General features: G+C 42.5%; 1 protein-coding gene and 1 long non-coding RNA gene across 2 annotated transcripts in view; both read right to left on the bottom strand.

Annotated features, from left to right (window-relative positions):
* Nucleotides 1-1,460, bottom strand: part of LOC117802062 — a 9,746-nt gene extending 8,286 nt beyond the window's left edge. Inside the window, exon 1 of the long non-coding RNA XR_004625097.1 lies at nucleotides 1,027-1,460. This is a non-coding gene — a long non-coding RNA (uncharacterized LOC117802062). The remainder of the gene's footprint in view (nucleotides 1-1,026) is intronic.
* A 4,500-nt stretch (nucleotides 1,461-5,960) lies between these two features.
* Nucleotides 5,961-43,121, bottom strand: YWHAQ (tyrosine 3-monooxygenase/tryptophan 5-monooxygenase activation protein theta). Its single transcript, XM_034659925.1, has 6 exons — nucleotides 42,963-43,121; nucleotides 42,222-42,579; nucleotides 11,745-11,868; nucleotides 9,409-9,572; nucleotides 9,109-9,204; nucleotides 5,961-7,328 (listed from the first exon to the last, which is right to left on the bottom strand). The coding sequence occupies exons 2-6, from the start codon at nucleotides 42,513-42,515 to the stop codon at nucleotides 7,269-7,271; spliced, it is 738 nt and encodes a 245-aa protein (XP_034515816.1). The 5' UTR covers nucleotides 42,516-42,579; nucleotides 42,963-43,121; the 3' UTR covers nucleotides 5,961-7,268.
* Nucleotides 43,122-66,157: the final 23,036 nt, after the last annotated feature.

Raw genomic sequence — 66,157 nt, 5'->3', positions numbered from 1 at the left:
AAAAAAAAAAAAGCAAAACTATTGCTTAATTTTTTTTTAAACTTTGCATTCCCAAGTTACACTGTCATTTTGTTTTTGTGTCTATGTCCTTGAAAATCTAGGGCAATAGGTCTGCTCAAAGAGTGATTTTCTGATCCACAAGACTGTTTTCACTTCAGTAATCTTTCCAATTCTCAAATTAGGCTTCTTTCCCTTTTAAGTGCTGCACATACATATATTCCCAATCCTTTACACTTGGAAATACACACATAGGCTCACGGGCAGAACAGGTGTCTACCTTCCATAGGGAAGAAAACTGAAGGTGAGCGAGATTAAGCCTACAACTAGAGAGAAGCAGAGCTGCGAGTTCTCATACCCAGTACAGTCCTTGGCTCATAGCAGGCACTTGATAGTGAATGGACGAATGAACGAAGGAACGAATGAACAAACAAATGCACATGTACGTTAGACCTTCTGACTTCTAGGCTGCTACTCTGTTCACTTAGGTCACACTGTCTCTCACGTTATGCAATTGTGGAAACAGACAAGTCTAGCTTGGAGGAGTTAATAATCTGGTCCCATTTATTGTCCTAGCTCTGAAGCTGCCATGTTGCCAGCAATCCGAGAACACAAGTCTTCAGAGAACCTTGCAGTGAATCCTCCAAGGTTCTTATCAAGTTCCCGGATAGCTGAAAGAACACCCATATGTCAAGGACAATAGCTGAAATGCAGGGCCTTCTCTAACGAGGAGAAAGAGAGCTAAGTACTAAGTCCAGACAGGTAAAAAAAAACCTCACGATGTCAGCAGAAAATGAAAAACAAGAGGTTTAGTCTCTGCCAGGCACCCGAGTTCTTCAAGTCAGATGGTATGGAATGAATGGCAGGTGTTTTTACAATAAACGCCAACTTCCAGGATTCACATCCACACATACTCAGAAATGAGGTTAACCTGAGCCTCATTAAATGGGTTTAATTCCTCTACATCTGCGTCGTGGAAAGAAAATCAGGCTGCCCTCTAAGTTAAATTTCAGGTGGCTTTATACATACCTCTTCAGGTTTTCACCAGTGACATCTAGGAAACAACGGTAGGCTGTCACAGAAAGAAAAATGATTTTTGTATATATAAGCAAGTATCTATTAATAACAGGGAGTTTCTAAATAACCTAGGTGACAGTCTGACGGCTATCCTCAGTCAGTGGCCCATTATCACAAGCAAGAGCAAAAAGCAAAGGCCCTAGTAGGTAGAGAACGAAGCCGGCCTCCCACAGCCCAGTATCTCAAACAAATGAGCCTATAAGCATGTAATTTTGTCTGAATTAGCAAAGAAATTACTAAATCTTTAGCTCAAATTATAGCATTTAACCCTTTTGATAAACATTTGAGTAAGAAGCCCAGATATTCCTGAAACATCTGTATCCAGCTCACACAAAAGAATTTAAGGGCCTAGAGTTGAAAGGCCTATTGTACTTTNCTTTTTTTTTTTTTTTTTTTTTTTTTACTCAGGGCTCAACTGAGTTTCGAAGGGATTGCATTTAGTAATTCGTATCGCATGAAAGCCCTCAATAAGCCTCTTTGCTAGCTGAGTAAAATCATAACTCTACCCTGCTTCCAGGGTTTAAGTACTTTCTTGGTAGTCTTAGGCCAACGCTGTGGTATGTTGTAGAAATAGTGTCTGAGGACAAAGGAAAGATCCTTACATAATCCTTTAAGCAATGTGGAATAAAGCATCACTTTCAGAAGAGGGAGTCTCCCCTCCTTTCTAAAGGGCATTAAAGGACTCATTGCTCAGCACATTCTAAAGTAGAAAGTGTTGCCATGATCACAATGCTGTAAGTGGAAGGGGCCCAACCATTAAAAACTGGTATTATTTACTACAGGAAAATTATGAATTTATAGTCCTAGGACATGGATTGCAAAAAAACCTGTAAGATAACCTAAAAGAAATTGTTTCCAAACTCATTTGAAATCAATTTTACATAATCCATTGTTCACACAAACTGATTTTACAAACTATTACTCTTATTAACATGTCATATATTTCATCCTATTACTATTTTAGTGTAAGCTCTACAACCAACATGATGCTTGAACTCATGACCCCAAGATCAAGAATTACATGCTGTACCAACTGAGCCAGCTAGGCATCCCAAAGATTTTTTTTTTAAAGATTTTATTTGACAGAGAGAGAACGTGCAAGTGTGTGTGGGGGGGNGTCGAGGGGGGGGGGGGGGGGGGGAGGGATAGAGGGAGAAGCAGGCTCCCCGCTTAGCAGGGAACGCAGACTCCATCCCAGGGTCCTAGGATCAGGACTTGAGCCAAAGGCAGATGCTTCAGGGACTGAGCCACCCAGGCACCTCCCAAAGTTTTTTTTTTTTTAAAGTAATCTCTACACCCAGTGTTGGCTTGAACTTACAACCCCGAGATCAAAAGTCGCATCATCTACCTACTGAGACAGCCAGGCACCCTGTTTTCCATCCTAAAAAAAAAAAAGGCTGGCAGTGACCAAGTTCCCACGATCCACTACCTAGATACAACCTAAAACTTGAGAAAGTAGTAATCTACTACCATTGCTTTAATCTCAAAAAAAAAAAAAAAAAAAAAAAAAAAGTGCCACGTAGTGCAGGAGCGGAGCAGCAACTTCAAAGTAGGCTACTCAGTTTTAAACCCTGATACCACTACCTGTCCTAGCTTCTGTGCTTCAATTTTCTCCTCCATAAATCAGGAGAAAAATCTAACCCCTAAATTTCATGAAATGGAGTTATGTTTGTGAAGATGCTTAAGAAACAGAATCTGTTTAGATGGGAAAGTTGGGCCTTAATATGCTGGCGTGATGTATACACATGCAGCAGCACGAGTAGAAGCCCAGGCAGAAACAGTCTGATGGCCCTTCCACTGTAAGAAAGCACTGAGCATGATGAATATTGATTATTCAACGGCCTTCAGTGGGAAGCACACACAACGAACAACATATTTGAACTGTAAATTTGACAAATAATGCTTGGTAATGATTGTTATTTCCTTACTTTCTGAAGATTGTCAAAGGGCTCACACCTTAAAAGAAAAAAAGAGAAACATACATTAAAGCCTTCATTTTCTAAATCTGAGCGACCAGAAGAGAGAGAAATTTTCATTGAAAATCCTTTTCAATTTAGCCAATACAGAATTACTGAGAATTTGGTTATTTGCATCTAGGTTGTCTAGCTTCAGGCCAAACATCAGCTAGTTGCTGGGCCCTCTGGTAAGTCAGTTGGTCTTTCTGGACTTGTTTCCATACCACGAGTTAGGTTTAATATAATCCTACAATTTGAGCTGCTTTTAAGGTTTAACTCAAACGGCAAAACTGACAGATTAAGGAGACTGGGGAGAGGTGAGGAAGAGGTAAAAACAAAAAGAAAAACCCAAGCTTCCAAATAGGACAGAACGAAAGATAAATACTAATTGTGTTTATTTACTCTAGTAAGCAAACTGAGGCACCCATAGCAGGGAACAGTGGCATAAAAATGAACTTGGTATGGCACCTGAGTTCAAACCCTAGGTCTACTACTTAATAAGACACATAATTTTGGACAAATAATTCCTTTTTTTCCTTCTGATCAGCTGTCCCATCAGTCAAGGGGAAAGGTACTTGGCAGGGCAGTTGAGAGGATTAAATACGAATGTGCATAGTGCTTGACCAGGCGCTAGAATCTACTCCGTCAATACTGGTTCCCTGTAAGTAAAGCAAAAAGGGCTGGAACATTCATGGACATGCTCAAGGTGTTATAATTTAAACTGAAGATGAGGAACCCTCCAGTTTTTTTCTCTGGGTATTACTTATTCCCTTTAAAACCTCAGTTTTGAAGGCAAATAGTCATTGGCAAGTAAAAATATGTGGATAAGCAGTAAATGGCAAGACTGCTTCAAACTGGATTTCCTGGTCATGATGATCTTACATCTTCAGGTACAACAGGTTCCCCAAGCTCCTGCTGAATGGATCCAAAACAGTTCACTGTGGTTTAGATTGCAACTTAACTGCAATGTCCTCAAAATTCAATAGTACTACACATGGTCTATATACAGGTTAACTGTCCTCTTGCAAAGCTCATCAAATACAAACTAGATAAGGGAAGACAACAGAGGTATGTCAGAGGAAAACATACAGCATTCACCAGTTTAAAATGAAAATCTTCCTAAACTTTATAAAGAATGATGAGGTTAAGTGTTAGTTTTAATAGATTCAGATGGCACTCACCTATCATCAATCCAAATAAAATCAGGCTCACAATCTGGCAGAAACAATCACATGCCCATGCCTGTTACAGGCCTCAAATGTTTTTCAATGTTTGGCTCAACTCCATAAAAATCAGTGCATTTAAAAGTAAGTGACTACAATTCTGATTTTCTCAAATTATTTTACTCTTCTAGAATTTTTACACATCTCCTTTTTAGTGTTTTTCATGATTTTAAACAAGCAAAGTTAACAATCTCTACTGATATTTAAAGTTATATACCTGAGTAGATTTTACCAATTCTGCCCCTCCAACCAAAAAGTAGTTTTCCTTTTCTGATCTAAAATCAACAAATCATAGCTCACTGTACTATATGTTGGAACAGAAATCCCCAATGCTTCTATTTTGAATTTTTATTTTTTATTTTTTTAATTTATTTATTCGACAGAGATAGAGACAGCCAGCGAGAGAGGGAACACAAGCAGGTGGAGTGGGAGAGGAAGAAGCAGGCTCCCAGTGGAGGAGCCTGATGTGGGGCTCGATCCCAGAACGCCAGGATCACGCCCTGAGCCGAAGGCAGACGCCCAACCGCTGTGCCACCCAGGCGCCCCCCCAATGCTTCTATTTTGGATAGTCAATGTTAGAATGCAATCCCCCCCAAAATTATTTTGTTATTAAAACTGAAAGGACATTAAAAAAAAAAAACACCTTGCAAAATAAGCTCAAACTACAAAATAGGTAGTTAACATTCAACATTTCTGATGTCTGAAAGTAATTTAAAAAGTTCAAATACAAACACATCTTTGAACCTTCCTTCCACCAGAAACTTTATCCAATGTATTCCTCTCCCTTGAGAAAAGCTGTTTTCTCTCCTGCTAAGTTCCCAGCAGTGTTCTACAAATATCCTCTACATCTAGTGCAGGGAAGTCCCAGCATCAGAGGTCAAAGGAGATACCACAAGCCTGGACTCCTTTTAAAGATGCCACTTTCTCCTAAAGCAAGGAGAGATTTAAAGGAGACTAAATGCTGAGAATAATCTGCTTTTTAAAAAGGAAGGCTACTCTGGGAGTGCCTGGGTGGCTCAGCTGGTTAAGCACCGGCCTTAGGCTTGGGTCACGATCCCAACATCCTGGGATGGAGTCCTGCATCGGGCTCCCTGTTCAGTGGGGCGTCTGCTTCTCCCTCTCCTGCTGCCCCCTCCCCAACTCCTTCTGCTCATGCTTGCTCTCTCTCTCAAATAAATAAATGAAATCTTCAAAAAAACAAAAACAAAAAACAAAGAAGACTACTTTGGTAACTCAGTGATTACACACTACTTACCAGTACTTGCTAAGATGTGATAACTCTTTCTCCTGATTCACAGTGTTCTTCCTAGGTTCACTGAAATTTTTATTTAAAAAGTAGTGTCTTACCGATTTAGATTTTTGGGGACCAAAGTCCATATTCAAATGGATATTTCCCCAAGTCCCATTCAATTCTCTTTTCATGGTCACATTTTAGGAGATAAAGGCTAATCCTACAAAGCTGAAATTTTCAGATTATCTTCTGACTTTAAATTCTCAGGTCAATACTTGAAGACAGGTTAGTGTAACAGCCCATGTGATATTATAAAACCAAACTATTTGAAACTAATGGTACAACTGTTTACAAAAACTGAATTATTTGAAAACTAAACAAGTAAAGTACTCTCAAACTTTGACATTCTGCTTGAAATCCACTGAAACATACTTCTAACACCAACCAAAGCACTCATACTCACATAATTAACTTTTCTAGTTTCAAAATGTCCACTTTATTCCATATAACACTTAACTAGGTATCATTTACATCTGAGGAAGAGATGGCCCACACAACTGATCTATGGTAAAACACTAACTCTAAGACACAAAGTCCATTTTTATACATTTCCAGGCATCCCTAGACAAGTGAATCACAATGCAGGTACAAATTATTACTACATTTTACATAAGATAAAAGGGAAGTATAAATAAACTTCAGAAAGTAGTAAATTCATCTGTCCCTTAAATGAGTGTGCAACTGTTACAAAGCCATAGTAAATGGTTTATAAAATGTAGTTTTATGTTACTCTGCTGTTACATAGGGCATAACATTTTCACAAGGCTTTTTAGGGACTACAGTCAATGATTAGCAACACACAGAAGTGGTCCAACTCTCTACATGACAATCACTAGACAAACTGGACACCCTCTCATATGTGCACAAATCTGCATGGAAAAGTACTAAAGTTTTAGACTTGGACTTGTGTACTTTAATTTATTTCCCCTTTCTAGTGTAGTAAGAAATGACATGCACTTTAATTTGCCAAAAGCAATGCTTGTATTCTGGCAGCAACATGCTACTTCTATTACACAGTAAAGTGAATACCAGAACTACAAAGGCAGGAGGTGTAAGTGAATTTTTATTGGGAAGGGAAGTTGTCAACTTAAACAGCAGCAAATGAAGAATGAATAAAGAAACTTCCTGTTGTCACAGATACACAAGACCTCCATCATATATGATACGGGAGGCATTTCAATTTGTGACCCCCAGCGCAGAAATGCCAAATGCTTTTCCATTCAATCTAATACTTCTGGATTCCTATCAAAAAGGAATACATTAAGAGCATGGAAAAGTTGCTTACTGAAAGGAAACCCCCGAAGAAGAGTAAGGGAGGGAATGTAGAAATTAAGAAGTTATGTAGAACACTTTGTAAATTGTAATGGCTACATTTTCATATCTTCACAGTAATACAAAACACAGTCACTTGCAGAACTGGTTCAGATTACTTCAATACCAGATACATTTTTAGTCCTCTACATAAGTGTTTGGAAGTTACTTATGTTTATATGAAATGAAGCTATTAATACTTTTCTACAGCAGTAACTGCACACCAGGAAGGCCAAGACAAACACAAATCAAGGAATGGAGTTTTCCCAAAGCTGCAAGGTGAAAAGACTATAAACAGTTGATTCCATACACATGAATGGGTTTCTTTGCTATAGGAAATCCAAATGGAGTAAGGGAATGGAGATGAGTAAAAAGGTTTCTTGAGGGGAAGAAGGATGACCACCCTGTATGCATTTAGTTTTCTGCCCCTTCTGCCGCATCACATTCTTCTCCTGCACTGTCTGATGTCCATAACTAGGGGAAAAAAAAAAAATCATAATAAGTTATCCAGACCATAGAGACTGTGACTAAGAATGGAAGTTAGATTTCTCAAAATCCCAAAAACCACCAACTCCTCCTCCAATGTGTATCTTTGTAAACCTTTCACTAAGCATTTACAAATGACATACGAACATACACTATTTGAGTACATTTTTAAAGCTTTCTTTTTTTAATAGTATAACTAAAAAAATAAATAAATTAACCAAGGCAGTACCCTCAGAATTTAACTTTCTCTCCACTCACAGCAGCTCAATGCTCTTCCTGAAAGCACTACTAAAATATAACTTATGAGATGAATAAGACAAAAAAAAAAAAGTTAAGGGCGGAGGTGAACCACAGGCATAATAACGGTTTCCAAATATTTGAAAGGCCGTCATATGGAAAAAGGGGCAGACCTACTGTGCATGCAGCCAAGGGTTAAATGGGAGTGGGTGATGGAAGTTAGAAAGGAACAGCAGTGGATGGAAGGTGCACAGAAAGCATTCCTCAATTAGCTAGGATGTTAAGACAGAACTGATTGGCAAGGAACTCTCCAATTTTAGTACGAACAATGAAGCAAAGAAGGGAATCGTCAATAGTTATTGACTACAATCAACAGTTCAAAAAATGAATTACTATTAAATCAACAACACCAAGAGAGTAGGGGCAGTTCTAGCATTCTAGAAAAGCTAGAATCTTATATAATCAAGTCATTATTCAAATACTAAAATAAATAAAAACAAAACACAAAACAAATCTCTAAAGAGCTGTCTCTATAAGAGAGAAAATAAAAACCAGTTAAAAGATACAGCAGCTCCATGGTATTCCTGAGAAGAGATGTATTGGCTCGTTTGCTTTTTTCTTCTATGGAGGTGGTTTATGCCCACCATTCTGTTACCCCACAAGCACAGGGAATTCTAATGGCTGAGAATGAAGTATCACAATTTCCTTGTTCAGCAAAGTTGAACAGATATGGTAGTAACATTAAAAAAAAAAAAAATCCTTTCTAGCAAAAGATAAAGCTCCAAACTGAGGGCCTGGAGATCTATACTTATATTCAAAGGTATAGTCCCTTCTGCCACATTTTGTCTAAAATTTTTGACGTTATCAAATTTACTTGAACCTATAAAAGATGCTAAGTAAAGTTAAAATTGTGTTTTTTTTCTCCATTACTTTTCTCTTCATTATCTGCCTATTCAAGAAGTAGGGAGAAAAACAAAAGAAAATCAAAGACGATTAAGTGGAACAGGTTTTGGCCTAGAAGCACAGGTGGAATAAATGGAGGTTAAGGTTTACTCCCCATCAAATGCCTGTAAGACATCATGTAGATTTCACAAAGTAAATTTTTATTAAAACAAGGCACTTCAATGTGATTTTAGGAAAGCTTATATTGCCTAACTCGCTAATTTACCCAAAGGAAGAAAATACTGCAACCACCGTAACATTCTGTATTAACATATTTCATCAACATCTTCATTCCAATGAAAAATAGTGATGTTAATATTAAGAGTTCCTACAATCTTAGTACCTTCTCAGGAAGGTCTAGGTCTGATAAAACGCCTATTGAACTGGAAAATCTGCCCATAAAAGAACAGTTGGCCAATACAAAATATTAACAAGCACTTAATACTTTTACTTGCGTATCTCGATACTTATTTTCTAAGAGAAAGTGTAGCTCTTACATAACTGCCCCCAAAGACAGGGAGACTGAAATAAAATATAAGTACCTTTCTTCTTAAGAAGAAAATGAAATTAAAAAGAATGAACAACTCACTGTTAGGTTGTCTCTAAGCAACTGCATGATGAGGGTGCTGTCTTTGTATGAATCTTCATTCAGTGTATCAAGTTCTGCAATGGCCTCGTCAAAAGCCTGGCAAATATTAACATCCACGGTCAACAATACTCATCACATCGACACAGACGGATTACAATTACGAGCCATTTTTACAAAATCCATTTTATGTTCTACTATCAATTAAAAACAAAACTCAATGGAATAATTTCCAGAGTCCCAGTTTGACAATGACCTTTATCAGTATGAGTAAGAACTTAACAAGAATGACCCGAAACTTACTGTTTTAGCCAGTGTGCAGGCAAGCTCTGGGTTATTAAGGATCTCATAGTAAAATACAGAAAAGTTAAGAGCCAGCCCCAGGCGGATTGGGTGTGTGGGTTGCATCTCTTTCTTGCTGATATCAAAAGCCTCTTGGTAAGCTCCTTGGGAATTATCTATTGTTTCTGTGAAGGGGAAAAAAAAAAAAAAAGGCACAATACTGAAAATATCCATCAAGTATAGAGCACATTAACCTTTCACATATGCTACTACCTCGTGTAGAGCTGGATTTTTCTCTGTGGCCTTCTTTCAAAACCACAGCAGCAAACCAAAAATACGACCTTGTACTGGGTTAGAGAAACTAGTTTATAATGTTGCTTGCTTCAGCTTTAAAAAAACCCAACATGAGACAGTGCAATCAGATTTTCTAAATCTGTGACTAAAACAATTTTCTTTTTCCATATCTTTCAGTTTTACTAATTGGAAATGCAGCAATTTAAAAATAATTTAACTGATACATGTCAATAATATCTCAATAAAACTAGAAACAATTTTGGCTGTAGTACTTCTCAAAATAATGAAAACACTTTTACAAAGATCACCACCAAAATCTCTATTTTTGTGATTTGTAAAAACAATACTGATCCTTGGTATCAAGATGTATTATGTGAAAGGCAATATGAAAGTGTCAGTATACAGAACAAAATCTGCTTTGACCAGAGGTTGATTACTGGCCTAATAAAAATGTCATTTTCCTGAAAAAACTGTTCAATAATTATTACCAATACTAATCTGATTGTATCCATGCTTTCAAAAGGGTAAGTAGGTTTTCTAAATGAGACCACTGGCCCATTCCAGTTTTAGAAATACTGACCAAACAGAAATGTAAAGCTAGCCTTTTATGGCCTGAATATGTGCATTTTCCTCCCTCTGAAATGGCACATTTATTGATCTAAACATGGCTGGTACAGCCCTCACGCAATAAGGAGTTCTTGCTGTTTGGCATATAAGGAAGTACTACAATAGCAGTAGTAAGGTGTCTCAGCTCCTGGGCTGTAAATACAGACTATCTATGAGTCCCAGACTATTGGAGTGTTCTATGGATAGAAATACAAATGCCAATGAGCCAGAGAAGGCTAAATCACATTAATGCTGGGGCTATGTCCCAGTCCTCAAAGACATCCTTGTGACCTGCAAATATCTGTCACTTTCAGCTCTGTTTTTATCTTTATGGCAACAGAAATTACACATAATAAGTTTAGTATAACAAATTTTATTACAGCAGGATACAATAGTCTTCTCTTTGTATCTTCACTTACACTGATATTTGAGATGGTAAAACTATTCCACTTTCAGTTAGTACCTCTGTGAGGGTAGGAAGCTACAGAAACTACTTGAGGGTGCACACTCTTTTCAGATGGGGCAAAATTAAAAACAAAATAATAAGTCTACTGGAAATAAGAAATTAAGTGCAACTTCTACCTAGAACTTGATAAACATGGTAGCAGGCACATACACAAAATTTAATAGGACTTCCACTACTAATACTCCAGGAGACTGAGTCCACCGCTAACAGATCACGTCGATTTTCTTTTTACAATCAAGTCCAGCAATTCAGTTATTCTCTCTCCCATATCTATATTTTCTATGACAAATTATATGCCAGCAGTATAAATTTCCTCAGAAATTTGGATATATATATAATTAGCAGTCAATGTCATGATCCTTCAAAATAGGTAGGTAGTAGTTAATAAATTAGTATGTCAAACAGAAGTACAACATCCTGTTTCTATATTCTGTATGTAACTTCTGGTTAAGTTTCAAGGTACAATGACACAAAGGGCCATTGACAACACAATCTCTCAAGCATATGCAAATGACTAGGGGGCTAAAAATATGCCTAACCAAATTCTAAAATATGAAAGATTAAGCCTCTTTAATTTTTTATTATTATTTAAGTAGGCTCCACCCCAGTGTGGAGCCCATCACAGGTCTGAATTCAGGACCCTGTCTGTGATCCAGACCTGAGCTGAGATCAACAGTAAGATGCTTAACTGACTGATCCACCCAGGTACCCAAGATTAAGCCTCTTTTAAATAATATCTTAGCAGATTATAATCAAAGAGTTTACGAGTTTTTCAAAAACAGTACATAATGTAAATTCATGACTATTTTCATTTTTGAGAACATTAAGGTAACATTAATTTTCTTTTACATAGATTCCAAGATTTTTTTTAAGATTCCAAGATTTTTAAAAAGTTACAGGAAGCCTGGAGATTACATAGAGACTACTGTCACAGTGTACCATTTATCCTCCCTTCCTTTTTTAACTTTACCCATAAACCGAACATACTTACGTTTTCGATCATCGCCACATGCAACTTCAGCAAGGTACCGGAAGTAATCTCCCTTCATTTTCAGATAGAAGACCTTACTCTCTGGATTAGTTGCATTGGCTATTAAATATTTATCCAACAATTCCTGAAAGAAAGAAGATAAAATATTAGGTACTGGGGTGCCTGGGTGGCTCAACCGTTAAGTGTCTGACTTCGGTTCAGGTCATGATCCCAGGGTCCTGGGATCGAGCCCTGCATCGGGCTCCCTGCTCCGTGGGAAGCCTGCTTCTCCCTCTCACACTGTCTCTGTCAAATAAATAAAATCTTTAAAAAAAAAATATTAGGTACTAATCAAAAGCTATTTTATTACAGACGAGAACAACGATATGTATTTGAATCATTAACTATTACACCTCAGTACTACAACCACACCACCCTGGACTTGAAGCATGGGCTGAGAGCAGGGGTTATGTGGTTGTCATGAGCTAAATGCTCTGGCTCATCGCAAGTCATAGTTTCTAATAGTGAGCTGAGTCACATCCAACACTAAATAGAAAGAGCCTGTCTATTCACCCATCCATTCATTCAAGCAAGCATTTCTTGGTACTGGCTGGGTGCCGGGCACTGCATTTGGCCAGAGGGGTATATAAAGGAAAACACAAAGTTCTTGCCCTCAAAGAGCTCAGGAGTCTAGTAAGAAAAGAGGTAAGCACACCATTACCATATGCCAGGCGTTAAGAGATATGTGAATAAGGGACAATGGCAGCACAGTGAGAGCACCTGGCTGAGCTGGAGGTGGCCGCTGGCTAGACATCCTTTCCCTGAAGGGGTATTTGACTTGTTAAGAAGGAACAGCAGGCATACAGCAGTTTGAAGGTGGGGATGTGCAATCATTTTTTTTTAGTTGTGTGTGTGTGAAAATTCTAGGCCTAACACGGGGCTTGAACTCATAACCCCAAAATCAAGAGTCATACACTCTACTGACTGAGCCAGCCAGGCACCCCGTACTATCATTTTAGAGAGGGGAAACAACGTTTAAGACATCAAGTATGAAGAACAGTATAATCACAGAACAAGGAAGTCAGCAGGGCCCAGAGCAGGGCTGGCTATTCAGTGTCTTCTGCAGAGCGGTGCTCATCCAAGGGTAAGTACAGGGATCAAGAGAAAGCAGTTTAGAAACACATATAGCAATTTGACAGTCATATCTACTGAATAGAATTATTTGAAAAAATTGGGTTAGTAATTAAGTACATCTTCATTCCCTATTTTATTCAAAGAAATGTATACTTGATCCAATGAGTGAGTACCTCTCAAACTGGGGGATTTGTACAAGGTGTGCCAGAAGAATAGGAAGTCGCAGAAGAGGGGTGCGTGGCTGTCCAGTCAGTGGGGCATGCAATCTTGGTATCTGGGTTTTGAGTTCCAGCCCTGCATTGGGCATAGAGATTACTTAAAAATAAAATCTTTAAAAAAAAAAAAAAAAAAAAAGGCCACAGANCAGAAGACAAATATGATAGAGATCTTTTTGGCCTATCAATTTTACTTGACAGGTAAATAAAAATCTTTTTGTAATAAAAAATATCATGCAGGTGGGGCACCTGGGTGGCTCAGTCGTTAAGTGTCTGCCTTCAGCTCAGGTCATGATCCCAGGGTACTGGGATCGAGCCCCACATAGGGTTCCCTGCTCAGTGAGGAGCCTGCTTCTCGGTCTCCCACTCCCCCTGCTTGTGTTCCCTCTCTCGCTGTGAAAGAGAGAGAGAAGAAAGAAGGAAAGAAAGAAGGAAAGAAAGAAGGAAAGAAGGAAGGAAGGAAGGAAGGAAGGAAGGAAGGAAGGAAAGAAAGAAAGAAAGAAAGAAAGAAAGAAAGAAAGAAAGAAAGAAAAAGAAGAGAAAGAAAAAAGAAAAGAAAAGAAAAGAAAAGAAAAGAAAGAAAGAAAGAAAGAAAGAAAGAAAGAAAGAAAGAAAGAAAGAAAGAAAGAAAGGAAAGAAAGAAAAAGAAAGAATAAAAATTCTCATAGAAATCTTAAGATACTAATACCTGTACCTCATAGGTTTGTTTGGGGAATAAAACCAATAAATGGATGTGAAAGCATGGTACAGTTTCAACATGTTAAGTGCTCAGTGATAGTGATTAGCCAGCCAGGTGTTCCCACTTCCCTGACTACTTGCAAAGTTTGAGAAGCACTGATCTAGGCAATGTAAAACTAGTGAAAAAGTCAAAGCAAGGAACAGACACAACCATGTTTGCATTCTGGAAAAACAGCCACTGATATTATCAATTAACACTACATAAAAATATCAACTACAATACAAAATTAGAAGTTTGGAGGAACTCAGTTAAGACTTTCAAATTCACTTAAGTATTATTATTGAAGAAGTAAAAGAAGACCGTTTACAGATTTTTTAAAAAGGCTAAGAAAAGTTTAGAAAATGTAGTTCTAACTCAAGAACTTTCCTGTTGTTTACCTAAAAATGGCCTAAACAAATGCAGTGGTTATATCCATAAGTTATTTTAAAGGAAATAAGCAAAAATATTATATTAAAAAATATTTTAAATCCTTAATTTTTAAAAGTTTACATAAAGATATTTTATTTTCTTTTTTTTAAAAAAGATTTTATTTATTTACTTGACACAGAGACAGCCAGCCAGCAAGAGAGGGAACACAGGCAGGGGGAGTGGGAGAGGAAGAAGCAGGCTCCCAGCAGAGAAGCCTGATGTGGGGCTCAATCCCATCACGCCCTGAGCCGAAGGCAAACGTTTAACGACTGAGCCACCCAGGCGCCCCTACATAAAGATATTTTAAAAGGGCCTAAAGCTCAGGCAAATTTTTAATTTTAAAATTGCCTAACAAAGCCCCAAGAAGTCTATATATTATAAAACTGGCAAACTCTATCAAAATTGTGGCTTCAATCTGGAAAGCTGCTGGACCAGGAACACAGCAATCGAGGTCCTTAAGGGCCACACCCAAACAGGAGAGGCAAGCATGAAAACTAATGCTTCCACACCACCATCCTCTTAACTGAGAGGAGATTCAAAGGATTAGGTTGTAAGAATTTCTTCTGCTCAACATCACCAGTTTTAATAGTTATTAAAATGAACCTAAGAAACTCCCAGAATCTTAGAAATTTGTACTATTTAACTTTTTACTCTAATACCATTTTTATCTATCATGGATGACTTTCAACTTAAAAACTATTTTGGGGAACACCTGAATTTAGGATTTTGCAGGAAGGGAGGGCAACAGTGAGACTGACACAAAAAGTTTACTTTGTTTTGAAATTTCAAACTGACTCAGTCATCCCTATCTTTTTTTTTTTTTTTTAAGATTTTGTTTATTTGAGAGACAGAGAGAGAGCAAAGGAGCAGCGGCAGGGGAAGAGGGAGGCTCCCCTGCTGACCAGGGAGCTGACTTCGGTTCGATCCCAGGACCTTGGAACCATGACCTGAGCCCAAGGCATACACTTAACCAACTGAACCCACCCAGGCGCCCCAGTCATCCCTATCTTAAAAGAAAAATTAAACAAGAGTGGATTCGGAGAAGTTGTATTAAATAATGCAAACACATAAAAATGTATTTATTCTGTGGCGATCACCACCTCTGCCTGTACCCAAACTGAGGAACTATAATGTAAAACAAAGTGCCTTTCACTTTTTTTTCTCCCAGGTGAGTCACTCCATTAACACAAGATCTCAGAGGATCTCCAAAAAGGTGCCAACTCTGGTGAAGACATTTAGTCACAAAAAAAAGCTACTCAGTACCTTTAAGACACCACTTTGCGATTAAATGTGGTAGAAGTGTGGTAACACTCAGCAAAGCCTGAGTAGAGTGAGGACTTGGGCTGAGAAGAGAATTGTGATTCTAGCACTGATCCACCCTCAGTCCTGCAGCCAGATGCGGGCGCGCTCATGCGGACGGCTTACTGGCCTTCCAAAGATCTGTGGCAAGCTGCTCAACAGCTACTGCTGCACACAGCCACTCACGAGCTAAACTCGTCCCTTCTCAATTTACTCACTTCGGTTACTTGCTTGCACACAGCTGTTATATAGGACTGACAACACTGGCTTTTATAAAGTGACCTGTACATCACTTCCATCCTGGGCTTTCAGCCAGGTAACATGGTTCTTCACCAGATGCCACTAGCTCGTTGTGAAGGAAACAACAGTTACAGAACAGTTCTGTTGTTCCACATGCTACCAGTAGTACAGATGTGTGTTTTAGCCCCAAAAGAAAGTGGATTCTGCTTCATGTCTTACCAAAATGATCATGGCTGTTATCAGGTAGTATCAACACCAGTATTACTTATTAATGACAGATAAAATGAAGGCTATAAATACTTAAGGTATACAGCCTAAGTGTACAATTTTATAAAAAAGAAAAAAAAATCATTAAAAAAACTCAATACGGATCAGAAATGACAAGTGGTTCCCTGAATAAGAAATCTTTCCACATAAGGTCATTGGTAAGAAATCAGGAGAGAGAAAGCGAATCAGATAACTACATCTATGTAGTTAAAAGCTCCCCCGCTAATTTCTCCTGTGCATTATTCTTATCTATTAAGCATGAGATCCACTTTATAAAATCCACAGATTTTATGATCCTGGAAGGCTTGGAGAGCTAAGATTGGGGTTCCCTCCAGCACTGACCGTGCTACCTGACTAGGGGAGAAAGCAAGTGATGCATTCCTTTTTGAAAATGTAAGAGACTTTTTAAAAGATTTATGTATTTATTTGAGAATGAGAGCAAATCTGAAGGTGACTCTCCACTGAGCACAGAGCCCGACATGGGGCTCAATCTCATGACCCCCGAGATCATGGCCACTGAGATGAAATCAAGAGGCAGACAAAACCGACTGAGCCACCCAGGTGCCCCGAAAATCTGACAGATTCGTAAAGAAGTCAGGGTACTCATTACCCCAAATTATAAGATGGACTAGTAATTGAGTTTTAGACCAAAGAAACTCAAACGTGAGCAAAGTCTGAGGAAAAAATATCGGTTACCGTACAGGTCACTTTAAGAGATGCTAAAGGACCTTAGAATAAGCTTAATCTCATATAAATAGGATGGCAATAAAAATACAGAATTGCATCAGAAAAACTGTAAAGAACTATGTAAGAAATCAAATTGTCAAGCAATAATATTGATATAAATTTAGTACAGTAACCATTCCTCTTCAATCCCATGTCTTCGAGAAAAGGTTAGGAAGAAAGCAAAACTTCAATACTCATACTCTCCCTAGGAGTGAATTATTTTGGCATATAATAATCCTACCATCACATCAACAGTTTCTCTAAACAATTCATCTCGCTTCAGTGGTAATATTCCGTGGCATTCAACAAACTAAAACAATATCTTTACCTTAAATTCATTTAAGTGGTTTCTGTTTTACAAACAAACTGCTTCTGTCCCTCATTACATAGCGTACTCTTTACATAAGAAACTGATTTACTGAAAGAGTAGGTAACTGACGAAGAGCCTTAAAACACAAACAAAATAATCAAAAGGAAACAAAAAATGTTCTAAGGATTTTCTTTTTCCTATTAGTAACTTACTGAAATTCATTAATAAAACACTAAACACATTCAATCTCTGACTTCAAGGCATATATACTAATCATTATCCCCGTATTTTTATCAGTTTAATCAGCACACAGTACCATAAAAACTCACTATATTCATTCACTCAGCAAATATTCAAGTGTCCTACATGTGCCAAGTCCCATTCTAAGCATTTAATGTATCATTTACATATAAACAAACCATTTTTAAAAAAAGATTTTATTTATTTATTTGACAGAGAGAGAGCCAGCGAGAGAAGGAACACAAGCAGAAGGAGTGGGAAAGGAAGAAGTAGGCTCCCATTGGAGGAGCCTGATGGGGGCTCGATCCAGGAACACCGGGATCACACCCTGAGCTGAAGGCAGACGCATAACGCCTGAGCCACCCAGGCGCCCCTAAACAAACCATTGACAATAAAATCACACTGGAGTCCAGAAACGTGTCCAAAGTCATACGATTAATTACATGGAGCCAGAATCTGAAACTAGAGCCAGTATTTCTAATCACTACCCTATAAAATAAGGGTTAATATAGCCAAAAATACCTAAGAGCATTTGGACTTAAGTTAGATATATAATTAATAAAAGAATTAATATGGTGCAGAGGACAATATAATTATTTAACAACTGGAACATTTATTGAATGGTAAGAGCTAAATTCTTCTAACATTCCAACCTCAAGTATTATAATATTGAATGGTAAGAGCTAAATTCTTCTAACATTCCAACCTCAAGTATTATAAATAGTACAAAGAACCACTGACATTGTATGTATGAAGAATAGTCTCTAGACAGCTGTCTCTTACTTAGGTTGATTAATCCAAGACACTGAAATCAAAGTAAAACTCGAGACTCAAGAAGGAAGTCGTATTTCATCCAGAAAGAAATTATACAAACATAACCATCCTGATTTGGGGGTGCTGAGGGGACCCTTCAGGAGCTGCATGCGAGAGGTTGGAATTACAGGGTGGGTCCAAGAAAGAGGAAGATAAAGGACAAGAGTAACTTTGAGTTATTTTAGAGTGTATGATTTTAGAAATCAGATTATCATTCATGAAAGTGACTTCTGTCATTAGCTCTGTGATCTTGTGGCAAATCACAGCTTCTCAGAACACTGTTTAACTATATATAATGAGTATTAAGATCCAAAGGCCTTCCATTCCCAGAAATTACCATTCTAAGTACAGCAGCTAGAGTTGAATCTCATAAAGGATTTGTTGCCTTAATCGAGGCAGTAAATCACCCAAAATATGATCCAAGTTGATCAGAGCATCAACTGGTCTATGGAAATTTTTTTTTAAGATTTTATTTATTTATTTATTCGACAGAGATAGAGACAGCCAGCGAGAGAGGGAACACAAGCAGGGGGAGTGGGAGAGGAAGACCCAGGCTCATATGAGAGGAGCCTGATGTGGGGCTCTATCCCATAACGCCAGGATCACGCCCTGAGCCGAAGGCAGACGCTTAACCTCTATGTCACCCAGGCGCCCCTGGAAATATTTTCTACCCTTATTAAAATGAATGCCTTGAACAATTAATTGCCCTTGCACTATTTAAAAATTTTACTGATTTAGAACTGGAATCAAGTTTTGAACTACAACTGGTGCCTAAATTTAAAAAAAAATTTTTTTTTTCAAAAATAGAGGCTAATGACCAACGTGAGAGATCCCAAGGGCTGTGTGATTTAGCTGCCATTACATGGCAGATGAGAGCAGTTAGAGCTCAAACTCAAGTTGCAAAGCCTATTCAGGTCCTTATTTCCTTTACTTAAGCCTGTATCAAATCCCAAACCTCTACAAACGAAAATTTTAACTATAAATTGTACCAGAAGAGTAGAGTGACCCTATGTCCTGGTTTGACCCTGTGTCCTGGTTTGCCCAGGACATTCCCAGCTTAAGCTTGCTGTCCCAGAGTAGTTATTAATGCTACCTCTTTCATTCTCAATAAGTACTCCACTTCGGAAGATATATAATCATCCTCAAGATAAGGCGTCAGTCATAAATCGAGCATTTTTTCAATACTAAAAGGTAAGGAATTAAATTTCTTGCCATACTATTTAACATTTGCATAAAAGGTGCTAAAATTTTTAGGCATGCGCTGAGAACGGAAGGTGAAGTCATGTTACTAATAGCAGTTATTTCTGAACATTTTTTAATTTTTATTTTATTATTATTTTCATTTTTTATTTTTTTAAAGATTTTATTTATTTATTTTTGTGACAGAGAGACAGCCAGCGAGAGAGGGAGCACAAGCAGGGGGAGTGGGAGAGGAAGAAGCAGGCTCCCAGTGGAGGAGCCCGATGTGGGGCTTGATCCCGGAACGCCGGGATCACGCCCTGAGCCGAAGGCAGCCGCCTAACGACTGCGCCACCCAGGCGCCCCAATTTTATTATTATTTTAAAAAAATATTTATTTATTGGGGGACGGGAAGGGCAGAGGGAGAGGGAGAAAGAGAATCTCAAGTAGACCCCTGGCTGAGTGAGATGTCTGACTTGGGCCTCAATCTCACAACCCTGAGATCATGACCTGAGCTGAAATCAAGAATCAAACACTTAACTGACTGAGCCACCCAGGCATCCCTGAACCGATTTTATTTTTACTTTTTAAAGATTTACTGACTTTGTGAGAGAGTGCGAGAGTGCATGTATTCAAGAGGGGAGGGAGGGAGGAGCAGAGGGAGAGAATTCTGGACAGACTGTGGAAGTCTGTATTTGAAGGTTCTTGCATTCATGGTGACTTTTAGGGGCAAACATCTGGCTGTGTTATACTTTAAGCATGTGAACACTTACATATGGAAATACATACTGTTTTACTACAAATTACTTTAATCTCTCCCATTAGTCTTAATGTATATTATATTAACATATATTTAAAAATTATGTGTAGATATATTACCTACTAATTTTATTTTAATTTAGTTAAGGAGACAAAAAATACTAGGTATAGATGGGGCTATCTGAAAGAATAATTGAATAGGGGAGCCCTGCATTGGGCTCCACACTCAGCGAAGAGTCTGCCTATCCCTCTCCATCTGCTCCACCTCCCCACCCTGTGCCATGAGCTCTCTCTCTCTCTCTCTCTCAAACAAATCTTTAGATTTAGGGGAAGGATTCTTCCTTCCTTATCTGTATCTTCTCTTGACACACAGTAAGACTCTGGTTTCCATTAAAATAATGCATAATCCATGGACATCCCAGAAGATTCAAAAGTGATAAAGTTTCTCTCCTTTCCCTGGGTTCTTAGCCATCCAGCTCTTCCTCTCCCTCAAGGCAACCATCATTACTAGCTTCTTGTACGTTTTTCCAGATGTTTTATACATTTAAAATCCATGTTCCCCCTCCCTCATGTCACCATACATTATTCTATACCTTGCTTTTTCCATATAATAACCCCTCTGAGATCATTCCATATCCATATATTTTTAAGTGCCTCTTTGTATATAGAAGATTGCACAGTAGTCCACCAAACGGGCATACTATAATTGTTTAAATAGTCTCCACTGATGAACATTTAAGTTGCTTCAAATCTTTTGATATTTCCAACAATGTACCAAATGTACGTTTTATCCTTAGGGTGAATTGTTAAACTGTCCTCCCTGGAGGCCATTTTCAATTTACAATCCCACTAGCAATGTTATGAATGTTCCTATTTCTTAACATCCTCTGAATTCAAGAGTATTATCAAACATTCTTATTCTTTTTTCTTTTACAGTCTAGTAAGGGAAAAATATAGTATTAGAGTTTTGTTTGTAGTTTTATTATAAATGAAGTCAAACAGTTGTACGTCCTTTTCTATTGACACTGTATTTATATCCTTTGCCATTTTCCTAAACTGACTTGTAGGAACTCTTTATAAGTTAACAATAGGAGTTCATTTCCCAGATGTATCTTATATAAATTTCATGTATTTAAAGACTAGCAATTAAATGGCATTTGTTAATATTTTCCATTATATTAAGTCTTATCAGCATTCCCAACATTTCTGACCAATATGAGATGCACAAGTTAATGGGACTATACAATTGTAGCACAAATAAAATACACAAACCAAGGACTTCTAATTGAAATATAAGTCTGAATGCGTGTTTAATGCACTGTCTACCTGACCATACGAAGTGGTAACATATTTTAAATGTTACCTGGATAGCAGTGCATCAGATTAAAGTACATACACACACAGAGACATACACACCTCACTCACTTTAGTATGGAGTACTTAAGAAAATTGTGACTCATCACCTTAAAATAGATGGGCAAAAACAAGACTTTCTGATTCTGGCAATATAGTGAGACTGAGCAGACTTTCCCTTCTAAAAATAATCAAAATGCCAAATAGAAGCAAATAAAATAGAAACACTGTAATGGAGCTCCAAAAGAAAAAAGGGAGATCTTGAGGTGCTGGATAGGAAGATGAAACAAAAAGCAAAAAGTGCCAGTTTATAACACAATGACAATGGTGTGTGCAGGGAGTAGAGGCCCTAGAAAAACTTTGTCTATCATTGCTGAAAAGTAGCAAGAAAGCTATTTCCTGGGCTTTTGTGGCGGGTGGGTATAGTCTCCCATAAAACACCGAAATCTGAACCCATGTTCTGTGCAGGTGCTATTTAGATTTTTATTTCATACAGGATGTGTGAATCCACAAGCTGAAAATGGATGTAAAAATGGGCCAAAGCTCAGTGTGCCCAGCAGAAACGATTCACCAAAACCACTACAAAGACACTTCCACAATCCAAGGCATACACAAGTTCCATGGAAAAAGCTACACCCATATTACTAAAAATAACAAAACTACTCAAGGAACAAATCCACCATAATGAGGGATCAGCACACAAACAAGAGATAGTACCCAAGAACTTAAAAAAATGAAAGTGTGTAATAAAACACAAAATAAGCATGCTAAAAATGATTAAAGATACACATTTTAATAGTTATGGATTAAATAGATGCTGCTGCCCAGGACTAGCTTCAAAAGTGGGGTGGGTGGGGGAAGGAGTGTTTCTGGTAGGGATATGAACAAAATAGAATTCATATTTTCTGAAGCTGGGTAATGAGTTATTAGAACATTCTCTTAATTTTTTTGTAGAAGTTTGACTTTTACTTGATTAAAATAACCAAAAAGATTAAAAAAAAAAAAAGGAAACAGAAGCTAGGGCAAAGTACAGGATACCATAAATTAAGAAAAGGCAGCCTGGAAGTGAGGGGAGGGGGAAAGGTTTTTAGAATTAAAGAAGAGAAAATTAGTAAAATGGAAGGCCCATTTTAAGAAACTAATCAGAATACAGAGCAAATAACTAACAAGATGAAAAAACTATGGCTAAGTCTAAAGATGCAAATATAGAGGTCTAAAATATGATGCTTAGGATCAATCACCTGGATGGCTCAATCAGCTAAGCGTCAACTCTTGAATTTGGCTCAGGTCATGATCTCGGGGTCATGAGATCCAGCCCTGCGTCAAGCTCCAAGCTGGGTGTGGAGTCTGCTAAGGATTCTCTCTCCCTCTTCCTTTGGCGCACGTGCGCGCTCTCTCTCAAAAAAAAAAAAAAAATTTAAGATAATGTGTGATAGGAATTCCAGAGAGAAAGGAATTCAGGAATAAGGCTGAGACTCTCCCAGTAATAGTATAAAAGATAATAATCTTCAGAATAGAAAAGCACACTGAATCCCAAGCAAGAGAAAATAAAAATAAATTCATACCTAGAACATCATGATAAAACTGAAGAATGCCAAAGACAAGAAAATTCTTAAAAGCAACCAGAGAAATGACACGTTACCTATAAGGGAAGAAACAACAATATGACTAACAGCTGATTTTTCATCAGAAAGCAAGTACCTTCAAAGTGCTGAGAAAAATAACTGTCAGCTACAATTCCTTAATCAATAAAAGTATCATATAAAATCAGGTGCAAAATAAATTATTTATCCAGATAAAGAAGTTCCGACTCAGACCTTTACTGAAAGAACCCTTTAGAGTGGGACAGAAGAAGTAATGGAATAAAAGAAAAGCCACCAATTAGAATAATTACAGTAACTAAAATCTCAAGTAACTGAAAAATTCCTGGTCTTAATCTGTGAAATTTCCACGCTCCTAAAACTGTAACAACACAAAATTATTATAAGATTCTGAAAAATAATACAATGTGTGATATATAATGTTTGTAGAGAATAGTATTTCAGATTACTTAGAAATACAGAAATTCTTTCATACTTGGTATGTGCAAAGAACTGAGATGGCTATAAAAGGACATGTGTCTCCCAACCCTCTTTTAGAGGATTTACATTTTTAAGTTTAGTAATTTTTTTCAACAAGTGTCTGTTTTTATGACTACACTTTCTAAAATCTTTTGACTAAATATGAAAATCTGCTCTCAGGAAAGAAATGTTTCATTAGAATAATCTAGGATCTCAAATATTTCAATATTTCATTATCCATTTTAAGGTAACTGACAAGGTGTGGGTTAATTTGAGATATTTATTGGCATGACTTTAACCAATATCTACATGCTAATGACTCACAAATTTGCCCCTTGCCTATTTGGGCAATTTACTTTTACGACTCTGTACCTCAGTTTATTCATCTATAAAACAGAGTTAATGCCAATCACTATTACTTCACTGGGTTATCGTGAAGATTAAGTGAATTAATTCAAATTGCTCAGAATACTGCTTGGTACATAAACCTCAATGAACATACACCACCACACCATCTTTCTCTTACACACTAGACTGAGTGCTCCTATATGCACGCATGTGTGTGCACACACACAGAACCTCCTGGATGGGCCACTGGGACTTTAAACCTTACTCATTAAAAAAAATAAATAAAATTTGCCTTGCGAACACAATCTGTTGATTCTCCTCCCCTACTCAATTTTTCTTAGGAAAAGCATCAGTTGCCCTAGGTTAGAAATCTGGGTGTCATCCTGAAGTTTCCTTTGGCCTTACTCCCCCAGCCATCTGATATTTAGTGACCCAAACCCATGGATGTAATTTTATCCAAATCAAGATTTCATTTGGAAATCTCAAATAAGCACGGTATACTTTGGGAACATCTATCTCCCTCTCCTTTACTATAAACTACTGAAGGAAAAGACTTTGTCTAGTTTTGATATATGAAAATTTGTATAGCAAATTAATAAAAATGCAAGACTTGACTATAAATCTGACATAAAAGAAAATAAATACACTTTAAAAATAAGGACGAATCAATCAGAAAGAACAGAAAGAAACATGGAAACAGAAAAGGATGAAGAAAACAATCCAATACATAGCCTAAGGAGTGTGAATCATAGTCAACCCACCCACTGGCAAATCCATGCCCTGCTGTGGAGACGACGGCCATTATACATTAGAACAGCCACAGATTTCCTCATTATGACGCCACATTTACTAAACAACTTCCTGATGATGACTTGGTTTCTACATTGAGTCTACCTGCTACTGAGAGAGAACATATTGGTCATGCCAACACAAGTATTGCAAGCTTTGTTCTAGTTATTCCTCACTGTAAATGAATAATGTTCTTGGTTTTATATACCAGTTACATGAGCTTGATTGTTGGGATCTATCCCTGAAAAAGCACCCCCCACTCAGTGTGTTTGATTCCACAAGGCTAAAGGCCATATTAAAGTGCACTAAACTCACGGAGGTAATACAACCCTTCCAGCAGCCCATTCACACTCCCAACTTCTCTGTAGTGTTACATGCTTGAGTATCCTCATACATTTATAAATGATTTTCTACTATATCTCAATAGGCCTTCAACAGAAATAAATTTATTTCCAAATCTGCTTCTATACTCTTATTCTTATTTCTACTAATTATTCCACCATCCTCTTCCCTCTCCTAGCTACCCAAAGCCATCAGCACTGCCTTTGACATTCACTCTCCTTTTCCCATCCTACCACCAGATGTCAAGCCCTACCGACTGCCTCTGTAACAGTATGCTGACCTATCTTCAGTCCCATTCCTATTACCCAAGTTAACCATATCACTTCACCTTAACTAATCCAATCACCTAATTGATCTACCAGGCTTAAGGGTTCTTCTTTCTCTAATCCATTTTATACCCTGCTCCCAGATTAACCCTAAATCCATTCTGGGTATGTTAATAATCCCTTGCTCAAAAATCCCAATGGCCAGTTAATAAAGAATAAATTTATAGCCTAGCACTCACCATCCTCCAGAATCAGACTGTAACCTATAGCTTCCAACTAATATAAATGGTAAAGAGATACTGATCCCCTCTGCCATCACAACAGCAGGGTGAAACTGGGGGAAAAATCTACTTTCCCCAGTGTATCATATATACTGGGAAATATAAATATGGTTCTTCTGTGTGCCATAATACAAAAACACTTGGGTAGCACTGTCTTGACTAACTGATGCCCAATCTTATTTTTATTACCATTCCTTACAACAATGAGATGCCTCCCAAATACTTGAAGCAAAACACACTGGCAATCATTATGCTAGAAGCTGGCAATACAGCAGGTACTGGGGAGAAAGTGAAAAAGCAAACACTGAGTAATCTCTAGCACTATTATGAGGAGAGGGGTAAAACAGAGTCTTCCAACAGCAAATCACCTATACTGAAGCTGGACGCAGCAGGTGTCAAGAGTAACTAGTCAATAAGACCATCCAACTATTGCCTTTTGTTGGATTTCTTTGCTCACCAAACAATTTTCAAATGCTAAATTTGGCTCCTCCCGTAAATTTATCTATAGGCAATAAACATGACTAGACCTCTATACTCTGCTCAATTTGTAATTTTTGCAGTTCCACTCTCAATGTACCAACAAATTAGATGCGGAGCCCAAAAGGCCAAGGGGACAAACCCTGGACCATAAATGTACACTACTATTGTTTTAGTGATCTGGCACCCCCATCTATTGAACACCCATCTATTGAACCCCCATCTATTGGCACCCCCATCTATTGAACAAATTCTTCCTTATCCTGATATTGGTGGCAGTGGGGGAATCTCTGAAAAAGTGTTAATAGGCCATCATAGCAAAATTCATACAACTCTGGGGTACTCATGAATGTGCATGTACATTTTGGGAGAAAGAATTGATATTAGTGTTAGACTAAAAACCACCCCATGTTCAAACTTTTGAAACATAATTCTAAAAGTAACAAAGACCTAAAACTCAACACTGGTTGGGATATTTGTCAAGTTAACAAATCAACATTAGTATGATCACTGTGTCATGATAAACTGTCATCATGGTTAGAGAATTACTACGGATTTTTCAGACCCCAAGGGGTATGTGCTACTGTAGTTTTAATAATAAAAGTAAAAAAGTAAGCCAGATTAGTCCATACAAATCAAGCAGTTAATTATTTTTGTGGGCAAAAGAAAGTAAAGAGCTAAAAAACACAGGTTAAACAAGCAGAGAGGAATGGCAGGAAAAAAACCCAGGGCCCTCAATAAAAGAGAAAAAGCTTTATCTATCTCTCTGCCACCCAGTTTTTTTGGGTTTTTTTTTGGTGGGCAGCAAAGCAAGGTTTATTGAGCCTATTAGGCCTAGATGGCCTTTCTGTGAACACAGTGCACCCCTTCTGCTCCCCTCAACAATTAGTACTTTAGAAAACCCAAAACCAATAAAATGCTTTTGTATAAGAATGTTCATTCTACCTCCCAACTCAGCTACAGAGCTGTTATGACTACAGTGTTGAAGACACACACCAGAAAAAGTTTAAGCCTCTAACAAACACTGGGGTGTCTATGAACTGCCATATGCCAATATCAAAGAAAGTCACCGTCTTTATACCCTCACTTCACACAAAGCAGCTGAGCCAATTCCAGATATTATTAGAAACAAATGTTAATGCCCAGTCTTTTATCTCTGAACTCTGTCTGCTATATATCCTTACATTTTAGCAGGTGGATACTGAGCGGCCGTAACAGCAAGAGGAATGTTATACCTTCTGTTCAAAGATTCTCAACTCTCTGACCAAGATACATAGATTTGGAATGACAGTTTAATATACCCAACTGGTAGTACTAACACTACTTTCCAAATTTGTCAATCTGCATAAAAAACAATAACACATACACAACCACAAGATACCAACATTTACAGATGAGTGCTACCAAAGAACCAAGAATAACACCAGTATCTATACTTCCTTCCCCTCAGGGAACTTGCAATTTACTGGTATCCAGAAACTACTCTAGCCACTGATTTGCAAAATAAAAGAAAAATGACAGTGAGAAAACAAATCTTTCTTAAAAGGAAAAAAACACAAAAAACAAAAACAAAACAGGAAGTGAAATTTTAAGTTTGGTACTGACAGATATCCTGATACCTAATAGAAACCATGTTCTAGTAATTAAAAACAGGTCAAAACTGCCTTGCTAACTTAATATATGGGTCAAGTTTTGAGATATCCTAGGAAAACTACTAAAAAACGCACACACACAGTGCTCTAGTCTACCAGCTGTTACAGGGCACAAAGGGAAGAACAGAGTCAAAAGGAATTTATGACACTGTGCTAAGAAAATTATTCTGCATTTGGAACTAAATTTATATGGTTTATTAATTCAACTGAACTACTGGGTACAGCACAAAAAATAACCTTGAAAAATAAAGTAGTGCTTATAGTATAGAGAGGAAAAAATAAAGATGAAGTCCTTATTCTTACATACCCTTGAAGCTTACCAATATTGATGTGACTTGGTTACAATTTATTTTGGAGGCAGCCAAAAGAGGAACTCAGGACACAGGTAAACTCCAGAAAATATGCAACTGGGCCTCAAGACTAGGCTTGGTGAGAAAGAAAATGTTACATTAATATAACAATACAGTCTTACACAGGGGAGAGAATTAGAGCAAAGGTAAGAAAGTTCACAATACAGAACAGGAAGTAGTTCCTTGCGGCTGGAGCATTGAGGGAAAAAGAGTGAGAAAGGAGGCTGAAGAGAAAGGGTGGAAGGTCTAAGTCCCATTTAGGAACCTGGACTCCTTCTAATATGGTAATAGTTGCAAAATTTTAACAATCGGTAATTATTTGCTCCCCCAAGTCTTTTAAAGCAATATATAAGTATCTATCAGAAAAGTAAAAAGGAGCTGCTCTAGTTGAAGAACATGGTTGTATAGAGCCCCAAATCTCCCCTATTTCCACACAAAAGAGAATCCAGAGAAAGGAGAGAGGATTTCAGAAGAATGGGGTCTGTAAAGGAAGGCTTTACAATAAAAGGCAGTGGAAACGGAAACAGCACTTTTCTAGAAAAGTTGAATTTGAGTTCACAGCTAATTGGCTATGTAAGTATGTAAATCGATATGCCTCAGTTTTCATACAAGTAAACACATCTCATTATCCATAACTGCACACAGAATAGTGCAAGGAAACAGATGTGAAAGTATTAATAAGCTATAATGTGTAACTGACTGTGGAATGAGTGCAGGGACACCTAAATTATCTTGCAGGATAGGTGTGATTTTAACATACAGAAATGGTAGACAGAAGGCTTTACAAGTGAGAATAGCAGTTAAGTAGAGGGATGGAAACAAACTACGGGGTACTTTGGGCAAACAATTTGGCTGGAGCATTAAGGATGAAGTAGTCACAAGTTTTCCTTAAGTGAATTTTTATGTCAAACCATTTCTGATTATTTTTTCCATAAGTTGAGAATTTCAGATCAAGAATATATTAACTAACATTTCAACAAATGGTGCAAGGCAAGTGAATAGCCACATGGAAAGAATCAACGTTAGACCCCTTCCTTCCCACCATATATAAAAATTGACTCAAAATGGACCAAAACCTCAATGTAAAACCTAAGATGTTATGACTCTTAGATGAAAACATAAGTGTAAAACTTTGTGACTTTGGATTAGGCAATGGTTCCTTACATATTACACCAAGAGCACAAGCAACCAAAGAAAACAAGTTAGACTTCATCAAAATTAACAACTTTTGTGTTTCAAAGAACACTACAAGCAAGTGAAAGACAACCTACAGAATGGAAGAATATATTTGTAATCATATAACTGATAAAGGTATAGTATCCAGAAGATATAAAGTACTATTACAACTCAACAAAGACAACCCAATTAAAAATGAACAAGGATTTGAATTGACAATTCTCCAAAGATAGACAAATGGTCAGTGAGCATATGAAAATATGCACAACATCCATTAATCATCTAGAAAATGCAAATCATACCCACTATGACTGTCGGTGAGGATGCAGAGATACTGGAACTCTAGTGGAAATTTAAAATGGTGCAGCCACTCTGGCACTATAGCAGTTTCTCAAATGGTTATTAAACAGTGTTATCATATGACCCAGGGATATAACCAAGAGAAATGAAAACACGTCCACACAAAAATGTGTACATGAAGTGACCCTGGCTGGTGGAGCATGTGACTCTTGATCTCAGGGTTGTGAGTTTGAGTCCCATGTTGGGTATAGAGATTACTTAAGAATAAAATCTCAGGGGCACCTAGGTAGTTCAGTCAGTTAAGCCTCGGTTTTGGCTCAGGTCATGATCTCATGGGTCATGGGATCAAGCCCCACGTCAGACTCTGCTCGGCGGTGATTCTGCTGGAGATTGTGTCTCTTTCTCGCTCTACTTCTCTCTCTGCCCTTCCCACAACTCATGCCCTCTCTCTAAAATAAATAAAATCTCTAAAAAAATCTCCAAAAAAAGTGTACATGAATGCTCACAGTAGCATTATTTCAAATAGTCAAAAAATGGAAGCAACCCAAATGTCCACAGACAGACAACTGGATAAAAAAATGTGGTATATTCATACAATGGAAGACTATTCAGGCATAAAAAGGCATGGCTGAACCTTTAAGACATTACACTAAGTCAAAGAAAACAGATGCAAAGGGTCACAGAGTGTATGATTCCATTCACATGGAATGTCCAGAATATGCAAATCTATAGAGACAGAAAGTAAATCCGTAGTTGTCAGGGGCTGGGGGAAGTGGGGCTGGGGGATAACTGTGAATGGGCATAGGATTTTTGTGATGATGAAAATGTTCTGGAATTAGATAGCAGTGGCGCTGCACAATTTTGTGAATATGCTAAAAACCATTTAATCGTATAAATAGATGAATTTTATAGTATTTGAGTTCTATTTAATTAGAAGATACATGGGGGCACCTGGCTAGCTCAGTCAGTAGAGCAAGACTCGATCTCTGGGTTTTGAGTTCAAGGCCCATGCTGGACATGGAGCTTAATTTAAAAAAAAAGAAGATATATATGAACTGATACTCCCAAGTCATTAAATAAAGACAGTGGAAAAAGAAATCTTCTAACATAGATAGTATCTGCAATTAAGGCAAATTACTTTGCAAGCATTTCTTTGAACCGAGAGGAAGATCTGGTAAGTTTCTTCAGGGGAAGAATAAGGGAAAAAAAGGAAATTATTTGTATAGCACTCATTACTATATGACTTTAAAATATATGTAAAATATCACTAAAATTTCGAGTGCATTGGCTTTGTCATATTTTAGGAACTATTTAAAAACAGAACAAACAAAAAAAGCACACAGGATCAGATGATCAGAGAACACACGTTAAATGAAAACCACTCAATTTTTAGAGATTGATTTTTAACCTCCATCCACCCCTTTAATCCTGTTTTCCCCATAAACACTCTAAACATAAATTCTACCACAGGAAAGACAGTATTATATTCTATGGGAAAATAGTTGCTTTATTTTATTCATTTTTAAAAAAGATTTTATTTATTCATTTTTGTGAAAGAGAGCGAGCCCCGATGAGGGGCTCCATCCCAGGACCCTGGGATCATGACCTGAGCCATCAACAACAGACTGAGCCACCCAGGTGCCCTTATTTTTTTAAGTAAGCTCTATGCCCAACATAGGGCTTGATCTCACAACCCCCAAGATCAAGAGTTGCATATTCTACCAACTGAGCCGGCCAGGCACCTCCTATGGAAAAATATCTGAGAACCTAAACTAACAATTCTTAGTAGGTCCTCCAAAGACTCAACAGATTTGGTGGCTGGACATGCTGCTTTGGTATACTGAAAGAAAACTGAAAGGAAACTTTCTATCAATAGCTGAAATAAGCTTTATAAACATCTGCCAGGCCATTTAGAACAAAAGCAGAAATTCTCAGAAGTCTGTGTCAGATAAAAATGAATCATGAAGTGGGTTTTTTTTTTGACATCCACATAAAGAGGATCACCTGTCTTTTTCTTCCCAAAAATGTACAGCTCGTCATAAATAAAACAGAGGTATAGCCTTCACTTTCACCTGCTGAGTTATTCAAACTGCAGCAGGTTACTCTGCACTATATGCATTTTTTTTTTTAAGATTTTAAGTAATCTCTACAACCAACATGGGGCTTGAACTCAACCCCCAGGATCAAGGGTTTGCACGCTCCTCCAACTGGGCCAACCAGGCGCCTCGTCCTGCACTAATTAAACACAGCAATAATTAAAGATAAAAAATCATAATAAATAATAATACAAAAATAAATGTCATTTTCTTGACAAAGCCTCATCTCTGTGCAAAATAAATGAAACGCAAACTTGGATAAACAAAAGAAATTTGCCAAATAAATTTTCTTTACTCTTACACTCAGCCATTGAACACAGCCAATGCACATCCTTCTACCCCCTTCCCCCATCTACTGAAGTTGTTATTCTCCTGATCATTTCTCTAATTAAATGGTTCCCAAGTTTTCTTCTACCTCAAATATCTTGGCAAGTATGGGGGAAGGAGAAGGAAATAAAAATTTCTTGAGGACTATCAGTAGTTTGATAAAGGCTCCCAGCTCAATTTGAAGTCACTTCAACATAGCGCCATTTCCCATTTCAAATGTCAGTCCCTGAATGTTTAAATATTGTTTTTAAAAAATTAAATACAGTAAAAACTAAATTACATTAACAACTTTCATATAGCAGATTGTATTAACTGGATAGTCAATCCTCCCAGACTCTTAAGTTTCTGACATCACAAAGAACCAAATACCTGGTCTCTGTAATCAGCCTCCAAATAAAGTATTTTCTGACTTAAGGATGCATAAACCCTTAACTGTAACCTTTCTAACCTCTTCACTAGTCCATCAGAATTGTGAGGGGGGAACACATGCACAAAGACCTAAAAATTATACTGCTAAGGCTACCTGGCTGGCTCAGTCGGTGGAGTGTGCAACTCTTGATCTTGGGGTTGTGGGTTCAAGCCCCATGCTGGGTGTAGAGGGTACTTAAAAACAAATCCTTAAATAAATAAACAATATATTGTTAAATACTTGGAAATAGTACCAAGCTGAGAGATCAGAACACTATACACACACACACACACACACACACACACACACAGAGCTAACAGCAGGTGTCTAATACAGCAGGTGTCTAATATCTTAAAAGAACAAACCTTTTCTGAGCTATGTTCAAGTAATGGCTGTTTGGTGAAGGAGCAAAACAAGAGGGAAAGTGAGAGTACCAACACTAGAGGAGTAACACCAGCAAGAGCAACTTGGCCAGTAGAAAGTCTAATCTGAACATCAGTATCATTAGTTTTAAAGCATATTCACATACTTCCCTACTTATTTCCCATGGCCACCCTGACATTTATAAACAGCAATCTAAGACTGTCCTTTAAGAAAAAAACATTTACATTAAGTTTGTATTAGCCCTTATAGTCAGGGATGCCTGGGTGGCTCAGTCAGTTAAATGTCTGCCCTTGGCTCAGGTCATGATCCCGGAGTCCTGCATCAGGCTCCTTGCTCAGTGAGGAGACCGCTTCTCCCTCTGCCTGCTATTCCCCCTGCTTGGGTGCTCTCTCTCTCTAATAAATAAAATCTTAAAAAAAAAAAAAGTCTTTAATGGTCATGTTCTTACCACCTGCACCACTGTTTACCCATTTCTCCAAGTAAAGCCTATGTAAATATACAGGAGAGAGAACGTTCACAGTTAAAGTTAGTAAACTAAGGATACTATATGATAGATGTTTAGTACCAAACCCAACTGGAGTAAAAGGTCCAGAGGACGAAAAGATCATGGAATACAGCTCATGTGAATAGAAAAACTGTGAAATGGATAGTGAAGATCTGTGTGAAAGACAAGTTCCATTGAAATGCTTCAGCCATCCTGGCTAACAGATGACCTATCTCCAAAAGCTTTGTAACTTTCAAACCTAAATGAAACCAACTGCAAAAGATCATTATCTACATATTTCATTCATGCCAACTCTGCTTTGGGGTTGGGAATTCAGGAGTAAAAAGAGAGATCACCTTAAGCTGACAATACCATTCTCAATATAAGGAAGCAGAAGACATTTCAAGATACCAGTTCTTTCATTTTTTCAGGAGTAGGGACTCTTCATTACTCAGTATCTAAAACCAACTTTTCCTTTTTCTTTGTTACCAAGTCTGTGACTTTTCCTGGTCCCCAAACCTATGTTCTTACAATAACTTAAGAGATGATGGGATGGGGCAATGAGAAGGGAGGAGAAGGTTTTATGAATTTCATTATCACCACATAATGAACGACAACTACTGAGAAAACTGCTCAATCGCCCAGAGAAGATCACAGTGATGACTAGAAGTTTAAAAGCAGAATACCCACAGAGCAGCAATTTTCAAAGTGTGGTCTGGGGACCTTTAGGAGTCTCTCTGGTACTCTTTGGGGAAGGGGCACAAAGTCAAACCATTTTCACAATACTAAGATGCTATTTGCTTTTTCATGGTCACTGTTAGATGAGTGGAATTTTCCAGAAGCCACAAAAGGTGGGATACTGCAATAAACATAACGTAAAGCGATGCCACAATTAACCTTTCTCTTTAAAAGTTATTATTCCACTTATATGAGGTGTCTAGAGTAGTCAAATTTAGAGATGGAAAGTAGAATGGTGGTTGCCAGAAGGGGAGAATAAGGAGTTCAGCTGGAGAAGATGAAAAAATTCTGGAGACGGATGGTGGTGATGGTTATACAAAGTAAATGTACTTCGTGCCCTAGAACTGTACACTTAATTTTAAATAGTAAATTTTATGTTATGTGTATTTCACCACAATTTTTTAAACCACACATTATGTTAATTTCTAATGAGTTTATTATTCTAAATGCATTCTAAATGGATTACAAAATTCTCACTTTTAATTTCTAATAATGTGAACATCTACAGGTATAATCTATACAAACAAAAACTTTTGGTTTCCACAATATGTTTAGGTTTGAGTCCAAGAATTTCAAAAACACTGCCCTAGAGGTAGGGTTGGCTAGCTTAGTTCGTAGAGCATGAGATTCTTGATCTTGGGGTAGTGAGTTGGGCACAGAGTTTACTAAAAACAAAAGACAAAAAAACACTGCCCTAGAGTATTGGTCAATTATGTAAGTCTTCCACTGTAACGCATAACTCTATCAATCTAATTAACATTCATCACCAAATAAAAACAAAAGCTATGATGCCAAGTCTATCAGTCCTTTCTCTGAGGTGGTTACTGATATCTTTCCATATATGCTTTTATCTTGACATCAATAAGACCTAGGTTTCACTGTTTAACTTGCTATAGGTTTTAAAGGCATTCAATCACAGCAACGTAAAATATCATACCCCTAATTCACAGCAACTAGCAACCACAGTGAACAGCCATATACCCACCACCCAGATTTTACTGTTAACCTTTTGACATATTTGCTTTATCACATACCAATCTATTTCTGTTAGTTTTCATGTAAATTGTAGACACCAGTATGTGCATCACTAGTTTTTTCCCCCTTTGAAGCAAAATTTACATAAAATGAAATGCATGAACATTAGGTGTACCTTTGGTGAGTTTTCACAAATGCACAAACCGGTGGAACTCAAACCATATCAACATAAAGAACATTACAATCACCAAAAAAAGTTCCCTCCAGTCAAGTCAATCTCTGCCTCCATCCCCACAGAGGCCACCATTCTTCTGACTTTTCACCCATAGACTACTTTTGCTTGTTCTAGAATTTCATATAAATGAAATTACACAATGCACTTAAAAAAAAAAAAGATTTATTTATTTGAGAGGGAGAGGGAGAAGCAGACAAGCATACTCCCTGCTGAGCAGGGAGCCTGATGGGGGGCTTGATCCCAGGACCCTGAGATCATGATCTGAGCTGAAGGAAGGCACGTAACTGACTGAGCCACCCAGGCGCCCCCATGATATACTTTTTTGTGCAGCTTCCTTTACTTAGCATGTTTTTGAAATTCATCTATATTGTAGTGTATAGCAACAGTCCATTCCTTTTTATTGCTAAGTAGTTTTCCATTGTAGGAATATACCACAGTTACCCACTTTACTATTAACGGACTGTCGCCAGTTTTTTGCTCTTAGAATAAAGCTGTTTTTGTTTTTTTTTTAAATATTTTATTTATTTATTTGAGAGAGAGAGAACATGAGAGGAGCGAGGGTCAGAGGGAGAAGCAGACTCCCGGCCGAGCAGGAAGCCCGATGCGGGACTCAATCCTAGGACTCCAGGATCATGACGTGAGCTGAAGGCAGCCGCTCAACCAACTGAGCCACCCAGGCGCCCTAGAATAAAGCTGTTATAAACATTCTTGTCCAGGTCTTTTTCTGGACCTACATCTTCATGCCTCTTGTGTAAATACCTAGGAGTGGAATTTCTAGGAGGGAAAAACCTTTTTAATTACAGAAAATTTCAAATATATGCATGAGAGAGAATAGTATGATGGATTACCATTAAAGCCAGCTGCACCTATACTGATTTCATAAACCCTCTTGTTTCATTTATGCCCCACCCATTATTTGGAAGTCTTAGACATATCATCATCATCATTTTGTCTTGAAATACTTCAATATGCAAACAGTTTTCAACTCTGGTCAGGTTATTTATCATGAAACAGTCAAGAAAACCTCATCATGGATTTACCTACAGATTAAGAGTCTAAAGTATCAATGGATTAACTATAATGTCTCTTCTCTTCATATCTTTTAAATGATGCCTTCTCTACCACCCCTCCTTAATACCTAGAGAATTAATGGTACAAAGATATATTCTGTTCTTACTCTGAAAGAACTAGAGCTAAACACAAAACCTGGTATTGAGAAATATCACATAAGAACATCAATATGATCAAGCCGATCTCCCAACTGTTAAGCACCCTGAATTAACTAATCCCATGCTATAGTACCATTTTATAAGTGAAACTGTGCATGAGACTTAAAAAAAAGTCTGGTAACTAGCTCTTTCTGAGAACAAAGTAATCCTCATTACCTCCAATACCGAAAAAGCAGGTAAAATTTGAACCCTTCCAGTCACTAGATTTTTGTTTGCTTCAAAAACCTATCTATCTCTGCTGGAGAGGATAAGGGGAAATGGCCATTCTCAGCAATTGCTGATGACAGTGTAAATGCACACAATCTTTTCAAAAGGCTATGTGGAAAAAAGAAAAGCCCATCTTTTGATTTGGAAATTTCACTTCCAAGAACTTAAGTAAATCCTAGCACTAAGCATGCAGCAAGGATATTCTTCCCAGTGTTGTTTATAATGGAGAAAAATTGTTTACAATCTAAATGTTCAACAGAGCATTAGTATAATTATGCAACATCCAAATATACACACACCAAGGGTTTAAAAGCCTGGAACCACATATGCATATACACATATAAAAATAGAACACTTGGCAGTTATGAATGAGAGGGGAATATCTGCTGTTCATCAATTATAATCACCTCTTCCTAATAAATTTCATTGTAATTTCAGCTGCATCTTTCTAATTTGTGCTAAATTTTTCAAAGAGCAAAGCTTAGAGCTTTGGAGGCAACAATGATACACACCCTTGAAAATACAGGACTCAATGATTAAGTTCCAGAAAAGTGAACTCTACAGTTAAAATAGCACACACACACACAATGGTAACAAGAAAAAAAAAAAAAAAAGAAGTCTAGACAAAGGGTTCTGACAAGATGCCAACATGTTAATAAGAACCCAAAGGGAGGGGCACCTGGGTGGCTCAGTCAGTTAAGGGTCTGCCTTTGGCTGAGGTCCTGAGATCGGCCCTGCCTTGGGCTCCCTGCTCAGCAGGGAGCCTGCTTCTCTCTCCTTCCTGCTCCTGCTCTCCCTCGCTCTCGTGCTCTCTCTCTCAAATAAATAAAACCTTAGGAAAAAAAAAGAACCCAAAGGAAGGCATATACAATCTAGTACAACTTAATACTGCTCACTTTATTCACGATCCAGCCCAGAGTTTCTCAACCTTGGCATTACTGACACTTTGGGCTGGGTAATTGGATTTTCCTGTGATGCTTAGAGGCATTCAGGCCTCTAACTCACCATATGTTAGTAGCACCCCTCCTTCCCATTTTTGACATGCAAAAACTGTCTCCAGAACTTGCTAAATGTTCCCCGAGGGGTAAATTCACCTTGGTTGAGAACCACTGATCTAACTTCACACTTACTGTCTGCATGCACAACATTCTATTCCATCTCACTCTGCAAAAAAAAAAAACAAAAACAAAAACAAAAACAAAACAACTCCTGGCTTCAAGGAGCTAACAATCTAAAGGCAAAAGATGCTAGAGTCAAGAAGTTTTAGACTTTTATTGAAGTATCCTGTGTATGAGGGCTTCACAATTATAGACTCAGGGAGTTTTGTCCACCACAGACCTATCTTCCCTCCTTCACAACTTACAGACATAATGGCTTATATTAAACTGTACAAATTCCTCAAAACAGAGATTCACACTGTAATCTTCAGTCAGCTACCCTGTATTTAGGGCCAAAGGGGTTTCATTTAATTTCATTTGGAGTCATACCACTTGGGTTAAAATCCCTGCTCTACCATTTACTAGCTTCGTGATGTTGACCAAGTTATTTAACTTCCTTATGCCTCAGTTCCCTCAAGATTAAAACAGAAATAATACCATCAACTTAATTTATGGGAACAAAGTGAATAAAAAATGCTTAAAATAGTGCTTAGTGTATAGTAAATTGCCCAATAAATGTCAGTTATTTGATACTATTTTTACCACAAGCCTGTTAAGGCAGGCACCAACACCACCAATTTATAGATGAAGAAGCAAGCCAAGAGATTAAGAAACTTGCCCATGGCCACAAAACTGTAAGGCTATGGTGCAATGATTCGAAAAAGTACGTATGATTCCAGGGCCCATAATTTTTCCATTATGTCAATAAAACTGTATTAAGATCCATTTAACTATCAAGATCAAACTTACTTCAAAATAATAACCAACACAAGACACATTTTAATTAAAAGATTACTTTAGAACCCTTAACTAAATTAAGGTCACACTGCTTTTACAGACGGACACAACTTTCATAGCTTTGTTATCCCATTTTAAATGATTCTTATTCACATGCACCTTAGTTTCAGACATTATATGTTACACCAAAGCAGCTCATTAAAATTAGTCTACTAGGGGCGCCTGGGTGGCACAGCGGTTAGGCCTCTGCCTTCTGCTCAGGGCGTGATCCCGGCGTTATGGGATCAAGCCCCACATCAGGCTCTTCCGCTATGAGCCTGCTTCTTCCTCTCCCATTCCCCCTGCTTGTGTTCCCTCTCTTGCTGGCTGTCTCTATCTCTGTCAAATAAATAAATAAAATCTTTAAAAAAAAAATTAGTCTACTAAACGACCATCAACACCCAAGGATAACATTGGGTTGTCTGAGACAGAGCTTATCTTGTATACATTCTCTAAGTGTCCTTCTTACTCCAAGGTCACTGACTTTCTAAATGACAGATTTTGTTCCCAAGTCCAAGAAGGCTCTAGGGAACCTTTCGGTTTCTTTGATTTGTCCTTACCTCACACCTAAGTTCTTCATGACTCCCAAACACCCCACACATGCTACTTACACTGCCTGGTTGTCATACAACTTATTCATCTTTCTTGCTTCAACTCTGCTACTCCCAATAAACCAACAACTCGTGCATCACCCCTCCTCCAGAAACCATTTCACTATAGTTGTTAGTTTTCCAACATTTCATACACTGTCAATGACACATTCTTCAACCTGGACTTTAAAAATTACTCATTTTAGATTTGGGAAAAAGTCAGAACAGCGGTTGAATGGCTAGGACCTGTATGTAGAACTTTCTAGTCCCCCCCAAATGAGAATGAAAAGAGACCCGGAAACCTAGCCCAACCCTCTGGTTTCACAAACAATACGGAGAGACCCGTAACTGGGTGAAACCTCTAACCTCTCTAAGATACTCTCTAAGATAAAGAGTTTGGTCTTGGCCATTTGGGCCCTCTTAATCTCCTCTGCTCTTTTGATTACTCATTTGGATTTTAACATTTTTTTTCCTGCCTCTACAGTTCAGTAGGCTCCCTCAATACAGTGATTACCAAGAGTTAAGAGTTGTCCACCATGGTCATTCTGAGTAAATAGTTCAAATAATCCCACCCCCGACCTACTACTCTTTAAAGAGAAAGAGACTAAGAATCTCTGCTCTTTAGGATCAAAATTTTGCCCATTCTTCAGGTTACTCTTCCACTAGTCTTCTATAACAAGTCACTTTCACTCACTTTCTCCATACCAAATTCACCTTCCTGTTCACCAAAGGAAAAAAAAGAAAATCTCATTTTAGCACCAATGTTCAGAAATCTCATGTTTCACTCTTCTTTCCTCATTATTTTGGTAGACTCTGCATTAAATTACTAACTTATCAATCATCAGACTCTTGTTCACTAGTCTATCACTTCCTCCTTGTCTGTCAGTTAAGGTTACAAGCTGGTAATTAGCACTCAAACCATGAATTCTAGATGCTGCCACATATACGCAGTTCAAAAACCATTCAAAAATCTTCGATGCCTCCCTCACTGTCAACCAAATGAAGAAATCTCACTCTGACATTTTTATAAGCTTCCTACCTCCCTTTCCTGATTCTCCTCCATTAAAGCTCACTCCAAAAACCAAGTTTTGTGAAGCCTTTCCTGTGGTTTCAGTTTCCTTTGAACCACAAATACGTAGCATTTTGTTCATAACCACTTATGGGAATTATGTATTTGGGTATTTCTCACATGCACTCCATATTGATTACCAATTATGAGAGGAAAAAATCTATGGTTCTTAGTTTTGTTCCTCCCCATACCGCTTAGCAAAGTGCCTTGCACATACCAAGCTCTCAAATACAGTTGCCAACCTGAAGATGGGCTTTCCCAGGATTTCTTTATAGGCTGCACATCAAGTCACAAATAGTTTCTGAAGCCATTTTGTTAATAAAAATATTTTGCTTACACCTTGGAGTCTCCAACTAATCAAACTAAACTCTCTTTCTCTTGGTGTAAAAAAATTGTCCTCATTTCAGGGGTTCTCTGCTATTGAAATGATCTGTAGGAGAGTCTAATATACCTGCTCTCTCTCTCAAGTCACTTGTCAACTAAACAAAACTCTACTCATGCCATCAAAAAAACCAAATTTATAAGAACCACAAAATAAAACAAATATTCCTTTGGCCTAGAGTTCACTTGTCAGAGAACAGGAAAAGCTCTGTAGTAATTCGGAATTGCTGCAAGGTAAGGAACAAAACACGAAGTAGTTACTGAACACAAAGAGACTGAAACATGCTGTGAGAGCCACCAAAGTACTACATCTGTAGAAAAGCCCCCTTAACATATGGAATTTGCAGGAGTCTTCCCTTGCTAGTAGAGTCAATGTTGTCAATAACCATTACCACATGCTATTGAAGTCTGCCATCACTTTCAAGTTGGCAAATTTCTTGAAGTCAAGCTGCAGCAATTCAGTTTGAAAAGCTCTGAAATGCCTCCTCCAGGCCAGGCAGGGAGTGGAAGCTAAGGAGACCTCTAAATATAACATAAAGCACACTCTCTGCATTGCCCTCTTACCTGCTAACTCCGTCAGCCCTAATTTTGACCAGATCACCCATGATTTGTATTAGAAAACTAGGTTAAAGAAGTAAAAAGAAAAAAATTTCCTGCCACACGTTATCTGACAGGGCAAGAAAGAGAGGATTGTGAAGAAAAGAGGCATTTTCTTTTTACTTGGTGAATAATCACCAATCTAGCATGCTTGCCTTTCAAAGCCCACCCAAAATGCCAAAAATCAGTAGGCTTTTTGTAATTAAGAAAAACACTCCAGGATATAATGCCGACATTTAAAATTTAAAAACTTGTGTTATTGATCAAAAGCTCCAATGCCATGACAAAGCTAAAAATGTTCTCTCTCACTAACAAGAGTGAATCAGAGCAGTCACCTACTCCACCCAATAGCCACCCTTGCGACTGGACAGTTCAAAACCTGGAAAGCTTTCCTCGCCTGCTCCACGCCAGAAAGGAATTTCATTTGATATATTAGTGTTTAAGTGTAACTAAATAATAGCAAGAAAATGTATCATATACTGAAATTTATCAGGACAGTGAGTCCTTTGGATTTATCTGTACCTTCTTCACAGTAATGGAACTTTCCCCACCCCCTCCACTCCTTTTAGCACGGAAAAGCTCAACAGATACTGTTACTTGAAAAATGAAATATCTGTTCAGATTTTCGAAGTAAATTTCCATTACTAGGTTTGGGAAGAACACCTACTACACACACATTGTCTCTATCGAAAAGAGACACCTTCTTTCGAATAGGTTGGGGCCTGTGAGTTGATTCGGTATATTTAAAGGGTTCCCAGATCTCCTCAGTACGTTTCAGAAAATGATTTTTCGGTCTTGCACAAACCTACCTGGATGTTTCGAAGTTACATAGTTTGGTAGCAACCCAGCATCTGGGCAAAGTTCTGCCCCTACCTCTGGGAAAGGGGCTTTCTCAGTCTCAAGAGCTGAAACAACACATTAAGGAGGCCAAGGCTAACCTTCTCAAATCCTCCAAACGTCGGCAGACAATTAGGCAAGCCCCGGCCCACGTTTCTTTCCCATTCCCATGAAATTCTCAATTAAAGGCTTCACACACAAAAGGACCCTTGGCGCCCCAGTCGCACAATTCCCCGGCTCCCGCCACCCCTTCCCTCCGCAGCCCGGACGACTGCAGACTCACCAGCACCGTGGTGCAGATGGACCTCAGCTCAGACTCCACTTTCTCCCGATAGTCCTTAATCAGCTGCAACTTCTTGTCCGAGGTGTCGGTTTTCTGCTCGATGCTCGAGATGACCCTCCAGGCGGACCTGCGGCCCCCGACCACGTTCTTGTAGGCCACCGAGAGCAGGTTGCGCTCCTCGTTAGACAGCTCGGCGCCCTGCTCGGTCACGGCCTTCATGCAGGTGGCCATGTCGTCGTAACGCTCGGCCTGTTCGGCCAGCTTCGCCTTCTGGATTAGCTCCGTCTTCTCCATGGGGACGCGGAGAGGAGAGCGAGGGCGAGCACCGACCCGGATCGGGAGGAGGCGTGAGCACGGCCTGCAGGCGGGGGAGCGGACAGAAAGGCGGGGGCGGCGCCGTCAGACAATGCGCCCGCCGCCCGGGGCCGCCCGCCAGCCGCCCCTTTTGTCCGTCCCCACACGCGCCGCCCCGTTGAATTTCCCTCCCCCGCCCACGCTCCCCGCCGGCGTCCGGGAGGCCTAGGGGCGCCCCGCGGAGGCGGCCCGCGGCGAGGGGAGGAGGAAGGGCCGCTCCCGCACCCGCCCGGCCCAAGATGGAAGCGGCCGCTGGCCCACACCTTGCCGCCAGAGCCGTCCCTGAGGAGAGCGGCGTCGAGGCCGGCCGCTCCCGGGCGCCGGCCTCCCGCCCTGCCCTCAGGCCCGGCCAGGTCGAGGAGGGCCAGCGGCGACCGTAACGCTCACCTTCTCGTCTCCGCGGCCGCGGCGCGAGTCCCACCACTTTGATCCGCTTTTGGCTTTAGCCGAGGACCCTCCCGTCTCAGCCTACCCCGGAGCCGAGGGGCGGGCCGCCGCGCCGCTGCCCTCGCTCCTGCCGCCCAATGACGCGCCGAGATGTTCCCAAGAGTCCCGCCTCCAGACCCCCTGCTGGCCAATGAAGACAGAGCGCGCGGAAGGGGGCAAAGAGGGCGGGGCGGGAGGGGAAGCGGAGGCTAGGAGGGTGGGTCGGCTTGGGCAAGTTCGGTTGGCCGGCAGGCTGCGGCTTCGGCCACGGGGTTTCCTCCAATTAGATCCAGGGTAAAAGGACGTCACTGTTGCCATGGCGATGCTGTTACCAACTCCCCTCATCCCGCCCCCCCCCCCCCACCCCCAGCACTTGTGGGTGCGGCACGGGAGCGGGAGGCTCGTCCCATCTCTTCCGCGGTGGCCGCGTCTCCTGCTGCAGGCCCGCTGCAGATGGTGCATTGCATCTTGTGGGTTAATGCAGCCGTGGCTCTCCTCGGCCCTGGTGAGGAGGGCCCGGCGTGGTGACATAAGCGGCTGTTTTGTTGCACAAGCTCCTTTCTTTCCTCCACCTTCCCATTCGTGACAAAGGTTTGGAGCGCCATACACTGAACCCAGCCTTTAATGACGTTGCGATTGGAGCTGCGAATTAGAAATAATCCCATCCCCGTTAAAGAGGAATGCCTTCCTGGAGAAAGTCGTTCCAGAATGACTTTTCATGTTCTACTCAAGTTTTCAGACGGGCACCTAAAGCCAAAAATTCCCGTGTAAAATTCCCAAGAAAGTCCAGGCCGGTCTCTCTGGCAATGGCCAGATAATCTGATTTTATTCTGACATTCAGGATAAGTTGGAGAAAAACACACATTAAACACCCCTCCCTGCCTAAAGAGGCTGTTCTTATATCACTGTCTGGTCTTTCCAGGTTATCATCTAAATACATATTTTTTCACATCATTATATGGGTATATGGGTTTTATTTTCTGGTATTATTTTTGAGAGGACACTCGAAACCCTAAACTTCTCTCCTGGATGTTCACTTTCAACTTTCTCCCACACTTTCTCCTGCTCACACCCTTCTGAAGTGAGAAAGTTTGCCCCAGATGCCTTTTATTTGGGGTCATCACTAGCACTTTCTTTTCACTTTAAAGGAGGCACAGCCCTCCAGCCACTCCCTTCTCACTGGGCATGTCGCCAATGCCTGACAAATCAGGTGGCTGTCCTGGGTGTCTGGGAAGAGGCCTCTGTGGCATCTTAGATGAAAATTGCCACCTGGGCTCACACTGCTGTGGTTCCAGTTCCGGCACGTCCAAGGCAGTGGGTCTTTGAAAGCCAAAAAATGCCACAGCTAAGAATTCTAGATCTAACTGGGGGCTGGAGCAGATCTGGAGATTCTCTAGAATCTAGAATTCTCTAGATCTGAGAGTTCACACAGATGATGAGAGAAGGTACAGACTCTCCAGAAATCTAAACTCCCTCTTATGTGCCCCTCCCTGTCCTGACTTGTAAAGGTTGCTTTGTGCTTTGATGGACAGGAGAGGCCTGGGTTGGAAACGGCCTGTGTCAATGCAAAAATGGCTCACTATGTCCTAGCATTCTAATGTAGGGCCCTGCTGTTATTTCTGGAATCCCTGGGGCCAAGCTGCAGACACACAAGTGTTTATGGCCATGTGGGCTGGGGTGGAGCCCGACACCAAGAAATCCCAATGGAAAGAATTTGCATGTGGAAGGTCAGATAAAATGCTTTCTGTATGACCAGTGAATTTCAAGCTTAGAAATTAGAGACAGCCCAAGCAAGGGGACATACCAGTGGAGGTGGATGGGGGGGGATAGAAACCCTTGAAGGCAATTATCAGGGGACTGAATCTCTGTGGAAGGCAGGGAGGAAAGGGGCAAGCACCCTAATTCTTTGTCAGAAAGTCTGGGCTGTGCTGCCATCTCCCTGGGTGACCTTGGGCAACTTTTTGCTGCTCTCTGTAATTCAGTCTCTAAAATTTCTGCTTTCACTCAACCATCAAATATTCATTGAGCACCAACTCATATAGTTACGATCATCTGCAATCATGGGTGAAAACTGCTTCGAAATAATGGCAAACTATGAAATTTGAAATTTAAAGTATTTGATGGCAGTCTAGAGGGACAAGGGCATATCTGAACACCTCTGCTCCTAACAGAACTCGGGGAAAGAAAATTAAAGCCCTGGGAACTTCGGGTTCCCCAACACGTAAAAAGCTAACATTATTGAGTGAATACATGTACCAAACACTATTTTACGTCCTTTGTATTAACTCATTCGATCTGCTTAATGCTGCTGCGAAGTCAATGCTACTATGATCATCACCTCTGTCTCACAGATAAGGAATCTAAAAGCACAGAGAGGTTAAGTATTCTGTGCAGAACTCCTAGCTAGTGAGTGGCAGAACCTGGATGTGGACCCTTGCACGCGGTCTGCACACCCAAGCCCATCTCCATTTCCACCCTGCCGGATCTTTGTTCAGTGCCGTAGGGACTCTAGGAAAGATCAGGCTAGACTCTGTCCTCCAGGAGTTTCATCCCGTAAAGATAAAAGATAAAGATAAAATGTGCATAAGCATCCACATCCAACATGCTGGCAAGAGCTCTAGGGAACAGACAGTTCACAAAGAAAGTATTGAGAAGTTATGACTTATTTGTTTGATGTTTTTGTGATTTTTACTAAATTCCTTGGTGAGAAGAAGCTGCTGGAGTTAAGACAGAGCACACCGAATCTGAAGCCTGAAGATCCTCAATTCCAGCCCTGCTGTTTATTTCCAGCTTGACCCTGGACACCGTGATCCCCTCCGAACTTCAGTTCCCTAACCTGTGACAGTCATCCTGCATCACAGAATAGTTGTAGAGCTATCACGTGGGAAGATGTTGGGCCTATCGCAAATGTTCAGTCAACGCTGGGTTTCTTCCTCCCTTCCCTCTGTTTGGGGGTGGGGAGCAGAGGAGGGAGGGAGATGCCTGGTCGCAGCAAGGAGCCTTATCTCTTGAATCACTGTAATTAGTGGAGTTAATGGCCTGCAGAATGGCCCCAGTCAGGGTACATTTCAGAATGAATGAGTCCTCCCAGTTGAGTTTACTCATAAATTGTTTTGGTGGTTTATTTGCACAAAGCAGTGGGACATTTCAGAGGAACTTCTTCCTCTCCTGCCATATGGCAGATATTTTACTGACAAGCAAGCATTCGAGTGGGACTCTTCACCCAAATCCCTGTGTAATGGTTATCAATACTTCTGTTTCGTGGGTAGTTGAAGAATTGTCCCCACTGTTCACTCTACCTGGAGGCACTAATGAGATTCACGGAGAGCCCAGACAGGCAGGGAAATCAAGGGAGCTTGGTCAGGGAAGTCTTCCAGACATTCCCTGGCTTAAGGCTGGGTCAGGCCTATAGATCTCAGTTTCCCATGGGGCCTGCAGTGGGAGAAGTTTATTCTTGCCATCTGTAGGCATCGCTCTGTGCCCACGGTTCCCCCATTTCCGGCATCTCCTGGACACCCCTTGGCCACATAACTGTTTTCCAACTCTCACTGTGTGCTTTAAGGAAAAAAAACAAATCAAGTTATACCTTCATTAAAAACTGTAAGTCTAGGGGCGTCTGGGTGGCTCATTCAGTTAGGCATCTGACTCTTGATTTGAGCTCAGGTCTTGATCTCAGGGTCTAGAGTTCGAGTCCTGTATTGAGTCCAGCGTGAAGCCTACTTAAAAAACAAACAAACTTGTCGTCGCTAGTAGAATGTCAGGCACCCTGAAGCAGGTTTTGGTTAGCTGGCCTCTTGGGGAAGAGTTCCAGTATTCTTCCATTTCCCCAGCGTTTCCTATGTGCCAGGCAGCAGAGTATTTTTTAAAATGCTTGATCGCTTTTGTAATGATGATAATGATGATGATAATGTTAACAGAAAATGTAATAGCATTCATTCTACTGAAAAAGGAAACAATACATAAATGTACGAGGGAGATTGAAAAGATCTTGAGGGGCGCCTGGGTGGCACAGCGGTTAAGCGTCTGCCTTCGGCTCAGGGCGTGATCCCGGCGTTATGGGATCGAGCCCCACATCAGGCTCCTCTGGTATGAGCCTGCTTCTTCCTCTCCCACTCCCCCTGCTTATGTTCCCTCTCTCGCTAGCTGTCTCTATCTCTGTCAAATAAAAAAATAAAATCTTAAAAAAAAAAAAGATCTTGAGAGCGTGACTCTGAGAAGTGACCACTGTTAGCGTTTTGGTGATCACCTTCTAGATATCTCTCTTTTTGTTTGGATATATGTATGTGGTTTTGCATTTATGAGATTGCATTTGTCACTTTATTCACTGTGATGGCTAATTTAACATGTCAACTTGGCTGAGCCATGGGGTGCCCAGGTATTTGACCAAACATTATTCTGTGAGGGTGTTTTGGAGAGAGATTAACATTTAAATTGGTGGACTTTGTGTAAGCAGATTGTGCTCCATACTGTGGGTGGGCCACATCCAATCAGTTGAAGGTCTGAAAACAACAGAAGAGTAATTTCCCTTGAGCTAGAGAGACTTCTTCAGCAGATGGTCTTTGGACTTCATCTGAAACACCAGCTCTTCTTCAGTCTACAATAGACAGCCTTCCGACTCAAACAGAAACATTGATTCTCCTGGGTCTCCAGCCTGTCGGTCCACCCTGCAGATTTCGGATTTGTGATTCCTTGCAACAAATATCTTTCTGTATATGAACACATCCTATTGCTTTTCTTTCTCTGGAGAATCTTGACTAATACAACCAGTAACTTTCGTTTTTCACTCAACAAATGGTATGATATTTTTAAATACCTAAAAGCACATGTCGATGAAATATCAACCTCTCTCAGTCAGACTGTGAGCTTCCTGAGGGAAAGAGTTCATTCTTTCTTTCTTTCTCTCTCTCCCTTTCTTTCTTTCTTTCTTTTTTATAAGATTTATTTATTTATTTATTTGAGAGAGAGAGCGCAAACAGGGGAGGGGCAGAGGGAGAGGGAGAGAGAGAATCCTAAAGCAGACTCCCCGCTGAGAGCAGAGCCCAATGTGGGGCTTGATCCCAGGACCCTGAGATCATGACCTGAGGTGAAATCCAGAGTTGGATACCCAACTGACTGAGCCACCAGGCCCCTCACTTTTTTTTTTTAATGTAGGCTCTACTCCCAGTGTAGGGCTTGAACTCACAACCCTGAGCTCAAGAGCGTATGCTCTACCAACTGAGCCAGCCAGCCGGATGCCCCAAGGGTTTTCTTTTTTGATCTTGTATCTCTAGTGCCCTCTCAACAAAAGGTAGGTATTATAACCCCCACTGTGTGGTTGAATAAACTGACGCTCAGGGAGGCTACATTACCTTTCCAAATTGGTAAGCAATAGAGTTAAGATTCAAAAGCAGGCCTGTCTGATTTCAATCTTCTTCCACCACAATAAACAAGACTCTGTGCCACCTGCGATGGAAGATGGAAGCTCTGACATTTGCCAGCCCAGGAATAATGCTTAGTTATTTGGGGCTGGTGGGTGGCTGAGTATATACCGGCCAGTGAGTCAGTGGCTGATTTTATTTTCATATGAAGTCTCTGTTTTTACACTCAACACATCTGCAGGGAGAGGGCACCTTCTCGTTCCTTGTCTGTTCGCTTTAGTTAATTACACATCCATATCTCCGGTTAGCCTGTGAACTTCCAGGGGGAGACCTTCCTTTGCTTCCCATGTCCCTGGTGTCTCCGACTGACCCATAGAAGCCGTTTAGCGAAGTTTTGTTTTGAGAGTGAATCCAGGCCATCAAGGGGGGCATTCCAATAATAGCAATTATTTGCACCTAACCATATATGAAATCACTAGAACAGTGGTAAATTCACAAATGCCGTAAACATGGGATTGCATCTGCTATGAAGAGCCCTGAAGTTAGCATGGAAGGTCCTCGAGCAATCAGAAATCCTTCCTAAGCTTCCTGCACAAATGTGCACACACACTACACTCCTAACTCAGGACCAATTTCTTGCTAGGTACTTCAACACAGTATTGAAGGGGCTACCATGTGCCAGACACTGTCCTAGGGGCTGGGATTCCAAAAATGAATAAGACGCGACCTGTGCCTACGAGGACCTTGGCAGAGAGCCCGGAGGTGGGGTGTCAAACCCGGAGCTCAGGGAGGAACTGGGAGACTCTCCCTCTCTTTTCAGTTCTCACGTGCTCACCTTGGTTTCCAAGCCTGTGGGGGTCTAGAGGTGGCTGTTTAGAAGGCAGGAGTAGAATTACACGTGGGAGTCCCTCTGAATCCACTCTACCTTCTCACCTGATGATTCAGAGCAGGGTAAGAGCTAAGGCTTTGGAAGGCCTTCCCCAGCAGCTGACCCGGGATCCCCTCTACAGAAGGCAATCAGTTGTCAGGGTGGAGACATCGAACCCACAAAAAGCACACAAAAAAGCCCAAGAGGTTGGCCCCAATTAGTTAAAGGGCACACAGCAAATATATCTCAGACAGGGCCGAGGTACATAGCAATGAGACTTCATCATCATACAAAGATGTTCACGATGTGCTCATTTTGTTGTTGTTGAAGGAGTCAGTCACACACTATGTATCTATATATTTAAGTTTTGGTACATAAAGCGACAAATCTTCAACATCTCCCAAATTATGACTCATCTGCAGACAATTCAGGACAGTTGAGCAGTTGAACGAACACAGAACCATTTGAGAACAATGCACACAGGAGTTGATTGTGTGGCTCTCCCAGTAAGTGCTGTGCGAGTCGAGAGAAGGGAGACACGAGTGTGGGCTGGAGAGATTGCAGCCGATGTCAGGCATCAGAAAGCTTTGGGAGAAAAGGGGTCACCATAGGAAAAGGGGAGAGCCACCGAGAGGAGAAAGGTCTGCGTTTCCTTCCTGTCCGCTGCCCTGGTGGGTGCCTCTGGAAGAGCAGAAAGGCTCCACTTGCTCCTCCCTGTGTGGGAGTCGGCTTTGGACAGAGCCGACCCCCTGAGAAGATAGCTCTGGACCGCACGCTGGAATGCAGATTACCCAGGCAGAGCTCGGTATCCAGAGCTGGGATCTCTTCTGCCTCTTTACCTCCTTCTGCTATAACCAGCTCAGCCACATAGGCAGCTTAACAAGTGCAGGCCGCACTGGGGAGACTGGTTATGCTAACCTCCTGGCCCCTTCACGGGGAGGATCTTGTAAAAAAGGCAAGTCTGACCCTTGCATTACTTTCCTGCTTCAAATCCTTCAGCAGCGTTTAGCTGCCGCTCCTGGTTGGACTCCGAAGCCAGACGGCCTGGGTTTGAATCCTGGCTCCACGACTCACTAATTATATGATCTTGGGCAGGTTACCTAACTATTTCATGCCTTGGTTTCCCCATTTGTGAAATGGGGATGATGATAACACTAATACCTCTTCAAAGGGTCAATATGAGGATTTGATGAGTTAATATTGATAAAGCACTTTAAACAGCACTATTTATGTGCTCCTGAGATAAACAGAATAAACTCAGAATCGTTCTGGGGACTCCCAAGCCCCCAGTGATCTCCCTGTAGCCCCTCTCTTTAGCTCTTGGCTTACTCCTCTTTCTCTTGGGCCTCAGCCCCTTCTGAACTTTGCTCGTGCTGTCCCCTCTTTTCTCACATCTTCACCTTCTCACTTCCAGAGTCTCAGCAGAAATGACCCTCCTCTCCCCTCACAGCCGGGTGAGCTCCCTGAAATGGAGCACACGACGTCACTTCTGGGTCTGATTCCCCGACAGGCTGAGGCACCAGGAAGGCGGGATTAAGCCTCTGTGATTTGCTTGGGTAGCCCTGGTGCCTGGCAGAGTGCTTAGCAGAGTGCTTCGTGGTTATACTGGGTGCTGAGAAATGGACGGCCAAATGGACAAATGAACAAAGGATGGGTGGAGGAGGAGTCATGGGCAGGCACACAGTGGCCACAGGACAGGGTGAGCTGAGGCTGCTTGCTCAGGAAGGCTTCAGGCTGGCCTGGGTCCAGCCCCCAGCTGGAGGCACCCATGACTGTAGCTGAGAGGGCTTGGAAGCTCCAGGCAGCCCCCTGTGGCCCTCCTTCCCCTCAGTCCCGTCCAGCTCTGTAAACAAATTCCCAACTGCAGCGGGCCTGGTGACGAAGCGAACCGAGGCAAGGGACCTTTTGCAGAGGAAGGAATTCTTTTGAATGTAATAACTCCCTGATTAATTTGCACAATTTCTCTCCTATCCAGAATAAGCCCAGGTAAGAAATTTGGGGGCATCGTACATCTAAACAAAATGCAGAAAAGCATGGTCCATCAAAAGCAGCCCCCAGAAGGAAGGAGCCCACGTCACCCTGCTCCGCTATGAGTATGCCACTAGGTGCCTGGAGACCGTGATTGCTCTGATCAGCGCTAATGAATGAAGGACCCCCTGCCCCTCTCCCGCTCCCAGTCCTGAAGCTCGGAGGCCGGCCAGCCCCCATGGGTTCAGATGGAGCACAGCCATCCCACAGCTTCCGGAAATAAAGGGGGAAAGGCAGCAACTTGCCGTCTCTTGAGCCAATGGATTTAGAACACAAGACCAAATAAGAGAGATTTAAAAAACCCACCACCTCCAGGAAGTCGATGAAATGAGAATTTGCTCGGTAGTGGCAGGCAGAAGGCAGTCTTGCGGCTTTGACAGCAGGTTGTGGCTGCCCGTGTGGGGTTTGGGGGGCTGCCCGGGGACGTTCAGGCTGGCTCAGACAAGAGCATCCCACGGCCCCCAGGACCTTCACGCCTCAGTGAGAAAAGCACATGTAGCCACATTAGCTAGGAGGTGCTCAGAGAGTGCAGGGTTCCCTTCGCCTTCCTGAAGACCAGCTTGGACAAGGTTTATCATTACACCAGGGGCCTTAGCTACAAGTCACAGGAACTGACTCTCGTGGACTTACATATGAGACCGTTACTTCTGACCGATCGTGAGGAAGGCTGGCAAACCAGGCCTCTAAAACGGGCGGGCCCTGGGGAGGGTCTATAGCCAGAACTACCGGCCAAACCACACTGCAGACCTTGCACGGAGATATCCTTGTTGTTTCAACCACTGGACCCCAGACACCTGTCCCTACGGCACTCCATGGGCACAAGACATTGAGCCCTGGACCCTGCATTGGCTCCATCCTCGTTGAAATCCAAGGCAGCCTTGCTGCTGCCCCCAGAAGGGATTCTCCTCCATCCCCATTTCTTTGGGTCATTCATTCTAGAATTAAAATCCTGGGTAGGGTGTCTGGCCAGGTCTGAGTCACGTGCCACACCTCTATGTAAGACAGAGCTGGGAAAGTAGGTATCAGGAATATATACCTTCCAGGGAGGAAAATGGGCTCTGCCTCCCACTAAAACTCATAACATGAGGAATTCCTCAAACAGCAGAAAGGGTTTCAGATGCTGGGCAGCCTGAAAAGACCCATGTCACTTGCAGTAATACTTGGCAAAAGCCAGGGGGGCTTATGAAAGATGGAGTCTGGGAAAAGCCTTGGGGAGACGGGGGCTATGCTGTCATTGACACCTCTACCTGGAAGTCTTGTCCCCACTCAAACTTGACCTCCTGCCAGATCCACAAAGATTTCTCTCTGCCTCTCTTTCTCTCTCTCTCGTGGAAGGTGCCGTTCCACCTCTAGATTGCATCATACTATTAAGAACTGAATCACTTCATTTATGTATGTCTTGAAAAGCTCCCCCAGGATGGAGACAAAAATCTTATTCATTATACAGTTAACAAACATTTATTGAGTGTCTGGTAGGCCTTGGGAGACTGAGGGGACAAAGGCAGGGCCTGTGCCTTAGAGAAGAAGGTCATATTTGTGCCAGGTGTGTCAAGGCGGGAAGGCTTCCCAGAGGAGGTGACCTGTTAAATGAGTTTTAAAGATTGAGATGTTCTTGACCATTGAGGGGCAAGGGGAGAAGTATACTCTAGAGAGAAGGAACAATATAGACAGAGGCAAGGAACCATGAGAAAGCATGGTGTGTCTGGGTAACAGAATGGGTGGGACATTTTGTGAGCGTGTGTCCCCCACAAGGAAGTGGGAGGCAGAGATGCTAATGAAGAGTGGGGTCACATTCTGAGGAGCCTTGCACGTCTTTCTGAGGAATGGGTGTTGCATCCGGAGACCACTAGGAATCATCAGATTCTCTTTATTTATTTTTTAAGCAATCTTTATGCCCAACGTGGGGCTTGAACTCATGACCCCAAGATCAAGAGTCACGTGCTCTACTGACTGAGCCAGCTAGGCACCCCTATTTTTACTTACCTATTTTTATTGTGGTAAAATATATAGAACATAAGATTGACTGTTTCAACCATTTTTAAAGGGTTTTATTTATTTATTTGAGAGAGACAAAGATAGTGACAGAGACAGTGAGAGAGAGCACAAGTGGGGAGGAGAGGGAGAAGCAGGCTCCCTGATGAGCAGGGAGCCCGATGCGGGGCTCGATGCCAGGACCCTGGGATCGTGACCTGAGCCGAAGGCAGACGCTTAACCCACTGTGCCACCCAGGTGCCCCATTTTAACCATTTTTAAGTGTATTATTTGGTGCCTTTAAGCGCCTTCACATCATGGTGCTCCAGTCACCACCATCTGGCTCCAGAACTGTTTCACCTTCCCAAACTGGACCTCTGTGCCCATTAAACAACACCTCTGCCTCCTCCCACCTTTCCACCCAGCTCTGGCAACCACCACCTGCTTTCTGTCTCTGTCATCAGATCCTTTGAAGCAAGAGAATGACCTGATGGGATTTTCTAGAAGGATTCCTTTGGTTACGATCTTGAGGCAGGAAGCCATTGCAGAGAACTCTGGAATTGCTGAGGAGAGGGACCAAGGCAATGTCCAGGGTGGTGGATGGGAGTGCAAGGGGTGAGAGACCTTTCAGAGAAACTGAGTAGATGTAGGAGTGGAGAGCCATCCAAGACTACTCCAAGGTGTCGTCTTCTACTTTCTTTTCTCTATACTGACGCCCACATGCCTTCTTGTGTGAAGAAGGGAGATTCATGACCCTATAAAATTGATTTTTGAATAACCCTCCGACTGTTTTGGCTCACAAAGACTCCAAAATTACAGCCTATGTAGATGGCGAAGTATAACCCCACATCATTATTGCAAGATAGACAAGATGACTTTGGGACAGATAGGATCTCTGCACGCTTTGGTCAATTTTATAAAAGAGAGATAATTTACAGGAGTAGTTTGTGGTCATTAAATGTGCAATGGCATCTCAGAACTGTTTCTGTGCTAGGAGAAATTACCTGAGGCTTACACTCGAAAGACAGCTGACCGTAGGGTCTCAGAAAACCTGGATTCCAGCCCAGTTCTGCCCATTCATCAGCTGTGTGGCCTTGGGCAAGTTACTTAACTTCTCTGCATTTCTGTATCCTCTTTAGTAAAATTGTTGTTGAGTAAATGAGCTGATTTGTAAAAAGCGTGAGTGTCCATTTGGCGGGCTACTGCTGTCATGGTCATGCTGACGATGATGATGGTGGTCACCATCAACACCTCCAAGGGCTCCTTCAGCGCTGAAGCCCCGAGCTTCGAGGTTGTTCGTGAGGAGATGGAATTGCCCATTCCTTGTTCTGAAGAGGAAACGGGTCACCCCCCCCGCCGAAGACTTGGCCTTCACTTTCTGCAGAAAGGAAGTTCTTGCACACGATGGTTCTGCCAGCCTCATTCTTCTCCCTTCTCATTGCTTCTCCCAACTTGCTCTGGTCCCAAACCACCCTGTCTTCCTTAGCACCTGAGATGTTTCCTTTCCTGCCCCCAGGATGCCCGTATCTCCTGCTGGCTCTGGGAGCCCAGGAGGAGGAGGGTGAGCCCCTCCTCTCCTTCCCCTCTCTCAGACTACATCCGGCTCCCCCTGCAGTTCCCCCCGCACACTCTCCCTCAGAGCCTGCACACCCACCTCTCTCTCTGCCTTGCTCACCCCTGGGAACTCCCCTTCGGGTGCCCTTCTGAGAAGTGTGTTCTGAGCACAGGATTTCATCTAAACACTTAAACCATAGGGCTTTCCCTGCATGACACCCTGAGCTCCAAGTGGGCTGGTGGTGTGTGGGTAGGTGCAGGGAAGCATCTGGAACAGGGTGTGAGCTGGTGTGCACTCTGCTGAATGAGATGAGACTGGCCGGTGTCGGGGATGGGACATGGGTTGGAGGTACCTCGGAAACTCATGCGAATAGGAAACGGTACAAGCCTTCTCTGTTCCCACAGGACTGGGCTCTGTCTGCCCGAGGGAGAACGCACGCACTCGACTTCTTCGTGCTGTATTGTTTTAAATCATAGGCTTCATAGGCCAAATCCACAGGGCTGGGCAGCCACCTCATTGACTGCTAGCTCAGAGAATCCAGGACTTGTTGATGGAAAAAGCTTTAAGTTTCCTTTTCACACTTGCTCATTGAAGTCAGACGTCATAGATGCTGAAGGTATTTTGAGGGTGGGGCTTGAGCTTCTGTATTATTCAACACACTTGGCTTTTCATGCCCGAACATCTTTCAGTGTCTCTGGAAAGCGATTTATTGTTCACTACGTGCCACGGTGTTTCCCCAGCTTGAGGGCGGGGGCTGTGTTTCTCTCTCCCCCAGCACAATGTAAGTACTCGATAAATATTAATGTCAGGAATTTTTTACAGCAAAAATGATTCACTTCCAGACAATTAAACTCAGAAACTTCTTCCACTTAGTCACGGACACACCTGATTCCTTGACGCGGGCAGGAGAGGCACGATTCGGGCTGCCTGAGAATGAGCGCGTACGTGTGCATGGGTGTTGTCCTTGATTGCCGTGTACCCAACTAGTGGTTGTGAGTGTGCGCACAGCAGGAACGACACTGCACCAGAAGCACGATGTGGCTTTTTCCACACACACCTTTCACTTTGTGACCATTTTCCTGGTTTCTGATGACAGCAAGTGTTTGTATTTCCTGGTGCAAGATTCTAGTCCCCCGACAGCTTTTATGGAGAAGTTCAGGGGCACCTGGCTGGCTCATTCGGAACGGTGTGTGACGCTTGATCTCGGGGTTGTGAGTTCGAGCCCCAGGTTGGGTGTAGAGAGTACTAAAATGAATAAATAAATAAACTTAAAAAAATACACTAACAAAATAAATACATATTTAAGAAAAAAGAAGTTCAGGCAGGAAAATCATTACACCCTCTAGAGCTCTTTTGAGCAGAGTTTCATCATTAGGCAGAATTTTGAGCTGTTGTATTGGTTAGCAAGGAAGATTCCTGACAAACAAAAGTTCCTTCCAGTTTTGTCTTTGTTGAGTCTAACTTGTACTCTGTTTCCCTCAGATGGGGGCCTGTCCTCTCTGTTGCTGCAAGGAGGTTTAGTGAGCTTCTAACCCTTGGAACTGTGAGGTCACAAGCAGGTCACTTTGGGGCCAATGCCAGACTCGCGTGCACCCCAGGACGACGGCATGCACCAACATTAACATATGGGAATAGTCTGCTCCTATGAGTAAGCAGTGGCTGCTTCCAAGCCCCACGAATGCCACCCTGTTGCTCAGCTCCTTTCTGGGACCCCTTAGATTCTCCACACCCCTTTCTAGCAACAAAAGGGTCAGTGCCTGCCCAGGCCCTGGGAGTGGTGGGTAAGTATTTTGCTATCACTGCTGGGCAGTGGGCTTGGAGGCGATGCACCAGGGAGCCAAGCCGATGGGCATTTCAGGAGGAGGACGTCAGTTGCTGCAGGGGGCTAGTCCTTCCTGATGCGGCAGCAGGTGGCTGGGGACTCACATGCTGGCACTTCCTTGAGTGGTGTCCATGAGAAGGGATGGCACTACCTGCAGAGGGCCGACAGGTTGTGGCAGAAATGATTGGAGAGGGAGACCGGAGAAAGGACAGGATGATGCCACTACCCGGTTCATGCCTCTCTGATGGCTCCGCATCACACACGGGATACATCCGAAACTCTAGGTGAGGCACCAAGCCCCCACTCTTGGCTCTTGCCTCCCTCCCAGACCTCACACCGGCCTCTCTCCTGCCCACCTCCCTCCCTGCACTCATCCCTTCCTTCCACTTCCAGCGTCCTGCTGCCTTTGTTACCAGTGGGGTTCTACTCATCCTCTAAAGCCAACGTTCTCCATTTTCAAGCTTACCCGACTCTTTTCCAAAACTGCCCTGAGCCCAGGGCCACCACTCACCAGATGGTGTCTTTGCAAGGTTCGGGAAGACACACCCTGTGGAGAGACCCTGCCTAGGCAGCCCCGACCCATCCACCCATTGAACCATCGACCCATGACCCAACGTGCAGGTTGTCTGTGCATGCCACCCCCTCCCCAGCCTTGGCCTGGCAGGACACAGCCTCCCTGCTGATCACCCCTCACTGCACACTTGTGCCCTGGAAGCCCTGGGCATTGCTTTTCCCGCCCTGTGTTGCAATGGTGGTTTCCTTCTTGTGAACTCTCCAATGCCAGGGCCTATAGTGTCTGTTTCTGGATCCCAGGCACCTAGCTGAGTGACGACGGGGCCATGTGGCAGTTTGTTCGCAAATGTTTTCTTCAAGGAGAAAGAGAACTAAAGGGGCAGAGAAAGGGGTGGATGGAAGGGAAGTGTCTATACCCCAAGTCCTCCAGTGCCCTGGGCACCGAGCTCCTCTTAGGGACCGTGGCAGCCACAAGGGAGGAGAGAAGCAGTGGGTACAGCTGAAGACCGGAGGGGAGTCTCAGGGCTTCCTGGCCGCCGGGAGGGCTCCTCACCTGGCCTCCACCTGCCCAGCCCCACAGCCTCAGCAGTGTTGGGGGGCGGGGGAGGTGAGAACGTAACTAAGTGCAGGCTCACATCTCGGGGGGAATGTTTGGAGATGGGGGAACCCTTCAGGGGACCTGTCTCAGGGTTTAAGGGACAAGGAAGGGACCTCCCCAGAAAGGGTATCTGGCACATCCCCAGGCCTCTTCAGAGAAATAGACACTGGAGGGCCTGTCAAAGCTGCACCCAATTTCCTGAGCCCTGTCCCAGATGGGGCCACAGAGAGGAACAAGGACCCCCTGCCTTTGAGGAGCTCCCAGTTCTGTGGGGACAGGGTCAACCCTGTTATAGTACAATACAGGATGTATGGGAGGAAAAAGTTTGCCCCCAGATGATGCAGTAGCCCCAAGAAAGAGGAAGAGACAAATGCCATCTGGGAAAGGAAACCCCCACGTAATGTGGAGGGAGGGGAGTGGGGAGGACTTCCTGGAGGAAATGACATCTAACTTGGGTTTTAAAGAATGAAGAAGTGTGAGCCCAGCCAGTGCAGGGTGCAAGAAAATTCCAGGCAGGGGGAACAGCATATGCAAAGTCACAGAATCATATGTGGAAACAAAATGTGCCTGGGAAAGCATGAGTAGGTGGGAGCTTCAAGTACGGGGCAGTGAGATGAGGAGTAGGGCTGAAGACAGAGGCGGGAGTGAGAGCCAGACAGATTATAAAGAGATTTAGTATTTGCGGAGAGATCCGTGAGTTACACGCTGCACTCAGTCAGTTTGCTATCATTTATTGAGCTCTTCCTGTATGCAAGGTGTTCGTCTTCTGACCTTCCCATCAGTCCTCATCTACCTCTGTCACTAACTCCTGGAGACGTCTGAGACTCCACAGTCTAGACCCATTTTACACATCAGGAAACTGAACTCCAACTAGTTAATGTGACACCTGAGAGCTCCCAATTGCTTAGTGGTAGAACCAAGACTGGTATCTAGATCTCCAAATTTCCCAGCACCGGGTCCCAGTGCCTTGTACTCGGTGTGCAAAGCAAGCCCCTCAGAGCTGAAACAGCTTCTTATTTGTTTAGGAATTGAAATGGGCCACGAAATGATATTCTGGGCAAAGGAACCCAGAATCTCATGTGAAGTTCAGAAAATCACTGAAACCACTAGTTGTTGAACAGACGTCCGTTTCATAAGCCTCATTCCGAGTTTAAAAAACCACATGCTTGTAAGCGCATAAGCGCCGAGGCCTCCTTCCAGACTCCCTTGGAAGCCCGCTTTGGAGGCTGGCTGGCGGGCTGCTCAGTGGCGGTGCCGGTCCGCACACGGTCCACCTGCAGGGTGTTGATTCCCTGCCGAGGCGAGTGCGCTCTCAGGCCCGAGCCAGCTCTTCCCCAGAGTCACCCTCGGAGGCCAGCTTCCCCAGCAGCTTTCTTTGTTGGCAGCAGCCTTGTTGGTTTGCAGAGATAGCAAATACTGGGAGATTAGAAGTGGTGCTCTCCTGGCTTTTCTGGAAGGTGCTGGGCCCTGCAACCAAGTGGGGTTTGCAGAGACAGAAGTAAGGGACAGGCAGTGGCTGGTGCTTGGGCAGAGGGCCTGTGGAGGCCTTGCCTGGGTGAGGGGTCTCCGGCTGAGAGCTTCATTCCTTAGATTCTCCTGGGTGCTCAAATACAAGTCCTCCCTTCAGCCCAGGATCGGGACTGCAACTTCCGCCCCTGCTCATTCCTCTCTCAGGGGCCCTCTCCTAACCTGGGAGGCAGTGGGAAACACCTCTGTCCAGCCGATGCAGGGTGCTTGGGACGGGTTGTGGGTATGTACCCTTCGGCGTCCTGGTTGTGTGGGGTAGCGGGCAATGCCCTGGTTTGGTGTCAGACACACAACATGCTGTCTCAGCTCTACTAGCTATGTGACTTTGAAAGTATACCTGTCTTTTCTGGGCCTTTGTTTTTGAAATAGGTGTAGACCAGCGCTGTCTGGTAACCACTAACCACATGTGGCTACTCAAGCCTTGAGATGCGGCTAGTCCTAACTGAGATGTGCCGTAAGTACTAGACACACTGGATTTCCTCCCCCGCCGGCTCCACCGGGGGCTAGAGACACGGCTGGATGGGCTCTTCCCTCCTCCAGTGAGGCCCAGGCTGGAGGCCGGTGCAGTACCAGGGAGGCCTTTGTGAAACGGCCTCCTCCCAACCCATTACACTCATGGGGACACCGGACGTCTAGCAGGCCAGGCGGGTGCTGCAGGTGGTATGCCTTGGTGCCGGGCCTCACCCCATACCTGGCATGTCTGTGGCACGCCACAGAGAGAGCATGCTATCTTCCCACACCAGGCCCGGGCCCCAGGACCCCATGCTGGGGGAGCACGCGGGTGTAGATTGTAGATCCAACAGGATCTTTAGTGTTGGCTCTGCCACCTACTGCCTGGGTGACTTGAGACAGCGGCTCTTTCCAAACCCAAACTTCCTTGTGTCTCAAATGGGCAGGCCTCTGGTGCTGAGTTATTCTCCAGGTGGCACTTGATTTTTTGGTTTTGTTTTGTTTTTGTTTTGCTACTAGATGCTCTTTGGCTTGTAGATGCATCATTTCTATCTCTGCCTCTGTCCTGACATGGCCTTCCTGTCCCTGTGCATCTTTGTCTTCACAGGGCTTTCTCCTCTCTTACGGGGACTCCAGTCCTGTTGGTTGAAGGGCCTGTCTTACTCCAGTTTGTCCCCACTTTAATTAATCACATCTGCAATGACTCTATTTCCAAAGAAGGTCACATTCTGAGGTACTGGGGTCAGGATTTCAATATATCCTTTTGGGGGATATAATTTAACCTGTAATACCTCGGAGGAGCTGAAGTCAAGGTGTCTTGCCTGCTCCCTAGTTTCGCTGCTCCCCTCTACTGGAAGCCACAGCTTCCTCTCCTGTCAGCTGCTCTTTCTGGGTTCTGGTAATCACTTTCTCCCTTTGCCCTGGAACTGCATCCATGTCTTGTTGATTTCCCTAAACCCTTGTCCACCTCTTTGTAAATAGCTCTTGATTAAACCCTCCTTCAATTTCCCAATTTGTGCATCTGTTTCTTGACACAGTGCCTTACTATTCATTCACCTATCCACCCACCCATCCACCCATCTTCCATCCATTTATCCATCCATGCACCCGTCTACCCACCATCCACCTACCCATCCAACCATCCACCCACCCGTCCATCCATCTACTAGTCATCCACCCATACACCAGTTCACCCATGATCTATCCATCCAACCAACCAACCATTCACCTTTCCATGTACCCTTCCACTCTACATAGTGCAGGGTTCCTTATGGACGCTCAACATCTGAGCGAACACTAAGCACCTACTATGGACCTTACTAGGTCTGCACTCTAGGTCCTTTGCTAGGAATGTAGCAAATAATACACATTCCTTATTCTCCAGAAGCTGGTGTTATAGTCCATGGATACAAATAAAATACATCCACTCCGTTTCCTGATAGTTCTCTGCATCTAGTGGCAAAACAAAAGAGAAACCTGGGGAATTACCCAGCAGAATTTGGAGAGGAATTAGGAGGTGCATTCTGGGCTGTTATTTTTAAATTTTGAAGTAATTTGGCTCTAAAATTTTCTGTTTGTCTTCTAACAGACACAGAGAGACCAGATTAAATAATCAACGTCTTCCTCTGAAAGAGTCTTCCTGATGGCCAGCTGCCACCTCCTACATCCTGGGAGGATGGCTTTTCCTTGGTTCCCCGAGCCAGGCCTCTCTTCATTCTCTGGTCCACCCAGGAGGGAGGCGAGGTCTGAGATCAAACATGGGATCAGTGAAAGGGAGGCGAGCCAGAGGAAATTGGGATTCATGGCGCAGCCCTTGCAACGGCTTCTCTGAATAGTCCCCGGGTAATCTGTAAGGGGCTGAGGAGGTGGGAGAGGTTCACAGAAGCCCACTGAGGAGCTGTGCTCCCTCCAAGGTTGAGTCAAGTTGAGTCAACTCAATAGGCCTTAGCCGAGCGCCCCAAATAGCAATTTACCATGCCAGGCCTGGTTACACATGGATAAGATGCTAGCCTGCCCCCACTGGCTTCATAACTTTGCTCTATTGAGAATGATACACAGGAGGGCTCAGGACATTTGCCTGGGTCATGCATCTAGTGAGCGAGTGGTATCTGCAAGGTAGCCATGAGATTTGTTTGATGAACGTATATCGAGTGTCTACCACGTGCCTGGCATTGTCTGAGTGTTAGACACAATGGATGAGATGCAGAGAGAGAGCCTCATGACTCTGGAGGAGCTCTGCTTGGGGGCAAGGGAGAGACAGGCTGTGGGAGGAAGGGGTATACAAAGACCACACAGCTTCACCCTCCACAGGCTCCCAAAACTGCCCACAGTTGAACTGGGTGTGAGCTCTCACAAGGCAGAGATCCTGTCCTATGCTGTCTGAACCCCCGGGGCTCAGCACATAGTAGGTGCTCAGTGAACTTGACAGGATCGAATTGATTCTGACCTGGCCGTGAGGCTCTACAAAAATGGATATATGGGCAATAGTCTGCATTCAAAATGTTACACTAACAAGCAATCAGCAAAACAGCTGGGTGGAAAGGCAGCTCCCTCCCCTTTTTCTTCCTACCTCTATGGTGACCAACACCGGGGGCTGGTCAAGGTCAAACGTGGTCAACCTAGGGGCAATTCTTCCAGGAACTCCAGTGGCTGAGTCCTGGGTTTATAGCATCACGTGAAGATCTTTTGTATTTCACGTGACAAATCTCCACGCACAATAGCAGAGTCTTTCTGTTTTTACACCGATAGGATAAAAATATTACATGTATTTTTTAAAGAAGGAAAAACAAACCATCTCTTTGCCATAGAACCGATTCAATTTTTGCATTTCCCTTCCAGCCTTTGTCTGTATGTGTGTACTTTTTATACTCAGTGGTAACCCCACTGAGCATACCATTTGGCATTCTGCTTACAAAGCTTTTTTTTTTTTTTTTTAAAGCATTTGTTCTTTCATATAGATTTTGTGCTTGGGGCCAATCTTTGTTGGCACATCAGTTTTCCTCTTAGGACTGTGTCACTGAAAAGACAATGGAGATGTTTTCATTGCTTGAATTGGGTGTCTGTGACGCTTTGTTTTCTGGAGTTCTACAGCCTAGGGAGTTAGCACAAGAGCAGAACAGAACAGACTTTTCACGCAGATTATTTGTATTATTATCTAAATAGGGCGTTCTATCTGTATGGGAGGAAACCTCCCACGTAGATCAAGTGGACACAGAGTTGGTGGTGAACCCGGGGTCTGTCACTCCTTAGTTGTGTGACCCTGGGTCCCTCATCTAATCCTCTGCTGAAGTAGGGACAGTGGCATCTCTCTCACTGGGCTGGGGAGAGCAATTATGGAGACACGGCCTGGGCTTTGGCCCTTAGAGCATGTGGTCTGTGTGTGACTTGAGTGTGATGCTCCCCGTGTGGTCCTGTGATTGACCCTGAGCAAGTCTCTCTGAGCCTCAATTGGTACATATGCGAAATGGGGAAAATAAAAGTCCCAACGAACTGTCCAAAGGATGGATACAAAAGTGCTTTGTTAATTAAAATGTGTCTGGTCCTTGCTCCACTCATCTCCTTGTATCTGTTTTCCCTTGGCCCTAGGTGTGGAAGTCTGGGGATGAGTCTGGAAGTGTGTCCTCCTACTGGCGCCACAGTGGCCCCCAACTGCATTGGGCCGGAAGCTTCCGGAGACTCTGTCCTTGGGCCCAGCTCCAGGTCGGTGGTGCTGTGTGCAGCCTCAGTCTCCCCATGTCATCTGTGTACGCTGCCCTCTCCCTGGGGCCCGAATCCCGGGCAGCTTTAGCTTAGAAGCTGTGGATTCCATCAAGAGCCAGCCTTCCGAATAGCAGCAAGTGGGTGCACAGTGGGGACCTGGGGCTGGGCCCAGGACAGCCCAGCCCAACCCAGCCCAGCCCAGGGGTAGAGGTGGGGGCAGGCACAGCTCCAGGTGAGCCGACCAGACCTGAAGTGTTGGTTGAAGGTTATGTGCCCTCCCTCCTTGCTTTTCTCTCTTCATTTTCTTCCTTCCGCCTCTGCCACTTTGCTTTTTATCTCACAATGCTTCCTGCCATCGGGTCACAGATGCAACTGGCAGCCCCCCCCCCACCAGGCTGCAACCCCTTGGTGGGCTGGGATCCGCTGCACGATTCTAAACATTGTTTAGAAACTTTTAAAACGAAGCAAAATCAATGATCAAATTTTGAGCCACTTTTCTTGCAAAAATAAACTTTTTTGGTGAACTGCTGGGAAAGGAAACCAGGGAGAAAACCATTTACAGATTATCTCAGACTTTGAAGTGAGAACCGCAGGCCTGACCCCAGTTCACCTACAGTTGACTCGCAACAGTAACCACAGCCCCCATCAGGGATGAGTGATGTGAAGCACAGCTCACACCCGCACACCCCTGCCTCCCCCCTCCTCGCCCTCCACACAGCAGCCAAGGGACGCTCAGCACCTTTCCCTTTTCAAAACCTTTTTCTTGGAGTGGATCTCATCTGCCACAAAGCGCGCTGCTGACCGCCTTTCCTTTGTGCAGGCCCCGGGCTCCTTGCTGTCACTTTTCACACGCTAGCACCGTTTCCTCTGCGGGTCCAGCTCCCCCACTGGCTCAGGCCCCATGAAGGCAGGCCCTGTGTATTAGGATGTAAGCTAGACCTTCCTGTTTGCCGGTGCTGCCTCCGTTCCCTCTTCTGGGATGGCCTCGGGGTTTTGTTGGGTGGAACTGTGATCAAAGGGCCTTGTCCCTCCTTGGTACTTGGATTTGAGTGGGTGACAAAAAGATGGAAATGTCTGGAACCGGGTTGCGAGGAGCCTGTCCTCTGGCTCCTTGGGTTTCCTCCTCGGGGAAGCTGGCTCTTCAGCTTTTCCGTCAACGCTGTGAGGTACCCCACAGCCGGAGGGCCCTTCCATCGTTTACAGTCAAAGAACCCGACCAAAGATGGTGCTGTCTTCATCTTTGTGTCCCCAGATATGGTAAGTGGACCAACATACAACAGGGCTCAAAATGGTTGAATGGAGTTGAGTGGTGTTGACTTCTCTTTCAGTCTGTGGGTTACAGAGACAGAGTCGCCTGGACGTCTTGGTGGGAGAAGCTCTGGGTTGTCACTGTTCCCAGTTCCCTTGACTTGAATGGTGCTCACAAGGGGCCCTCCCAGTATCCACGTGCCTCCACGAAAAGCTGGGCACCATCTAACGGGACTCCCATCTGAACTTGCAAGTTTGGTCCATCCTTCCTAGTAGGCGTGGGCCCAGTCCCAAGCTCTGTGGGATTCTGACCAAGCTTCCCATTTCCAATTTCCCCACATACTACGTGCTTCGTCTCCTGTCTCTCTTCTCAACCCCTGACCACCCAATTCTGCTTTTCCCAGGAGATCTAAAGACACTAAAAAATACCACTTGAGTGTATTGGTTAACAGAATGTACAGGTATCTTAAAGATGAGAAATCGGTCGGGATACTTTTCAAACATGGATTTAGAAGGAAGGTTTTAGTAAGGGCAATTAAGTCACAGGTCCTGACTGGGGGAAGGCGTGAGGTCCCACACCTATTCTCTCTTCCTCAGTCCGGCCTTGCTCTAGGACTTACTGTCAGTACCAACTACAAGAAAAACCCTTGTTTCCTCTACTCACACTCACACCCACACTTCTGACAGAAAATGTGTGGGTTTTCGCCCCACACCAACTAATTCTCCAACTCTCTGGACACCAGCTGGGTGTCCTACAATTGATTCAGTTTGGACACTGACTCCCTGCAGTTGGTGCAGATCCCATAGGTTAAGGGCTCGATCCCACAAGACTGACCCCACTTCAGACGCCAACAGCAAGTAGTGGGTCCCCAGGTTACCCTACACTTCTGTCTAATATTGCTACAATTTGAGGGTTCCTGTACCCCTCATCAGGTTTGACGATTTGTTCTCATGGCTCACAGAACTCAAGGAAATATTACTGACACATTCGCCAGTCTATTGTATAATGAAGGATACAGATGCAACAGCCAAGTGAAGAGGTACATGGACCAATATATATATTTCTTATTTCACACTTATTCATGGAGAAGTTAATGAATTACAAACGCGAAGTGACCTTCTATCGTTGTCTGGTGTTGTCACTTAACTACTGAATGCCCAGGTGACGTTTGAGTATTTGAGAGAGAGAGAGAGAGAGATCGAGAGAGCGTGCTCGCATGCGAGTGGGGGGAGGGGCAGAGGGATAGAGAGGATCTCAAGCAGACTCCCCGGTGAGCGCGGAGCCTGAGTTGGGGCTCGACATAGGGCTCAATCCCACAGCCCTGAGATCATGACCCAAGCAGAAATTGACGGATGCTTAGCCGACTGAGCCACCCAGGCGACTCTGAGTACTTTGCTTTCTTAAACTCACACAGGGTAGAGATTATGTCAGTCATTTTTGGACAGAAGAGCTGCTCAGTAAAGGAGCAGCAGAGGGGCCAGTGCTTCCCTGAGCCTATTATTGCTTTCTGCCTTGCTTT

This window comes from Ailuropoda melanoleuca, chromosome 4 (genome assembly GCF_002007445.2).
Source record: "Ailuropoda melanoleuca isolate Jingjing chromosome 4, ASM200744v2, whole genome shotgun sequence".
NCBI lineage: Eukaryota > Metazoa > Chordata > Mammalia > Carnivora > Ursidae > Ailuropoda > Ailuropoda melanoleuca.
Note: the sequence above shows the minus strand (reverse complement) of the source record. Positions and strands in the feature narration are given on the sequence as shown.

Bases quoted from the DNA above. Each gene is read 5' to 3' on its own strand.
- YWHAQ (XM_034659925.1), bottom strand. From the start codon at position 42,515: ATGGAGAAGACGGAGCTAATCCAGAAGGCGAAGCTGGCCGAACAGGCC. The intron at 9,205-9,408 runs GTAAGTTTCGGG...AATATTTGCCAG, and splicing joins CCTGCACACTGGCTAAAACA to GCTTTTGACGAGGCCATTGC. The intron at 7,329-9,108 runs GTGAGTTGTTCA...TTTTTCCCCTAG, and splicing joins TGCTTAGAGACAACCTAACA to TTATGGACATCAGACAGTGC.